At 37.9% G+C, this 72,089-nt stretch overlaps 3 protein-coding genes and 1 pseudogene across 3 annotated transcripts; all 4 read left to right on the top strand.

Annotated features, from left to right (window-relative positions):
• The window catches only part of LOC132014564 (10 kDa heat shock protein, mitochondrial-like), a 15,044-nt pseudogene extending 14,726 nt beyond the window's left edge, over positions 1-318 (top strand).
• Positions 319-23,290: 22,972 nt separating this feature from the next.
• FABP4 (fatty acid binding protein 4) lies at positions 23,291-27,414 on the top strand. Its single transcript, XM_059392902.1, has 4 exons — positions 23,291-23,443; positions 25,888-26,060; positions 26,645-26,746; positions 27,199-27,414. The coding sequence occupies exons 1-4, from the start codon at positions 23,371-23,373 to the stop codon at positions 27,247-27,249; spliced, it is 399 nt and encodes a 132-aa protein (XP_059248885.1). The 5' UTR covers positions 23,291-23,370; the 3' UTR covers positions 27,250-27,414.
• Positions 27,415-37,614: 10,200 nt separating this feature from the next.
• LOC132013168 (fatty acid-binding protein 9-like) lies at positions 37,615-41,343 on the top strand. The gene is made up of 4 exons (XM_059392901.1): positions 37,615-37,687; positions 40,107-40,279; positions 41,029-41,130; positions 41,293-41,343. The coding sequence occupies exons 1-4, from the start codon at positions 37,615-37,617 to the stop codon at positions 41,341-41,343; spliced, it is 399 nt and encodes a 132-aa protein (XP_059248884.1).
• Positions 41,344-51,982: 10,639 nt separating this feature from the next.
• LOC132013167 (myelin P2 protein) lies at positions 51,983-55,720 on the top strand. Its single transcript, XM_059392899.1, has 4 exons — positions 51,983-52,064; positions 53,756-53,928; positions 54,452-54,553; positions 55,574-55,720. Exons 1-4 carry the CDS (start codon positions 51,992-51,994, stop codon positions 55,622-55,624), a joined length of 399 nt encoding a protein of 132 aa, XP_059248882.1. The 5' UTR covers positions 51,983-51,991; the 3' UTR covers positions 55,625-55,720.
• The last annotated feature ends 16,369 nt before the right edge of the window (positions 55,721-72,089 follow it).

Genomic DNA, 72,089 nt, shown 5'->3' with positions numbered 1-72,089 from the left:
GGTGGCGGGAGTGAGGACAGGACAGGCGTTTAGAAAGTTTCTTCTCCTCTTTGACTGAGTTTTAGTTGAAAAGAGTGCAGCTGACACTATAACCAAAGGAGGCATGATGCTTCCAGAAAAATCTCAAGGAAAAGTATTGCAAGGAACAGGAGTAGCCGTTGGACCGGGCTCTAAAGGAAGGGGTGGAGAGATTCAACCAGTGAGTGTGAAAGTTGGAGACAAAGTTCTCCCAGAATGTGGAGCACTGAAGTAGATCTAGAAGACAAGGATTATTTCTGATTTAGAGACGGTGACATTCTTGGAAAGTATATAGACTGAAATTAATCATTTTTTTAAAAATTTAATTTCTTTTCAGTGTAACAGAATTCATTGTTTATGCACCACATCCAGTGCTCCATGCAATACGTGCCCTCCATAGTACCCACAATCAGGCTCCCCCAACCTCCCACCCCCCGCCCCTTCAAAGCCCTCAGATTGTTTTTCAGAGTCCATAGTCTCTCATGGTTCACCTCCTCCTCCATCACATGAAGCTTCCAATTCCACTAAAGTGAAATTTCATCATGTAAATAATTTCCACGTTTCTGTTTTATAATAAACAAATGGTAGCCAAGCTAAATAACAATAATAATAATAAAAATAAAACAAGTTTACAAACAGTATAAGTCAGGATGTGATTAGTGCAATGGTATTTCAGAGAAGGGAGACTGCTATCAACAGGACATGTATTTTTGCAAAAAGCAAATGACAGTAAACAGTGATACAGTAGTGAAGAGAGTGGGGTATTGAAAACCACAAGACTACAGGACCATAGAGCCTCTCCGTGTGATCCCAGACAAACTGCCCTTCTGGGGGCCCTTTATGCCCATCTTAATTCACTCTCCCTTCATCTTTCTGTAATTAGTATTAATTGCATTAATCTTCTAATGGTCTTCTAGTCACAACTGCCAGTCACTCTTTAAACCAGGTCACTCTGCAACCAGAATTAGCTCGTTAGAACTGGAATCTGATTTCACAACTAACTCTCCTATCAGAAAGACTTCACGACTCTCCTTTTGGTGATAAATGCCTTCACCTGATCTGTGGTTCCAGAACCTCCCTCCACTGACCTTTCTCCCAACATAGAAACTTTATGCACTCCTCTCCACTCCTAGATTTTTGGCACTAAAACATGTACCTTTTGTTTTATTTTATTTTTTAAATTTTATTTATTTGGCAGACAGAGATCACAAGTAGGCAGAGAGGCAGGCAGAGAGAGAGGAGGAAGCAGGCTCCCTGCTGAGCAGAGAGCCCATACAGGGCTCAATCCCAGGATCCTGGGATCATGACATGAGCTGAAGGCAGAGGCTTAACCCTTGAGCCACCCAGGCGCCCCTATTTTGTTTTTTTAAACCGCACGTATATGCCTCTTCACACTTTCTAGGATGCTCTTTCTTTCCTTCTTCCTCTGACTGGCAAAATTGTGTTATCCTGCAATACTCAGCTGGAGTGACACGTTCTCAGGGAATTCTTTCTTGACTCTCTGGTTGAACTGGTCCTTCCCTAATAATAATGGACTAAATACTTCTAGATGGCAGGGGGGTTTTTCATTTGAAGGCTTTTCTGGAATCTCCAGGCCAAGTGGGTCAGTAGCCCTATTATTGCCAGGTTTATGCTTCACGATGAATTCTCTATCTTCCTGGAGGTAGACAGTAGAGTTCATGTGTGTTCTTGGGCTATTCTCCTCACATGAATGCTTAAACAACAGGAATTATAAGTAGGCTCACATTTTAACCACAGGCAAAAGTCACCCTCTTTTGTACTTGCAAGTTCTTAAAAGATCTCATGTTGGAAGATTGCCCAGTTGTTCAACCATGGTAAATTAGAGGAAAAATTTTCAGAGGCTACAAGTACAAGCTACATTTTTCCTTTGAAAAATGTTCTAAGAGTATCCTTTCATCCTTTGGAAATGAGTAAAATCTCCCTCCGAGGTGCAACAGAGTTTCTGACCGAACAATGAGCTTTAGCAGGCAACCCCAGGGGGCATTCATTAAACTCAGAAGAAATCAGTGGCGGAGCCAGACCCACTTTTCGTGATAACTAAGGACACGATGTTCAGTTTCTGTAGGACTTTCTTTCCCTTTACCTCTTTAAATCTCATTTTAAGTCACATAAACTACCTTCTCTGCTGTAGTCATTAGACCAGGTTCTGGTCTGGTGGACAAGGTCCAGGATCCCTTTTCTCATTGTTATTTTACCATTTCTAATTATTACTTATTTACTCCAAAGTTCTTATCCCACCCCAGATCTCCTCCTACCCCAAACAGATCCTTTCTTGGATTAGATCCTTTTCAGGCCCAATAAACCCCACACATCCTGGCTGATGCGCAAGTGGAAAAATGATGATCCTTGCTTTCTGAACTGGAAGCACAAGCATTACGTGGTTAAAGGGCGTTCCCTAGATTTCTGAGGCAAATGAGAGAGGAGCTAGAAAAGGCTCTGATGCGAGTGATTAGATCAAAGGTAATTCTTTGTCCCAAATCAGGCGGCTTTCTGCACTTTCTGCATGGTGCGCACTTCATAAAGCAACAGGTTAAGAAGTGCTGTGGTCATCGTTAGCCGTCCCTTCTCAAGGCCATCTCTTATTAGCAGTAAGTTGTGAGAGGGACCTCTCCTCTTTCATCTCAGGCTCTTTGTTTTCAGAACCTTTCTACAGCAATTCAGTTCAATAGAATGGCAACTCAGCTATCCCTTTGTAATTACACCGGGAAGGATTTGTGACTAATTGTCTCATTCATTCTAGCAGCAGAAGGTCAAGTTACCAGGGAGGTGATGTTAGGCAATGGGTCCCAGGTAGGATGTCACAGTCCGTCTGTTGGGTAGACTCCCTACTCAACCCTAGACCTTCAGGTTTCTGGAGGGATGAGGTCTCAAAGACTAATTTTAGGAAGTTCTGCAAGCCAGTTACATGACTCGTCAAGTTCAAGATCTACTTTTCTAGTGGTCTCTTGCAGGGGCTCTCAAAGTCACTATTTTCTGGGGAGATGGCAAAAAGCGTAGATTTGCTTTTCAACTGCAAGGGATTCTGACTGCTGGGAGGTTTCTAGAAATAGTGAGGGGTCTAGAAATAGGCATTTTTAACAAGCTCCCAGGGTGCTTCTGAAACATGTGACCAGTGTACCTCCCTTGAGGAAACACTGCTCCGTTCAGGGTTTAGCAAAAAGGGAGAAGGGCATAGGTTGTGGCACACTTGGGAGGTTTAGAAGTTGCCTATATAGGGACAGGTCCAGAGGTCTTCCAAAAGCTGTGTCCGTCTGCCTCCAGACCACACCAGTGCCTGCGTGAGAGAGTAAGGATGGACAGGAGGACTGTCAGGGACAGGGCAGGGATTCCTGGAGGATCCTGCTTAGGATGAGGCTGGGAGAATCCTGGTTTAAAAACACAGAACCAAACAGAGGCTTATTTCCTCCCCTCTGATCTATTTCAACAGCTCCTCAGGGGCTTTCCTAGTGGGGGGTCTTCCTGGCTTGCCTACCTCCTTTCCCCCAATCTGAATCCAGCTCCAGCTTTCACAGTGCTGCTAGAATGATTTCTGTAAAAGGTAAAAATGGTTTCTTCATGGCATAAAAGTCCTCTCAGTAATTTACCGGTATGTGATCCAGACTCGGCTGCAAAGGCTCTAACGCTCTGTCATAGAGCCCCTTTGTGAGTCTCCAGCTTTGCCTGTCACCCTGATTCACACGGTATGAAGAACGTCCTCCTCTGGTAACACCCTTTCCATGACTGTGTGATGGACCCTTCAACTTTCAACTGAAACATGACTTTTCAGCTGAAACATGATTCATCCTGTCAAGGTTTCTCTGATCTTTCCAGCCAGAATTATCATGCCCTCCAACACTCGTGCCAACCTGTCCCCTGGCACCCATTACTCCATGTTACATTTACTTAAGTCTAGTCCTTTCAGTAGACTGTAACCATGTTTTAATGTTACTATCATTGATATTAATAAAAGTAAAAGTAATCGTAGTGGCTATTATACATTAACTACTTACTAGTGCGAGGTTCTGTGCTTTATGTTTTGTATGAATTATCTCACTCAATCCTTTTAACACCTGAAGAAAAAGGCCTTGCCTCTAGGAAACAGCAGGGTAGAGTTAGAACATGGGTCTGTCTGTCTTGAGAGGAGGCATTTTGCATTCAGTAGACATTTAGCAAATACTTGTCAAATGAATATATCATGGGTGTGTAAATGAATGACTGAATGAATGTGCCCACTTTTCAGAAAGTTTGTGGATTACTAAATTATGGCTGTTGCTAATTACAAAGTGATCTGCAAAGATTTCTTGGACAGTATTTGCATTTGAGGAGAGGTGAAAATAAAAGCACTAGAAATGGCTTTTATTCTCTGAAAATTGTTTCTTCAATAAGCCTCAAAAAGAAGCTAGAAGCTAGACATGAAAATAAAATAAGAAAAGACCAGACCAGACTAGACCAGACCAGACCTTAAAAGTCCAGCTGGGGGAAAGAACATGGGAACGATTCCTGGTTATCTGGGACCTGTTAGGCCCTGGTCAGTCACGGTCCTCGTCCTGTGGTTCAGGCCACTTCCTCCTTTCCTGGATCCTTTCCGTAGCTTTGCTGTCCGCAGGAAGCCCGGGTTCTGTCTGGGTCCTCACTTAGAGACAGCCTCCTCTCAACCTCTGACCGTAGAGCGCAGGTGCCAGCGCATCGGTATCTTGATTCAGGTGATCAGGCTGCCTTCTTGATTCTGGAACCCAGGGCATCCGTTGTAGACAGTGATTGAATTGCTGTCTGACCCCAATGGCTTGTCTTACTTGTTGCTAACTAGCCTCCTGGTCAAGTCCCAAGTAAGGGCCTGACCGCGGGACGGTGCTACCTGCCTGGAGCCCCAACTGACAGCACATGCTCGCCTGGTTCTCCCAATGTGCTTGTTGACTGTGGTCACTATACCGCAGCTGGCACTGCAGCTTGGCTTAGAGCGGTCGTCTGCTTAAGGAGATGCGAGTCTATAGTCACTGGCCATGAGCCATCTAGTTCTCCCAGGGGTTGATATATAGGTAAGCTGAACAGGGATAGGATAAGGAACCCAAGCTCGGCATTCTTAAATTCTTCAGTGTTGACGTTTATATCCACAGTCCTTCTGGAATGAGATGTTATTTATGACTTTCTGTCTTGGTTGCTGGGAACCTAAGGCAGAAGATCCAAGCAACGACACCGTCAAGAAACTCTAAACAGATGCTTAAATGTGTCTGATACGGATAGTGACTATTATAACTTCTAGCCTGGTACACATTGGACTATACTTTAGGGAAAATAGAATAACACGGAGAAAATATAATTTCCATATGGAAAAGAGCATTCATATAAAACAAAGTGAACTCCATTTTGTTTCTGGTTGAGCTATTATCTATGTAACTTTGGAAAAACCATATTGGGGACTTATTTCCTCATCTGTAAGATAAAAAGATCGCACTAGAGGCCACTGATAACAGCAGAATTCTGCAACCTTCCTAATTATTTTTTGATGTTATTGTAAAATCATAGCAATTGAAGGAATGTAGGAGGACAATTAAGAACAGCACTTTTTTTTTTTAAAGATTTTATTTATTTATTTGACAGACAGAGATCATAAGTAGGCAGAGAGGCAGGCAGAGAGAGAGAGAGGGAAGCAGGATCCCTGCTGAGCAGAGAGCCCGAAGTGGGGCTCTATCCCAGGACCCTGGGAATGTGACCTGAGCCAAAGGCAGAGGCTTTAACCCACTGAGCCACCCAGGCACTCCAAGAATAGCACATTTAGAAAAGAACAGTGTAAATTATATCCCATGAGGGGAAATTTTTTTGGCAAAATTAACCTAAAAACATCAAAAAGTAACATCTATATATTACATGTAAAATTATCATATGCCTCCTATGTACCTAAATTTTTTTGTTTGCCTTTCCAAATCATGTCATTAGGCAAGTATCCAACAATTAAAAGGAGTAACATACTTTTAAGAAGATCTGTTTACTAAGGTTTTATGTTCCAGATATTTTTGCAGCAATGAAATGGGTTGCATTCTGGACTACTATTTTGTGCCTTTTTAAAAAAGATTTTATTTATTTATTTGATAGAGTTTACAAGTAGTCAGAGAGGTAGGCAGAGAGGGAGGAGGAAGCAGGCTCCCCGCTGAGCAGAGAGCCCGATGTGGGGCTCGATCCCAGGACCCTGAGATCATGACCTGAGCCGAAGGCAGAGGCTTTAACCCACTGAGCCACCCAGGCGCCCCTATTTTGTGCTTTTTGAATAGACTATTATTTTTGGAGTCAGACAATACATGTATCAGAATTAAAAAAAACAACAACACAGATATGGGAACTGAGAATGTGTCATTGACTTGATTTAAAATAGTCTGTATTCTGTAGTCCGGAGGAACTCAGAAGTATGTCAAAGGATAAAGGGGAAAAAGTCATCTAGAAAAAAGTGAGGACAATGTCCCTGAGTATGATTTTGGAGGAAGCAAGAACGACATTTGCAATATTTGGCAAGATAAGTAGGGGAAAGATCAAGAGCTAGAACAGCCGCCTCCCAGTGTTAGGGCAATCAGGAATTAAAACCCTGGAGAAACTCAGATGAAGGGAAATTCCACTCTGGCATCCCTGGGAATGCTTTAGCTCATGGTTTTGCCTGCTAATACTATAGAAAGGATGCTGATTTTTTTCCTTTGGCTAAACCCAGACAGAGAAAGAAACATGTTTTGTTAAACCCAGGCACATTCTGGCAAAGCAAAAAGAAAAAATAATGCTTTTCACATTAGATGTTTTCCCCTAACCAGAACTCCTTTTTTGAGGATTTAAGAAATAAATAATTCAGGAAATTCTGAGGAACATAAGCATATTTTAGGGACAATCCTGGAGCAACAACACAAATATTAGAAATAGAAATTTCAACAATTGCTTGGAAAAGCACAGCCTTCAACGTATAAATGAAGTTGCAACCTCTGCAAAATCTTTACCACAATGGTTTCTCCAGGGGAGGAAAAGGAGAAAAATAACCCCTTAAAAAGGAAAAAAGAAGAAAAAGAACCCTTTAAAAAAATCAGCCCGTGTCAAAGTCATTCATGATTCTTCACACACAGACATAATGATTAATCCACTCAGAACTAATCAAGGGGTTGACTTTATTTGTAGTAGATGAACCTGTCACTACTTGGAGGTCTTCATTTACCAATATCTGACACTAGCAGCAATTTTTTTAATAGCAGCAATTTTTAATAGAGATGTTCAAAGGAGTTTTTTCAGCATTTGTATTCATTGAAATGTCTTTGACGAATGACTTATATCTTTAAGTAGGCAAAACAATTATTTGTGGTCGGATCCTTGCCCTGTGCAATATTAATGATCAGGAGGCAGCTTCGTGGTGCTTGGAACCATGGGAGGGTCATGGAAAGGACAATTGGCCCCAGTGCTGCACCCTCAGGCGGGGAAATCATAATGTTAGGAAACACAACCCACAGTTTCCTAAATTTTAAAATCAGATTTTATGCTAGGTTTACTCTGTTTCCACATTAAAGGAACTCCTATGCTATTTAAATATGCCATTTGATATTATTTATTTATTACAGATTTGTACTTAATTTGATTTGGCTACCCAGTCCCTGACTGGTACACCCTGTCAGGCAACACGATCTGTAATATGTGTATGTCACTCCCTAATACTTATACACTAAAGAGAATAAGCATTCTAAGAGAATTAGAATCACAGTAACTCTTCTCATCCCAGAAAAATACAATATTTCAAATCTGCTTTCTATACTTACAAATAAAGAAAATCACCTCCATTGGGAACTATAAGGGCAAATCCTCATGTACCCAAAAGGCCCAAAGGGGGAAAAGCATATAAATCCTCGAGGGAGCAGTTACGACCAAAGCATAGCTGCTGTAATTTTCCTGCTTCCTTATTTGGAAAGCATATGAAAATTCGCATTTTCCATATGATTGGAAAATGAATATTCCACCTGTCACTGACTGGAATTGGAAAAGTTTCAACCATCTCCCTTAAGCCTTCTCAAGTGAAGTTGCATCAAGCTCTTCACTCATACATTTTTGTTTTTTTAGCAGAAGACAATGAACGCTAATGTTTGTACATAATGTTACTTTGTCTTCATTCCATCTACTGGTCTTTCCTGAGCCAGGCCCTTGATGGGCTTGGTTAGACAACCAGATGCTCAGTCTGTCATCAAATATGTCTTGAATGACTACTGGCCTCCATAAACCAGGCCCTGGGTAGCATTCTGGCTCTGGGTTCTAGTAGTCAGCTTTGTGTTCTCTTACCAATTTACCTTGGCCCATATTGACTATCTCAAATGATAAGTCCCACTGAAAGCAAGTCTGGTTTTAAGCCAGTTCCCCTGAAAGGAAATAGGTGATGTCATTCACAACTGGTGAGAGTTTAAAGAACATAAGTTTCTCAGAGGGCAGTTCAACAATGTGTATCAACATTTAGAATGCGTATACCCACTGGTCCTTCAACTCTACCTGTAGGCTCTACCTGTATTTATCAACCTGTATCTACCTGTATTTATCAACTCTACCTGTAGGCATTTATTCTACAGGAATACCAACGCAAATAGATGAAGATACATAGGTACAAGAAAATTTACTAAAATTATTTTTTAACAGTGAAAAGTGGAGTTATTGGTTAAACTATGGTACATATATAAGTGGAATATTTGGCAGCAATTTTGAAAAAATGAGATGTATTTATATTTATTGACATGAGGAGACAGCCACACTGCATTACTAAGTGAAGATGAAAGTTACGGGAGAGTGGAAGAGTACATATACACAAAATCTTGACATTTTATCCAATGTCTTTAATAAAAACTCATACTCATATTCCATATTTTTGCTTACACATGTATAGAAAAAAACTGAAAGGATATTCCTGGAATCATTGAAAGTGATAATCCAGAGAGTAGGATTATAGTATATTTTATATATATATAAATGGGTGTATGCTTGATAATATATACTGTAATCCTATATAAAAAATATATATATTATTAAAAATATATATATATTATATATATATTTTTAAAGAACATTCAAAATATTTCCATTTGTGGAGGAAAATCTTCCACAGTGAGAGGAAGAGTATTATCATGGTATCATCTCTTGAGAGAAAAAAATTCTCGTTCTGAAACATGAGTATCAAGAAACTTTTTGAATTTCATGAATTTCGCTACCAAATTTCATTCCAGAATCATTGCTGGAGAAATCTCAACCTTCTGAGCATTCGAAAATCCAAGATAACTGTGAATAAGGCTATTCTGCATTAGAGAAAATTTTCCAATTCTTCCCAGCCCCAACCCCCCACACACCCCCAAGTGTGTGGTTTATCTTCTGGGACTATATTACTACTGCTCCCACCAACACCACCATTACTAGCTGCCACATGTTGAGTAAGGTACATGCTAGGCAACATGTGCAAGGAAATGCCAGGCAACATCAAGGCTGTGAATACTTGACATCAAGGCTGTGTATTTAAACGCTACCATAAAATAGAGCTTTCCAGTTTTACAGATGAGAAAGCTGAGTGCCATAGAAATTAATTAGATTGCCAAAGGTCACAAGCCAGTGAAGAGTGGAAACAGAATTTCAATATGTCTTAACTCCAGAGCTTGTGGGCCTTTTTTAAAACAAATTTATTTATTTATCAGACAGAGATCACAAGTAGGCAGAGAGGCAGGCAGAGAGAGAGGGGGAAGCAGGCTCCCCGTGGAGCAGAGAGCCCGATGTGGGGCTCGATCCCAGGACCCTGAGACCATGACCTGAGCTGAAGGCAGAGGCTTAACCCACTGAGCCACCCAGGCGCTGTGGGCCTTTTTTTAATGTAACACTTGCTTATATGACAACCATGAGAATGTCATAGGTATGTTGGTATTTACCGACTATTTTAAGATAATGACAGAATTCTAAGGAATAGTGACAATTATAAGGAAGATATATGTGTATATATATATATATATATATATATATATACATATATACACATTTATCTTTATAGCATCAAATCATGACCAAAAATCCTATTGCAGGGATAATAATATCTAGGTTTGGAGAACCTTGGCAAGCCACTGAGTGAATGCAGGAATGCACATTTCACCCAGTGAGAGAGGATTTTCGTCAAGAGGGAAGTTAACACCCAGATGGCAAAAATAGTTCACAGATGCCTGACATGTGTGCTTTCTTACTCGATCAGAGTTCACTGGGGAGAAGTCCCACAGCAAAAGTACCTCCCAGAAAGAATACTCAGGGTCTCCTTGTAAGCAATATTGTTCTGGATGAGCTGCTCCTGTTCTGTCTCTTTACCAGCATCAGGTCACAGTTTGGGCCCTAGTGTGGCACCTGCTACCGTCTGGTGTTTTCATTCTACCACACAGCTCTCATTCTGTCTACAGCCTTGGGGTACCCAGGCGCTCATCCTAAACATCCTCTTTCTCTGTCCCTTTTTCCCTCTTCCTTAGTCTCTCTTCCTTTTCTTCTTCTTTTTCCAGTCCTCTTTCTCCCTGACCTCTTCCTTCTTCTCTCTCTTAAATGTCATTTCTTCAGTACCTTCAGTGAAGCAGAAGCTGTGCCTCCTGTCTGCCAGAGCCACTCTTGACCCCCCCCCCCCCCCGGATGCACGCTCCCTCCTCTCCAGAAACTTCTAGTCCTCATGTGCCTGGGTCTGCTTGTCTTCCTCAGTTTTATGCCCAAGCATCCAGCACGCGACTGACACTTATTAGACATTTGGTGAATATGTGGCTGAATACCTTCTTTGTCTATAGTTTTATTTATATAATTAAAACCACATGATGTATGTGCAGTTTTAAAAAAGCACATGAAGTGTAAGTGGGTTGAGACTGGTACAAGTGAGGCTACAGATAGAAGTTTGGAGAACACAGGGTGTGCTCATTGTCAGTTGAGAAAAGTTCTTATAAGCACAAGCAACAGCGTATATACTACTAGGACTTGAGGAGGGCAGGCTAGTTCTTCCGTTCTACTGTCTATTTCCCACACCTGACATTTTTACCTTCACTCTGTCAAAAAATAATCTCAGTTGAAATAGAGTTACACTATGGCCCAGCAATCACACTACTGGGTGTTTATTCTAAAGATATAAATATAGTGATCCGAAGGGGCACCTGCACCCCAGTGTTTATAGCAGCAATGTCCACAATAGCCAAACCCTAGAAAGAGCCTAGATGTCCATCAACAGATGAAAGGATAAAGAAGATATAGTGTGTGTGTATGTAATGAAATGCTATGCAGCCATATAAAAAGATGAAATCTTGCCATTTGCAAAGATGTGGATGGAGCTAGAGGGTATTATGTATGTATGTATGTATGCTAAGCAAAATAAGTCAATCAGAGAAAGACAGTTATCACATGATCTCACTGATATGAGGAATTTGAGAAACAAGACAGAGGATCATAGGGGAAGGGAGGGAAAAATGAAACAAGATGAAACCAGAGAGGGAGACAAATCACAAGAGACTTTTAATTTCAGTATACAAACTGAGGGTTGTTGGAGGTGGGGGTGGGAGGGATGGGGTGGTTGGATGATGGACACTGGGGAGGGCATGTGCTATGGAGAATGCTATGAATTGTGTAAGACTGATGAATCACAGACCTATACCCCTGAAGCAAATAATACATTTTATGTTAATAAAAAAAAATCTCAAGAGGTTAATCAGGATCTATTTTTTAAATGCAAAAACTTCTACTAACATTACAGTATTACCTATCATTTATGCCTTAATATGATCTAAATAAATCTGATTGATTCCCTCCTAATTCAACAATGAACTATATAGAACTTCCACATCATACAGAATGCTAAGCCTGGAGTATCAAAGGACAAATAATAAAACACCCTCAAGGAAATAGCCAGGAATTAAAAAAGGAATAACTTAATGTTAACTGAACATAATGAAGAGAACAAACTTGATGTGTGTGTGTGTGTGTGTGTGTGTGTGTGTGTGTGTGTGTTTCTGTCTGTCCTCCTGGACATTTTCGTAGTGATATCATCTAATATCACAACTGGTTCATTTGTACATTCCCTTCTGGTTTTCCAGGTTTACTTTTTCACTTGCCCACCGTCTGTTCTTCATAATGATGCTTGCTTTATTATATAAAGACAGAGTAGGACACATTCTACATTCAGAAAGTGCTTTGCCAGCTCTTAACTTGGTTCCTACTTGCACCTACTACACTATAAATGAACAGTCCCTTTTATGAGTAAGAGGACAAGTGAAGAAGTTACACAACACTTTTGAAGTCACAACACAAATCTATAATTAGCTACAACCTTTTTAACTGATGCATAGACTACTGACTTAGTTACTCTTTCTAAAACCATCAGTATTTGAAATCAAAGTATCAATGATTAGTCACTGTGAACATATATTCAATGATCTGAGGGGTTTGAAGTGGCGAGGGGGGGGGTGAGAGGTTGGAGGTACCAGGTGGTGGGTATTATAGAGGGCACGGATTGCGTGGAGCACTGGGTGTGGTGAGAAAAAAATGAATACTGTTATGCTGAAAATAAATAAAAAATAAGTTTAAAAAAATGAATGATACACCAACTAAATAAGGTTACCTTTACTTTGCCTGTTCAAACTAGGATAGGAAATATAAAATAATCTTCAATTAAAAGTTCCCAATAATCTGTGGGGGAGAGAACCAAACAAAATATGCCTAAATTACCTGCCAAAATTTCATCTTAAAACTCTAAGAAATCTCCAAACGTTGGTAATAATATTCCATTAATATAGGAACTTTCTTAAATAAAAGGAGAAGCTTGGCATGAACCCTTTTTTTAACCTATCACACACATTCTGTGAAAACACTCCCTCTCACCATGGCTTTGTCTCTACCCCTTATTATCCCAAGATTGGGTATGTTTCCTCTTCAACTTAAAAATTGTCAGAAAAAATACCCTCATTTCCTCCAAAAGAAATAAACACAGGCAAAGGTCAGAGGGATGCATTCCATGGAAGCTGTCCATAGTGGAGCAAAGTGCAAAGCAGTTGGCCTGAACCAGAGAGGGCTTGTCCCCAGTCAGCACTGAGTGTCTGGGGCCACATTCCTAGTGTCCACATTTCCAGAACAAAGGAAGGCTTTAGTCACTGTACACCCCTTCTTCATGGCTCTGAAATAAGAGTATGGTCTGTTATGTGCATTTTAATGTTGTTATTTGAATATTTGTGAATAAAAACATCATTGCTTCTATGAGAATTCCTTTTACAGCCACAGGTACATTTTCTCCCATGTACCTTGTTTATGGGGACCAGTCTCCCCCAGAAGGAAGGAGCTTCCTCAACCCTCCCTTTGTCATTCCTCACTTTCTTCTACTGCTTTTCTGTCATCTCTCTGCTGTTACCCTTGCTCAACTCCTCACCATCCCATAAGTCCTGTCTTGTGAGGGAAATTACATCTGCTTACTTTATCCTTTATAATATACCCTTCCTAGTGCTACCATAACTTTGTAAAGCACAGATTAGAGCCCATGGTTTATTGGTTTAAAACTCATACACAAGCGATAAGAATGATTATGTAGCCTAAACACAAACCTCATTGTTTTTGTTAACTAATGCATTAATCTAGCAAATATTTGGTGAGTGAGTAAAGTACAAGGAACTTTAAGTCAAAATTGAAATGAATTTTAGGATGATGAGGGGAGATCAGGAATGAGGAGAGACTGGGGATGGGATGAAGATACCACTTATCTTGTGCACATGATATGTGTACAAGGGGGGAGGGCAAGGGGGAGAGAAAGGGAGAGGGAAAGAATATCAAGCAGAGTTGGAGCTGAGCATGGAGCCCAATATGGGACTTAGTCCCATGACCCTAAGATCATGACCTGAGATGAAACCAAGAGTTGGAGGCTTAACTGACTGTGCCATCCAAGAGCCCAGAAATCAGATCTTATATATTACTTTGTTCCCTTATTGCACCTAGCACAGTGCCTTGGACATAGTAGGATTACCAAAAAGTGTTATGTGAAAAAAATTTGCCAGTTTGAGTTTTAAACAATGAAAAAAGATTAGAAAATGAGAATGGTATAATTTCTACTAGTTTTCAGGAAAGGATGAGCACAAAAGTTTTGGTTAAGTCTGAATTTTCTTCATTAATACATGGGGAAGATATTCTTCATGGAACGTTGAATCCAAGGTCTTATAATGTTGAATTGTTTTTTAGTGTGATTCTCCTTATTGCATTCCATCTGTTCATATAACAATCCACGAACACTATAGTGAATGATAGTGATTATTTGATAAGAGCACATTCTGTCTTATCTAGGCAGCAAAATTCAGTCTTAGGAACTGAGATGGAGGGGATTTGTGGAAGTACAAGGCAGTTGCTTATATTCCAAGTCATACTGCAATGTAGATACATGAAATAAGACATATGGGTCTTTGGATTAAGTTCTGGACAGCTTATGATTCTTTGAAAAGATCAGAAAAATTGACAAACCTTTAACCAGACTCATCAAAAAAAAAAAAAAAAAAGAGAGGATCAAAACAAAATCAGAAATGAAAGAGAAAAAACAACTGACATCACAGAAATACAAAGAATTTTAAGAGAGTATTATGAAAAATTACATGCCAACAAATTGGACAACCCAGAAAAAATGGATAAGTTCTTAGAAACATACAACCTCCCAAATTTAAATCAGGAAGAAATGGAAAATTTGAACAGACTGATTACCAGCAGTGAAATTGAATTAGTAATTAAAAAACTTTTAACAAACAAAAGTTCAGGACCAGATGGCTTCACAGATGAATTCTACCAAACATTTAAAGAAAGTTATTACCTATTCTTCTCAAACCATTCCAAAAAATAGAAGAGGAAGGAAAACTTCCAAATTCATTCTATGAGGCCAGCATGATCCTGATCCCAAAACTAGATAAAGAAACTACAAAAAAGAGAGCTACAGGTCAACGTCCCTGATGAACATAGATGGAAAAATCCTCAAGAGAATATTAGCAAACTAATTCCAACAATAAATTTAAAAAATCGTTCATCACAATCAAGTGGAATTTAGTCCAGAGATGCAAGCGTAGAGTGCAGTATTTACAAATCAGTTAATGTGATACCTCAATAAGAGAAAGGATAAAAACCATATGATCATTTCAATTGACACAGAAAAAATATTTGACAAAGTATAATATCCATTCATGATTAAAAACTCTCAAAAAAGTATGGTTAGAGGAAGTACACCTCAGTATAATAAAGGACATATATGAAAACCCCACAGTGAATATCATCTTCAAAGGGAAAGATTTGAAAGCTTTCCCCCTAAAGAATAAGGATGTCCGCTCTCACCACTCTTATTCAACATAGTACTGTAAGTCCTAGCTACAGCAATCAGCCAACAAAAAGAAATAAAACCATCCATATTGTTAAGGGAGAAGTAAGTCTTTCCTTATTTGTAGATGACATGATACCATATATGGAAAACCTAAAAGACTCAAAAACTTCTAGAACTGATAAATGAATTCAGTAAGGTTCCAGGGTACAAAATCAATGTACAGAAATCTGTTGCATTTCTATACACTAATAGTGAAGCAACACAAAGAGAAATTAAGAAAGCAATACCATTTAAAATTGCACCACAGATAATAAAATACCTAGGACTAAACTTAACCAAAGAGGGGAAAGACCTGTATTTCATAAACTATAAAACACTGATGAAAGAAATTGAAGATGACAAGAACAAATAGAAAGACATTCCATACTCATGGATTGTAAGAACCAATATTGTTAAAATGTTCATACTAGCCCAAGAAAATCTACCAAAATACCAATAACATTTATCACAGAACTAGAACAAATAACTCTAAAATTTACATGGAACCACAAAAGACCATGAATAGCCAAAACAATCTTGAAAAAGAAAAACTGGGGGCTTCTGGGTGGCTCAGTCAGTTAAGAGTCCAGCTCTTAGTTTCAGCTTAGGCCATGATCTCAAAGTCCTGGGATAGAGCCCAGTATTGGGTTCTGCACTCTGTGCAGAGTCTGCTGGAGATTATCTCCCTGTCCCTCTTCCTCTGCTCCTCTTCTGCGATCTCTCTCTCCCCCTCTCTCTAAGATAAAAAAATTTTTTAAAGAAAATGCTGGAGGAATCACAATTCCAGATTTCAAGTTATACTAAAAAGCTGTAGTAATCAAAACAATATGGTCCTGACACAAAAATAGACACACAGATCAATAGAACAGGATAGAAAGCCCAGAAATTAACCCATGATTATATGGTCAATTAACCTTTGACAAAAAAAGCAAGGTTATAGAATGAGGAAAAGAACAGTTTCTTCAACAGATGGTGTTGCTACATGCAAAAGAATGAAACTGGACCACTTTCTTAAACCATACACAAAAATAAATTCAAAATGGATGAAAGACCTAAATATGAGACCTGAAACCACAAAAGTCTGTGAAGAGAAGACAGGCAGTAATATCTCTGACATTGGCTGTAGCAACATTTTTCTGGGTGTATTTCCTGAGGCGAGGGGCACAAAAGCAAAAATAAACTACTGGGATTACATCAAAATAAAAAGCTTCTCCACAACAAAGGAAAGAACAAAACAGAAAGGCAACCTACTGAATGAGAGAAGATATTTGCAAATTTCATGTCTGATAAAGGTTTAGCATGCAAAATTTAAAAAGAACTTATATAACTCCATACCCCCCAAACCCAAATAATCCAATTTAAAAATGGGCAGAAGACATGAACAGACATTTCTTCAGAGAAGACATCCAGTTGACCAACAAATACATGAAAAGATGCTCAACATCATTCATCATTGGGGAAATGCAAGTCAAAACTACAGTGAGATATCACCCCACACCTGTCAGAATAGTTAAAATCAAAAACCACAAGAAAGAACATGTTGGTAAGAATATGGAGATGGAGGAACTCTGGTGCACTGCTGGTGGCCATGCAAACCAGTGCAGCCACTGTCCACTGTGGAAAACAGTATGGAGGTTGCTCAAAAAATTAAAAATAAATAGAATTACCCTATGGTCCAGTAAATCATGCTACTAGGTATTTACAGAAAAATTATAAAAACACTAATTAAAAAAATATATGCATCTTATGTTTATTGCAGCATTATTTACAATAGCCAGATTATGGAAGTTGCCCAGTGTCCATCAATAGAGGAACAGAGAAGATGTGGTATATATAATGGAATATTACTCAGCCATAAAAAAGAATGAAATCTTGCTGTTTGCAACAACATGGATGGAATTGGGAGGGGTATAATGCCAAGCAAAATAAGTCAGAGAAAGACAAATACCACATGATTTCACTCATATGTGGAATTTAAGAAACAAAACAAATGAACAAATGGAAAAAGAGATAAACCAAGAAATAGACTCTTAACTATAGAGAATAAAGTGAAAGTTACTGGAGGGGGAGACGGGTGGGGGTGTATGAGTGAAATAGGTGATGGGGATTAAAGATGAGCATTGAGTAGTGTGTAGAATTATTAAATCTTTATATTGTACACCTGAAACTAATATAACACTGTCCATTAACTACAATGGAATTAAAATAAAAAAATAGAAATAATTTAAGGAAAGCCTCTTGTTTGAGGGAAATCTCTGCCTTATATGATACATAACTTAGTGGACTTGTTCCTAGAATATTAGCCTTCCACAGGATAGCCCATGTGTTTGGAATATAAACTGAGCAGCTTTTAAAGACACAATCCCCTTAAATAAGTCTGGTAAGCTTATTTTGTTACTCTACACAACTGATAACGTGAAATTTTTTCATGTAACCCAACAACTTTCTTATATATTAATTCATTGATATTTAAGTTATCAAGTTCCTATACTATAGGTTACTATTTTTGTTGATAGAAAATTATTAAAGGAGCCAGTGTTGTTTCTAAAAATTTCAATATACCATTTCTCCAGCAATGTTCAGACATTAAATATGTTAACATAGGAACATGAGGATACTGGCCCATGGAAATACTCCTGAGGTAATTTTACAGGAGTTTTATTGGACTCTCAATTCAATTTTATTGAATACTCAGTTATTGGGTATATTCCAGTAAATAATCACCACGAAAACTCCTGCCTTAATGGAGCTTGGACTCTTCACCAGGAACATATATCTGTACTTTTGTCATGGCTTTATAGGGTATATGTCTGTGTGTGTCACGGGTTAGTGTTGTGGTCATGCTGAGGTGAAATTGTCTCGAACAAGAATGGAATCCGCAAACTCCCGCTGTTCCCTGTGGCTGGAACATCTTTTGTCTCATCTTTCCATGACTATTTTCTTCTCACCCTCTAGGTTTCAGCTCCATTGTCTACCTCCTTTGACAGACCTCCCTGAACTGCCCATCTAGTGTTGCCAACCCTTGGAGCAGTTGTTACATCAGATCCTTGTTCTTTTTTCTCGAAAATCACTACCTGATGTTGGTTTACTTGTGTATTATCTTCTCCAGAACTAGAAGGTAAGCTCTGTGAGAGCCAGCAAGTGCCTGGTAAGGTTGCCCATATTGAATCCCCAGTGGCTGGCAACATGTTTGACACACATGTTGAATAAACAAAGAAACTTTGATGTCACTATGGGAGTGTAAAATAGTGCTACTCAATAGAAACATAATGTGAGTCACATGTGTAATCTAAAACTTTCTAATAGTCAGCTTAAGAAAGTGACAAAGAAACAAATTAATTAATTTAACTAATTTTAATAATTTAATAATTTTAGTAATGTTTTTCACGTAATTCAACATACCAAAAATGTCATAATTTCAACACTTCATAGTTTATATAATCAGTGCAAGAATTTTCAATGAGATATTGTACTTTTTTATATTGTCCTCAAAGTTCAGTGTGCATTTTCTATTAGTACATCCCAACTCAGATTTTAAATTTTCTTTTTAAATACTTGACTGACATTTAGATTTCATCAAATTTAGGTTCTATAACTGGAAGAGTAGATTCACATATTCAGGTTCTCCCACAAATTTTAAAAGTTTCCCAGTAACTGTATGAGGATAATTTCTTAAATTTTAATTAGAAGTAAATAAAATTAATAATTCCATTTCTGAGTCATACTAGCCACATTCCAAGTATTCAGGCACCACATGTGACTAAAGACTATAGTATTTGGGCAGTCCATCTATAAAAAAAAATGTTTAAATTGCAGTGTTAAAATACACTATATTGTTATTACACTATATATATGCTATATTGTTTAAGAGTGATAATCATTTGAAAATCTGTGTGAAGCAATTTGTTACTAAAGGTAAAGCATGAACATATATTTTATTTTATTTAATTAATTTATTTTTTAATTAAACTTTTTATTTTGAGATAACTGTAGATTCCCGTGCTGTTATAAGAAATCTCTCAGTGGTATAACATGATGCACGGCTATACTACAGTAATCACATCCAGGATATTGACACCCATATCATGTGTGTACTTGTGCCCCTGTGTATTCTCTTCTGTATAATTTTATCACAGGTATCCAGTGCTATTACCAAGATAATTATTGGTTCCATCCCCACAGGGATCACTCCCATTTTTCTTTTTCTTTTTTTCTTTTCTTCTTTTAAAAAATTAATTAATTTATTTTCAGAAAAGAAAGTATTCATTATTTTTTCATCACACCCAGTGCTCCATGCAATCCGTGCCCTCTATAAAACCCACCACCTGGTACCCCAACCTCCCACCCCCCCGTCTCTTCAAAACCCTCAGATTGTTTTTCAGAGTCCATAGTCTCTCATGATTCCCCTCCGCTTCTAATTTACCCCAACTCCCTTCTCCTCTCTAACTCCCCATGTCCTCCATATTTGTTATGTTCCACAAATAAGTGAAACCATATGATACTTGACTCTCTCTGCTTGACTTATTTCACTCAGCATAATCTCTTCCAGTCTCGTCCATGTTGCTACAAAAGTTGGGTATTCATTCTTTTTGATGGAGGCATAATACTCCATAGTATATATGGACTACATCTTCCTTATCCATTAGTCCATTGAAGGGCATCTTGGTTCTTTCCATAGTTTGGCGACCGTGGTCATTGCTGCTATAAACATTGGGGTACAGACGGCCCCTCTTTTCATGACATCTTCAACATATATTTTAAAAAGCAAACCATTATTCAGGAGGCTGGAGAAAATATCTGCCAAAAAATATATCTGATAAGGGACTATTATCCAAAATATACAAAGAACTGTTAAAGCTCAACAATAAGAAAACAAACAACCCAATTAAAAATGAGTCAAACACCTTAACAGACACCTGACCATATAAGATGTACGGATGGCAAATAAGCATATGAAAAGATGCTCCCCATCATATGCCACCAGGAAAACGCAAACCAAAACAGCGGTGGGTTGACACTCCACACCTGTTAGAATGGCCAAAATCTGGACCGCTGATAACATCAAACACTAGTGAGGATGTAGCTCTCATTCATTGCTCTTGGGAATGCAAAATGTCACAGCCACTTTGAAAGACAGTTTGGTGGTTCCTTACAAAATAAAATATACTCTCACTATATCATGCTCCTTAGTATTTACCTAAAGAAGTTGAAAAATTATGTGCATATAAGAATCTGCGTGTGGGGACACCTGGGTGGCTCAGTTGGTTGGACAATTGCTTTTGGCTCAGGTCATGATCCCGGAGTCCCAGGATCTAGTCCCGCATCAGGCTCCCAGCTCCACGGGGAGTCTGCTTCTCCCTCTGACCTTCTCTTCGCTCATGCTCTCTCTCACTGTCTCTCTTTCAAATAAATAAATAAAATCTTAAAAAAAAAAAAAAAGAATCTGCGTGTGGATATGCATAGCAGCTTTATTCATAACTGCCAAGTCTTGGAAACAATCAAAATGTCCTTCAGTAGATGAATGACATAAACTATAGTATGTCTAGACAATGGGATATTTTTTAGCACTAATGAGAAATGAGTTATGAAGCCATGAAAAGACATGGAGGAAACTTAAATGCATATTACTAAGTAAAAGAAACCGATCTAAAAAGGCCACATACACAACTATATTCTGGAAAAGGCAGAACGATGGAGACAGTAAAAACTACAGTGCTTGCACAGGTTGGGGGCTTAGGAATGTGGGAAGGAGGTGAACAGGCAGAGCCCAGAGAATGCTTAGGGCTGTGAAAATGCTGTATGATATTATAATGAAGTATACACATCATTATACTTTGTCCAAATACACACAATGTACATCAAAAGTGAATCCTAACATCAAGTATAGATTTGGGGTGATTATGATCTGTCAATGTAGGTTCATCCTTGGTTAAAAAAAATGTGAGTGATGTTTATCATGGGGGAGGCTGTGAATGTGTAGGGGCAGGGGGTACATGAGAAATCTCTGTACCTTCCTCTCAATTTTGTTGTAAACCTAAAACTTCTCTTAAGAAAATCTTTAAAAAGATAAACCCAATTGGAAGGGGAGGTGAACCATGAGAGACTATGAACTCTGAAAAACAATCTGAGGGTTTTGAAGGGGCAGGGGGTGGGAGGTTGGGGTACCAGATGGTGGGTATTAGAGAGGACACGGATTGCATGGAGCACTAGGTGTGGTGCAAAAACAATGAATACTGTCACACTGAAAATAAATAAATAAATAAATAGACAAATAAATAAATAAATGAAAAAAGGGGGAAAAAAAGATAAACCCAAACCTACCCAAAACAAAACAAAAAACCAACCATTATTAATTGAGAACATTGTCAAGTTATCACTGTATTGAGTTCAATCATTTTTATTTGCTTGTTCAGTGGGAAACAGATGAATTTTTAATAGCAAGTCTACCCAGAATGGCACATCACCCAGAGTCCACGTATCTATGCAACCGTCCGGAGTGGATGGACGTTATTACATTATTACGATGCCATTAACAAATGCAACAATTAACACTTACTATTGTAACATGACTTTATCAGGCCTTTATAGCAACTTGTTTGCCTACAGAAAAGCCTGTCTTTTATAGAATCCTCTACCTCAAACATTTCTGGGGAGCCATCAGGATACCTACAGGAGTCTGTGAATCAATCGTGTGTGCCGCAGCTGCTACTCAGAGAGGTATACAGTGTAGGGATTCGTCACCATGCAGTATTTTTATTGCTTTTTTCTTTTCTAAAATCTGTATATGTCCATGGCAGTTGGATGCACATATGAACATCTTCAGTTGTTCTGGTGTGGGGTAGGAGGAGACCGAAAGACAGGAATACTTTAAGAAAGAAATCTCATGAGGGGCGCCTGGGTGGCTCAGTGGGTTAAGGCCTCTGCCTTCGGCTCAGGTCATGATCCCGGGGTTCTGGGATTGAGCCCCGCATTGGGCTCTCTGCTTCTCAGGGAGCCTGCTTCCTCCTCTTTCTCTGCCTGCCTCTCTGTCTGCTTGTGATCTCTGTCTGTCAAATAAATAAAATCTTTAAAAATAAAACAAGAAAGTAATCTCATGAAATATTCACTACATAAAAGAAGGAAATAAAATTTTGATAGTGTGTGTCCACCACCGCTGATCATTTTCAAATAAAGCAACACCATTTAGATCTAGGTAAATTTTGAGCTCCTAATAACATAGTTCAGGATCTGGACGGATGTGCTCAGTATGAAGAACATATTTTGGAAGGGGGCTTATTTTTTTTAAGGCCACAATACTATGGAAATAAATACTATGTTCTCATTAAAGGGATGGAAAGAATGAGGTTAAATCATTATTAACGAAACTGACAGATTCCTGATGGATAATTTCGTTTTCACTCATGCTCAACATTTGAAATGAGAAAACTAAGGTACTTTAAGATGCCATTATTTATTTTGTTTTAGTTGGCAAATAATTCCCAAGACAGTAGTGTCCCAAAGAGCCTTTGCAATTACTGAAGAGTCTGTAAAATAATTCTTATGTTCCTCAATTCCAAAGAACCACATAACTGCAATGTTAATAGAAACTCCAGAAAAGAGGGTCAAGGTTCATTCCAGGATAATTATCTTGCTCTACCCTGGGATAAATATGTATGGAAATAGTAGGTACAAATTCAATGCACTGGGCAGTAAAGTCAAAACAGGAATGTTGAAAATATTTTTTGAACACTGAAAAATAATTTGTACTCTAAGTCTGACCATTTGCCAGAGAGAACCAAAGTTGAGAAATTTCTGTTAAAAATATGACTCAGAGGAAAAATTGCAGAGGCTGGTAATGAAGGAAATGATCTGATACCATCCCCAATTGGTTATTCCTAAGATCACATGATCTGGGCATCTTTAAAAGGAAGTTATCTGGATTCAAGAAGGTCACAGCACCTTCCTGAGAGCTACAGCTTTTTTCCTCATCTTGAAGATAATCCTAGAAAGTTCATAAAATGTGTGATGCCTTTGTGGGTACCTGGAAACTTACCTCCAGTGAAAACTTTGATGATTACATGAAAGAAGTGGGTAAGAAACTCTGTTGTGGGGTGACTGGATTTATACCTTTTTCTCTGGGGGAAGAAGGTTTATTATTGCTGCTTTTCATTCTGGAAGTATTAGCCAGATAGGAAATGCTGCTTTCTATACAGAGGCTATAAAAATAGCAAGTGAGAATCATTTGTCTGGAGAAACTTTCGAGACCAAAGTTACAACTGATGCTTTCCTATAGGTGAGCCAATATTAAAAAGGGTCTGACTAGAATTTTTATGGTCCACAGAAATGATAAGATTTTATTTCACTGCTAAACTGGGGTACCTTTATTTTACTTGGCTCTTTGCCTGTTGCTAATCTCTCTTGTATATAAAATAAATAAAACTATATTTATTTCCTAGGAGTCAGTAATTTCTATTTGAAGCTGAAAGCACTGTATTTCTCTTTTTAATGTACTTTTAAAGTAAACATCTATTAATTATTTTATTTTCTCAACTGTCAATCTGTTAAAATGTATGGTTGTTTATCAGAGCAAAAATCTCAATTTCAGGAAATATGTCACTTTAAGGGGTTAAATATTTTTTTTTGATTAGGAATTACATGGGATGCCATAGGATTATCAAGTCAAAAGGACAATGTTCTATCCATAACATAATTCTTACTTGATAATGGAGGCTTTCGGGTTTCTAGATTCTGTTAGTATTGCCATTGTGTTGTGTGAACGTTCCGTGGATAACCACTGTGCTGAAGCAAGGGGGTGAGGACTGGTTCTCACTGAGACAGCTTCTACCTTGAAAGCCTCTTTCCTCACACCTCTATGAATGATAAGGTGGTATCCAGGGGTAGCAGTTTGGGGGGGGCGGTGTTCTTACAGGGGTTAGGATTTAATCTGTCTTAAGACTTCACCTTTCCCTAAATCACATAGTATATATTTTTTCCCTCTTCTGTAAGTACTACTATTTTCCTTGTTTATAGACAGGAGGGCATTTAGGGACTTCAGCATAAGTGAGATCTAACTTTCTAGACTATAGACTAGTCGTGATTCAATAAAGTAATACATATGTGCTGTTACAGAAATGTCAGGATTTGAGGCTATTTTGCTTTTGATTCTTAGGAACATTTTACACTTTTAACATGTATCTTTAAATTCTCATGCCACTATGTTTTAAAATTATAAAGCACTGGTGATAATGGAAGACATTAAGATATCTCCTGGAATTAGTTGTTCTGACTGATGATCAGGAAGCAAGTATTAGTTTCGCCAGTCAGAGAAGGACTGTGGAGAATGTAATTTTTCCCAAGGTCAGCCAGTCTGGAATTATACTTGATGTTGCATCCATTCATTATACTGACTCACTCCCTGTATGTGAAGTTATATTTTGTAACAGAGCCAAGACTTGATGAAACGATGTATCTTTCCACCTGCAGCCATTTTCCAGACAGGGAGCTAGAAAAGAGCCTCAGGATCGCTTGCTTGTATAGTATTTCTCTCCCTCTTACCCCCTATATCTAACCTTTGGTACAGATAAGTAGTCTTTAATAAAATAAGTAGCTGAGGTTTATATACATGTGTTAAAAAATTCACCATATCCACAACTGTCACAAATTCTGTATAATACACACAGTGACAGTGAGTTCCCATTGTCTACATTAAGTTGTAAATTGTTCATCCTTTTCGTTACTTACATCCCCCAAATTTCCTTTTTTAAAAGAGAGGTTTGCAGCTGAGGTGACTGAGAACCAAAGTATTGAATTTGAAACTTACTAAAATAGTGATTCTTTAAAATTGTGCCTTTTGGAGAAATTAATCAAACTCTTCATTGTGTAGTGATTTGGAAAAGCCAGGAAAATAGGACTTGGCAACACATGCCATGAAATGTGACTTTTGTACACCCAAACAGATTATTTTTTTAAATGGAGTAACTCTATATTCATTTTCAAAATCCTACTGAGAAATCTGTCTTTGACTATGGATTTTTGTTTTCTAAAAAGGAAAGGTTGAGGTTATCCATGAGTTGAATAAAATGATAGTTGCTGCCCTAATGATTGAGATGGCCAGTTGGTTTGAGAGTGCAGGGAATATATATATATATATATATATATATATATATATATATATATATATATTCATTCATTCCAGAAGACTTAATCTTTTTCAAGATTAATGATGTGTCTTCTATGGAGTTGTATTTGAAACCCAGAAGAAGAAATTTAGATAGACCTACACTTAATCATGCCATGGGTTTCTTTGAATATTAGCCTGCCTTACTTACTCGCAGCTGTTATTTTATGAGGCTCTTACTAAACTCACTGGCATCTTTTTTCCTTTTATTCACACACACCCGCCTGTACACACTAACCCACCTATACACACACACACAAACACAAACACACACACACAAACTGCAGCTCTGACTTCATTAAACACGTAAAGGAAAATTGTTAACTTGACATTTTGTTTTTTCTCTTTCCAACTGTAGGTGTGGGCTTTGCTACTAGAAAAGTGGCTGGCATGGCGAAACCCAACATGATCATCAGTGTGAATGGGGATGTGATCACCATTAAATCAGAAAGCACCTTTAAAAACACTGAGATTTCCTTCAAACTGGGCCAGGAATTTGAGGAAGTTACTGCAGATGACAGAAAAGTCAAGGTGAGGAAGAAGGAATTGGAGCAAAATAAAAGCAGGGTTTCTAGAAGACTGCTGCCCATAAGAAGCCATTTTGTATAAAAGGAGGAGAAACTATTCTATCACAGGTCAATGATCCCTGACTTCCTAGATTTAAACCATGTTGCCTTTGATATTTAGTTGGTGAATCTTCTCCTTTCTATAAAGTTGTCTTTATTCTTTTATAAAAGTGATTAATACAATTCATCATGCAATATATAGATTTGAAGTGAATTAAAATAACATAACAATGTTAGAGAATGTTTATGAAAGAGTGGAAGCAAAAATAGAAAAACTACCTATAAGATTATCATCTCAACATAAATTTAGTATCCATATTTTTTAATATAGATATTATTTCAAGTAGGTGTTTTTATATAATATTCTGATCAAAATGTATTCTTTGTATGCTATTGTTTCTGACACTCATTTTTTTTGTTTTAATATATCCTTACAATTTAGAATGACTAATGACCTCAAAATATTCCTTCACTCAAAGGTGATGTGTTTTTTTATTTTGTTTTCCTCTACCACGTATCAGTGGTAATCATTTTTTATTGTGTTCACAGAGCATCATAACCTTAGATGGAGGTGTCCTGGTACAGGTGCAGAAGTGGGATGGGAAATCAACCACCATAAAGAGAAAACGAGTGGATGATAAACTGGTGGTGGTGAGTTTCTTCTAGTTGCTTAATTCTAGACTCTACTGCTAGGTCATCTTATAATCACTATTCTACCTAAAGAAACAGACAGTCATGCCTGCTTACATAGAACAAAAAAGATGATTCCATTGGGATTATGGTTTCACTCTGGCAATTGCCCTTCATGCTTTTATGTTCAGTCGAAGCATGCTGTCGAGGCATGCATTCTGTTACTGCTCTCAGCACACACCCTATGGTATGATGCATTTCTGGTTATATTTCTCACTCACCTTATACGTTATAAAGCTCACTGTGTTTTCTCGGGTCTTTACATCTCCCTAACTTACTATACTATCAAGTATATATAGGATACCAGAATGAATATATTCAAATAAACACTTTCCTTCCCAATATTAAAGGAGACAATAAATAACCCATGTTTTAGTCCTGTGTTTGACCAAGAAATTTTTTTGTGTGTCTAGGAATGTGTCATGAAAGGTGTTACTTCTACCAGAATTTATGAGAGAGCATAATTCAAGGAACATCGAGCTGAAGTTTGCATCGAACTTCCATTGGATATATTGTCCAAACATATATTGTTATTTTCTACTAATTAGCAAGCAACTAATTTACCCCAAACTGATTTTACTCAATGTGGATGTGTTCGTTAAATAAAACTTTTTAGATTTAGAAGGCGATGTAATGATTTATTGTGCTGGATCATTTCTTACTCATAATCCAATGAAGGAAATAGAAAACTGTGTTTTTTGTTTTGTTTCTCATGATTTTTCATGGTAATCCAAGGCAAAAAATAAACATTTGTGAATTTTCCACTGTCTTAGGTAAGAGATGATATTTGATACATTTGTTATTACATTTCACCCCTCCATGTCCTGGAGCACTGAGAAAAGGAGCAGCAATACACTGTTGCAGAACAATAAATTTTAGTCTGAAAAATTATTGGTAAACCACGGTATCACTGGAATCTCTCAAAAATTAAGTGCAAATAATCCCATAACTTTCTTTCCAGAAAAGAACAGCTTTTAATGAGTAATGATGCAAATGTTTTTTATAGTGATTTCCAAATGTTTTTTTTTTTTTTTTTCTACTAGGGAACTTTTTTATTAAAGAAAATATTGAGTATGTTCCAGAACTTTTTCTTCAAATAAAATCTCCATGAAATCCCAAATTAAAAAAACAAACAAACAAACAACCAAACAGACAAAAATGATAAGGAGGCTTCCCAAACAGAGGAGTGTGTGTGTATGTGTGTGTGTGTGTGTGTGTTTATGTGTCTGTGTTAGAGAAAGAGAATTCTTCTGCCCTTTGTGGAAACTTTGAAGCTACTCTAGAAATTACCGGAGTTCCACTCACATAGATCAAAATTTCTAAACTATATACTTGTTTAAAGTTAGCCGGAGTCTGTTAGTGTGCTGCAACTGCTATAATTCTGCTTGTTATGCTTCCTTTAAAAATAAGTCCGTTATTTTCTGAATAGTTATTTTATGCACAACACTAGTATATGAAAAGGCCAGAAGAGGTGAAATAAGTTTACAATCTTAAGAATTTACTTTCTTTGCAGAAACAGAGAGTCATACTTTCACTTTGGGCTAGTTGGAGATTGAAGAACTCCAAAAGAGAAGACTTATAGAGACTGATTAGGACAATTCTTAAATGAACCAATATTTATTAAGCACTTTTTTGGTCCCAGGCACTTTGCATGTTTTACTTCATTTATCATCAAAATAATCCTATAAGGAGATTTTAGTATTCCTGTTCACAGATGAGGAAAAGGAGGTTTAGAGTTTAAGTGTATAAAGCTAAATAGGGAATAGACATAGAATCTAAAATTCAAGAATGCTACGGTGGCTGGGATATACATTTAGGTATATCAGTATCCCAGTGGTGATTTAATTCATAAATGGTGATAAGATTATCCAAGGATAAGGGAGACTTAGAAAAAAGAAAGACTTGAAGGCGACCAAGTGGATGTCCCAGCCACCTCAACTCAACATGTTCGACACTAACTTGTTATTGTTGCCACCTTCCACCTACTCCCTAAAACCTGTTCAGCATCCTATTTTCCAAAGTTCAGTGAATATCAGGATGTTTTGTCTAATTGCCCATTCCACAAATCTTTTTTTTTTAAGATTTTATTTATTTATTTGACAGATCACAAGCAGGCAGAGAGGGAGCCAGAGAGAGAGGGGGAAGCAGGCTCCCCGCTGAGCAGAGAACCAGATGTGGGGCTTGATGCCAGGACCCTGGGATCATGACCCAAGCTGAAAGCAGAGGCCTTAACCCACTGATCCACCCAGGCGTCCTCCCCCATTCCATAAATCTTAAAATCATCATTGACTATGCCTTCTTCTTCACTCGACATCCTCTACTTTATTTTTTTAAAATCATTTATTAACTTAAAATTTCTTTAATGTTTGCTTTTCTCATTCCCATTGCCAATACCACCAAACATTTTTTTAAGTTACTTTAGGGCTCTCCTAATAAATCTCCCCCTTTTACTCTCCATTCTCTCTTCTCTTTTCCAAGCCCTGTAGACTTCATAAATGATATTTACACAATAAAAATTTGACCTGGACACACACTGATGAAAGCCTTTAAGTGGCTCCTGTTGCAGCCAGAGAAGGTCCAATCTCCGCACATGGCATTCATATTTGTCTTACGCCTGCCTTTTCTCATCTCTCTGGTTTTATCATTGCTCCTGTCTTTACACTTCTTGCTTCAATCATACCAAGCAATTTTCCTTCCTTCCTTCTTTCTTTCTTTCTCTTTCTTTCTTCCTTCCTTCCTTCCTTCCTTCCTTTTTTTTTTTTTTTCCCTCTAGTTGCATATGTGTTCGACTTCTTTCTGTCTAGAATTCTCCCTTCCCTCATCCTGAAACTTTCTCATCCCTTAATGGTTCCATCACAAAGTTGCATTTGGTGCCACTTCTAATTATGTGTATTTGTGGATCTAGTTATTTTTGAAAATTTCCTCTTCAAGTTTAATTCTTATTTTTCAGATGGTATGGAAGCATAGAGTAAGAAGATCCAGTCCAATGTGAATTCGCTAGATAAGTTGATTTCTTCCTTCTATATTTTCATAAAACTAAGGCCACAGACACAATAGAAAACTTTGAGTATCAGTTCTCAAATTTATCCTGCCTGGGGCTTCTTTGAAACTCAAAGAATTTTCCATTGTCTGACATTGCTTTTGTATATATATATATATATATATATATATATATATATATATATATATATGATGTGTGTGTGTGTGTGTGTGTGTATATATAAACATAGAGATAATTCTACACTTACAGGAGGAGAGAGAGGATCAAGAGGATATTTCTCAGGAAAACAGATGTGTGGATATAGAGTCAATCTATATCTTGAAGTGGATATGAAAGGTTCAAAAAGCTATTCACTTAGTCTTTGGAAATTGCAAGACTCAGACAACACGATAGGCCAGCGTATCCTTTCTTTTCTCCAATTCCCACCATGACCATCATTAAACTAAAATTTCTGGCTTAGAAATGCTTCTTCCAAAGCCCAAAGCATTACTGACTTAAATTTTTCTTTGAAAATTATGCCTCAGTTTTGAACAGGCGACCTAGTCTGCTTAGAATAGTGATTTTCACCCAAGACATTACTGTGACTTGAACCGTTGTGTGGTAGGTCAAAATAAGTTACCACCCATAATAAGTACAAAAATTTATGAATTATTTTGCTTTTAAAAATAAATTACTTAAATTTAGCATTAACTTGTAAAGTATTATTTTTTTCCCCCACAAACTGTTCTTCTATTTGCTTTCTTGAATGGGAGAGAAAGAGGTTATTACTTGTACATGAAAATTACTCAGGGTTGTGAAAGTTATTTCTCAGGTACATTGCTGCTGAAGGGAAAAATAGATTGTGAAGTCTTGAGTTGGAACGTGTAACCTCCAAGATGGCTGTCAGGTAGTGGGGTTGTTTTGTTTTGTTTTTTAAATCTTTGGGGTCTAGCTCTTAAGCAATGTATTTATATAGCACTCCTAGCCAGACTGTATGGGTACAGGAAATGGCTTGGTGAAGGAGTGAGGCACAGCACTTGGATAGCTTGTTAATGGCCATCTCTCTAGCTAGTGAGATGTTGAATAAGAAACTTGAAAAACAAGAAAAAAAAAAGAACCCAAAGCTAGCAGAAGGAGGTAATAAAGATCAGAGCAGATGAATGAAATAGGAAATAGAAAAACAAGAGAGAAAATAAACCAAACCAAAATTTGGTTTTTCAAAATTTAGCTAGCTGGACTAAGAAAAAAAGGAGACTCAAATTACTAAAATCAGAAATGAAACTAGCGACATTACTATTGATTCTACAGAAATAGAAAAGATTAGAGAACACTATTGTATACCAACAAATTGGATAACCTAGATGAAATGAACAAATTCCTGGTAATACAAAACCTACTAAGACTAATCCATGAAGAAGTAGGAAATCTGAATAGACCTGTAATTAATAAAGGGACTGAATATGTAACAAAATATCTGGTAAAGAAAAGTCCTGAGGGCACCTGGATGGCCCAGTGGGTTAAAGCCTCTGCCTTCTGCTCGGGTCATGATCCCAGAGTCCTGGGATCGAGCCCCGCATCGGCTCTCTGCTTGGCAGGGAGCTTGCTTCCTCCTCTCTCTCTGCCTGCTTCTCTGCCTACTTGTGATCTCTGTCTGTCAAATAAATAAGTAAAATCTTTAAAAAAAAAAAAAAAAGTCCTGGAGGCTAATTGTTCACCTGATGAACTCCACCAAATTAAAGAAGAACTAATGCCAATCCTCCTCAAACTCTTCAAAACAAACAAACAAAACACCAAAAACAAAACAACAACAACAAAAAGAAACAAAAGAAAAAACCTGAAGAAAAAGGAAGACTCTCTAATTCATTTTGTGAAGCCTTATTACCCACATACCAAATTCAGACCAAGATATTTGAAAAAAATTAGAGAGCAATGTCCCACATAAATTTTGAGGGAAAAATACTTAACAAAATTCTAGCAAACAGAATTCAGCAGCATATTAAAGGGATTATACACCATGACTAATTGGAATTTATTCTGGGGATGCAAGCATGGTTCAACATACAACAGTCACTGTAATATACTGCATTATCACAGGAAGGGGGAAGAACTCTATGGTTATCTCAAGTGATTCTGGGAAGGCATTTGACAAAATGCAGTACTCTTTCATGGAAAAACATTCAATGGACTAGGAACAATAGGATACTATCTTAACATAACAAAAACCAAGTATGAAAACTCCTCACTGAATATTAAACTCAATAGTAAAACCTAAAATCTCTTCCTCTATAACCAGGAATGAGACAGAGGTGTCAGCTTCTTCTATTTCTATTTACTAGGTTACTGGAAGTACTAGTCAGAATAATTAGGCAAGAAAAAAAGATATTCAAGCTGAAAAGAAGTAAAATTATTTTTGTTCCCAGATGGTAAGATCTTATATGAAGAAAACCCTAGAGATTCCACCCACCTGAAAAAACCTATTAGAATAAATGAATTCAGCGAAGCAGTAGGATACAACATCAACACACAAAAAACGGTGTGTCTTTATGCACTAATGATGAACAATCTGAGAAGTAAATTAAGAAAACATCTCATTAAAATAGGAGCAAAAAGAATAAAATATGTAAGGATTAACTTATTAAAGGAATTAACTTTTGGTAAATATTAATACAATAAAAACTACAAAACATTTCTAAAAGAAATTTTTAAAAGACATAAATAAATGGAAGGATATCCCATGTTCATAGATTGGAATACTTAATATTGTTAAGATGTTAGTATTACCCAGAGCTATCCACAGATTTAATGGAATCTCTATCAAAATCCCAATGACATGTTTTTTGCAGAAATAGAAAACCCATTTTAAATTCATATGGAATCTAGAGACCACAAGGAGCCAAATCCTGAAGAAGAAGAACAAAGATGGTTTACTCACACTTCCTTATTTCAAAACTTACTACAAACCTACTATAATCAAAACAGTGTAGTACTGGTATAACGATAGACATATAGACTAATGGAATAGAATAGAAAGTTCAGAAATAGACCCTCACAGACATTGTCAGATAATTTTCAGTGAATGTACCCATCAAAGGGTAAAGGATGGTATTTAACAGAGGGTGCTGAAAAAGATATCACATGCAAAAGAATGAAGTTGGATACTTACTTAACACCTTGTGCAAAAATGAACTTAAATGGTCCATGACCTAAATATGAGACCTTAAACTATAAAATTCGTAGAAGAAAACAGGGTAAAACTTCATGACACTGCATTTGGCAATGATTTCTTGAACATGAAACCAATGGCACAGACAACAAAAGAAAAAATAGACAAATCAGACTTCATGAAAATTAAAACTCTGTGTTCATCTATTGTGTTGATATATACTACTAACAGAGTAAAAACTCACAGACTGGGAGAAAATATTTACAAATCATATGTCTGATAAGGAATTAATATATAGAATGTAGAGAGAGCTCCTAAAACTCAATAACAAATAAAACAAGCAACTTGATTAAAAAATGGGCAAAGGATTTGAAAAGACATTTTTCCAAAGAAGATACACAAATGTCCGATAAGTACATGAAAAGATGTTCAACACTACCAATCAGTAGTGTTTATGCAAATCAAATTACGTTGAGATATCATGTCTCATTCATTAAGATGGCAACTATTAAAAAAAAAACAAACCAGGGACACCTGGGTGGCTCAGTTGGTTGGGCAGCCAAATCTGGTCTCAGCTCAGGTCATGATCTTGGGGTCCTGGGATCAAGGCTTGCATTGAGCTCCTTGCTCAGTGGAGAATCTGTTTGGGATTCTCTCTCTCCTCCTCCTCCCTCTGCCCCTCCACCCACTCGCTCTAAAATAAATAAATAAATCTTAAAAACAAAACAACATGTTGGTGAAAATGTTGAGAGATTGGAGCCCTTGTGCACCATTGATGGGAATGTAAAATGATATACCCACTATAGAAAACAGTATGGTTGTTCCTCAAAAAATAAAAAATGTAATTATGTGATCCAGCAATTCTGCAGGGTCTCAAAGAGCTATTTGTGTACCCATATTCATAACAACATTATTTACAATAATTAAATGTAGAAGCAATTCAAGGTCCACTGACAGATGGATAAGCAAGATGTGGCATTTACATACAATGGAATATTATTAAGTATTAAAAAGGAAGGAAATTCTGACACATGGTACAACATGAATGAAACTTAGGGAATTTATGCTGAGTGAAATATGCCAAAAAAGTACTGTATGATTTGACTTATGTGAGGTACTTAGAGCAGTTAAAATTGTAGAGACAGAAAGTAGAATAATGGTTGCCAGAGGCTGGGAGAAGGGGACAATCAGGTTATTGTTTAGTAGGTACAGAGTTTCAGTTTTGCAAGAGGAAAAGAGTTCTGAAAATGATGGTGGTGATGGTTATACAACAATGTGAATAGTATTTAATGTCACTGAACTACACACTTAAAAATGGTCCAGATGATTTCACGCTACATGTACTTTACAACAAAAAATAAATCTAGTGTGGCACCAGCTAAAATAGTATCTGTACAGCAATAAATTACGAGCCATACTTCTGAATACTGCTGTAGCTGCCAGTATATTTTTACTTTTTACCACTACTCCTCACCAGGGAAGAATGTGGCATCTCAAAATTAAGCCTTATCAAAAACGACTTAATATTTTAAAATGCCACAAGAAAAGAGTTCATATAGAAGGTGAGATGTTGGAGAAACATATAAAAATGAGATAATGGAGAAAGAAGCATTGTAACTGTCATGAAAACAAGATGTGTGACTGTTCTATAACAAATTACTGTATTCCAATTCCTTCGCTAGGATTAGCAATTAAGAACATTCTCAACCGGGACGCCTGGGTGGCTCAGTTGGTTGGACAACTGCCTTCGGCTCAGGTCATGACCCCGGAGTCCTGGGATCGAGTCCTGCATCAGGCTCCCAGCTCCACAGGGAGTCTGCTTCTCCCTCTGACCTTCTCCTTGCTCATGCTCTCTCTCACTGTCTCTCTCTCAAATAAATAAATAAAATCTTTAAAAAAAAAAAAAAGAACATTCTCAACCGAAAAATTGTTATTTGAGGGAATGGTGTTTTTTTCATTTCATTCTGTTTTGTTTTGTTTTAACAATCAAAGAAAAAGGCCAAAGACTAGTGGTAACAACGGCAGACCCAGCAGAACACTTTATTAGTTGATAAGGGAGACTTGTATGGTAACAATGAGACACGGAGCAAAGACAAAGGGAGTCTGAGAATCCCTCCATCATCTGATGACTGTAATGAAAGACCTATCATATGAGCAAGTTGGGAGAGAACGGTATATTACAAGCTTGCCTATAGTCACTGTCAGAGAGATTAAGATCAGTAATGTGGGGAACTGTCAATTAAAATGAAATAAAACTGCTTATTTCTTTTGTTACTCATTCATAAAACAGTCAATGACACCTATAATATACCAGGCACTGTCTTAAGGATCTGGAGGTGAGCAGGAAATGTTTTCTTTCCTTGATGCACTTGTAAAATAATTCAGAAGACATCTGGAAGATCACTAGTTGCAATACTATGAGAAATGTTCACTAATACACTTCTCTTGGAGTATAATTGTATTACATACTAGGGATCAATTAGCTCTGAGCCAGTTTCCCAGAGAAGCAAATGTTTGAGTTGGACCTGGAAAGGTGGATGTTGCAGTGTATGAGGCCAATATCATATGATACATGTATCTGGTTGTTTTGAGAGTCCAAATTGATCATGTAGGCAAAGCTATTTATTTAGGCATATCAATTACAAAGGCTTAAGCTGCGAGTAACAAAAACTCAGACACACGTTGTTTAACAATAATGAAATTTATTAATCCATATATTCAAAATTCCAGAAATAAAATGGTCTTAGTTCCGCCCCACTTTTCCACACTGCCATCCTCAGTTTGGTCTTATCTTTGAATTGGTAACACAGTGGATGGAATAGTTTTACATATCATACAAAAAGCAGAATGTGCGGAGGAAAAGAGAAAGCGTCCCTCTGGCTCTTTCTTTTAGGGGCCAGGGACTTTTATGGAGGCCAGAAGTTTTACTTTCCCTTTTGTCTCATGGGACAACTGCATTCTGGACCACAGGGTTGATTTCTGAATCAATCAGTGGAAAGGAAAGTGGAACAAGGATGATCACACTAATGTCACCTTAGCCCACTGGCAGAGTATATAGCCACCATGACTTGCTATCTTTCAAGCAGACAATGTTAACACATCTAGAACCAGGAAAGCAAGAGCTGATCATTTGTTCTTTATTTGAACATCACCTCTGAGTATGTTTTCAACTGTCAAGGCACTTACTTTGGGGAGAGGTCTCAGTTTCCTGAAACTGATTCTGGGATTTTCACTTCCCCTGTTCTGCCCACCCCCCCACACACATAGTACATCTATAAAGATACAGCATTGTAAATTTCGTCTCTATGTGTTTTCATCAAAAGAAATTCTTTATCCCACTTAAGTTATAACACTGTGGTGCCAAAATGTCAATCTTTTTTAAAGTTTGTTTTTTCCATAAACAGATGATTTAAATAAGTACTTCTCAGAATTGAAAAAATATTTGACCCAGGCAGAATATCATATGAATATTCTTTATCAGGTGCCTAATTTTCTAGCCTTCTTCAAAACTACTGGAATTCAAAGCTGAGCCTCTGAATCTGATCCTTTTCAGTAAAGACAAAATTGCAAAGCCCATATATGTGCATTACAGAAGATGATTTCAGAAGTCACTGTAGAGAGATTTTAATTATACTGCCTTTGCCTTTTAGGATGCAGATATCAAGATGTCCTTTTTCTCTCTAAAACTTCCCCTCACAGTTTCAAGTGATATCTTATTTTATTTTATTTTAATTTTATTTATTTATTTGACAGAGATCACAAGTAGGCAGAACAGCAGGCGGGGGCGGGGGGTGGAGGAAGCAGGCTCTCCGCCAAACAGAGAGCCCGATGGGGAGCCGATCCCAGGACCTGAGATCATGACCTGAGCAGAAGGCAGAGGCCCAACTCACTGAGCCACCCAGGCACCACGCTATCTTTTTTTTTTTTTCCCAAGGAGTATTTTAATTTTTTTTCCCCAAGGAGTACTTTAATTTTAATCCAAGGAGTATTTCAAGATTACCTTGTGAGCCTAAAAGATGAATTTTCCAAGCTTAGCAATGGTAATTTTTACCTTTCTTCCCAATGGGCAATTACTGTTGATGAACAACAATGATAATATTAATAATACTCTATACCTCACTCCAAGCAACTGAAGACATTTCAGTTACATTAATATCAATTCATCAAGCCTGCAAGGAAGGGAGGGGAGGATATTATTTTAATGAAGAATGTACTCTGGAACCATGACTTGTCCAAACAAAAACCAGCTGAGGTGGACCAAGCAAAAATGTGCTTCTATTATCAGGTGGGAAAACAACCTTAGTCAGGAGTTTATTGGACATTTGTTGGGATATTCCTTCGGCATTGACTCAGCATTTAAATTTCAAAGGGCTGATGTATTGAAAATTGTCTCCATTCCACAAATAATATTTATCAGGTGACTTGGGGGTATAAATCTCTTTCCTAGAAGCTATAATCATCGACTTAAATTCAACTTTACAGGTTGATTTTCTGTTTCTCAATTTGGAGGTAAACAGAATGAGTCATGCTGGTACCTAGAATCTTTGGTCTTGCTGCTGCCCATTGGTCATTGCAGAAAAGTCACATGATGAAGATGCCTTTTAAATAAAGGTACTGGCAGCATTGCATTCCCTAAGTTCCTTTGGCTTTTGGTTGTGAGTGCCTCTGCTCAGCAAGCTTTCCATCATGATTGAGCCCTTCTTGGGAACCTGGAAGATGATCTCCAGTGAAAACTTTGAGGAATACATGAAACAATTGGGTAAGAAATACCATCACGAGATTTGGAAAGTGACAATACATTTTGTGATGTGGTTAGGTTTGCATTTTACAATGAATTTTCCTACAGTTCTCTCTTTTGTGATCTTAGGAAATAGTCATGTAAGATTAACAAGGTTTGTGTGTCTGCTTTTGATTTTTTTGGTTACTAGCAGTAACTGTCTCTTCGTAGAATACAAGGTTCACAGAAACTTCCTTCTAGTCATTATCTGTATATTTAAGTCCATTTATTCTTTTTGAAAATACTTCCTCATCCTCTCTACCTTCATCATTTCAACTAACAACATTTCCTAGCTTCAAATTTACAGATAGTGGGGCTCCTGGGTGGCTCAGTGGGTTAAAGCCTCTGCCTTCGGCTCAGGTCATGATCCCAGAGTCCTGGGATCAAGTCCTGCCTGCATCGGGCTCTCTGCTCAGCAGGGAGCCTGACTCCCCCTCTCTTTCTGCCTGCCTCTCTGCCTACCTGTGATCTCTGTCAAATAAATAAATAAAATCTTCTAAAAAAAAGACAAATTTACAGATATTAATAATATCTATAATTAAATTTATCATTTAAATTTGTTTCAAGGTTTCTTTTAAGTCACGACTTCAAAAGAACAATAGCAACAAATGAAATTTCTAGTTGGTTAATATTTAAAGTCTTCATATATAGGGGAGATATTTTAAAAATATTTTGAAGAATTTCAAATTTTTTATTGGAGAAATGGAACATTTTTGCTCATTGAATGTCTCACCATTGGCTATTTCTCAGAAGTATAAACCCTGTTCACCCTTTAGCTCTACACTCAAGTTGAATAAACATCAATTACAATGGTTCAGGCCTATAACAACTAAACTGTTCTCACTAATGCTAGAAGAATGGTAATTATTTAATATTTGTTAAGTAATTTTTAATATTTAATGAAAAGAAGTCTCCTTTGTAATAATAAACTGTATATAAAGCCAAGATTTTTTTCTTTAAATTTGGCTGAAATAATCAATGCATAACAAGTCACTGTGTGCATAATGTAACATTATGCATTTGTCCCTTTTTCATACTCAGTATTAACTTTCCCAGGGAGCCATATGAAACATGTTTCCCTGTTTTTCAATGGATTCATAGACTCTCCTGTTTTGAGTTTAAATATGGGGGCATCTAAGAAACTTTGGGCTTATGGCAAGAGCTGTTGTGATTGGGAGCTGAGCTTAGGCAGAGACTAAGAGCTGAAAGCCTACTGTGTGCCATGGCCATGTTAAGTCCTTTCACTTCATCTCCCAGCACACCTAGGAGGCAAGTACCATGGTCATTCATGTTCCGCTACTGAGAAATCTGAAGGTTAGAGAAGGGAAATAATGCTTGAACTCACAGGTGACAAAGCCTGCACAGGCAACTGTCTGGCTCTTCTCTCTTTTGTGACCTGCAGGTATCACTGCTTTTCTGTAGTCAGGTGTGTCTTATCAGTTCCACAATGTAAACGTAAAATCGCGTTCCATATTGATACAGAGAGAGAGGCCTCACCTCTTCTGTCTATCCATTACATGAATCAAGTTTGGCAGTGGGACATCCCCAGCCTGAACAACAGGGCCAGGCTCTAAGCCAAATTGTGCAGTTTGCCTACTTCCTCTTTACTTGGCCAGATCTGAATGTAATCCACAAATAAGAGAGGAGCTTGGACTTCATTACCTTTTTTAAGGAATTTATTTATTTATTTATGAGAGAGCAGGGCAGGGGGCTGAGGGAGAGGGAGAGACTCCCAAGCAGACATCCTGAGCAGGGACCCTGCCCAATCCTATGACCCCGAGGTGATGACCTGAGCTGACTCAGGAGCTGGACGCTTAACCGATGGAGCCACCCTGACACTCTGGAGCTTGGACTTTATACGTCATTATCTTTTAGAGTAGTTTAGGTACTCTGAAAATTACATTTCTTATTTTGCTTTTATTTTTTTAAGTCACTATGATTCTTTAGACTATTAGAAAACCTGTAGCTCTGCTGATTAACAGACACATCACCTAGAATAAGCCTCTCTATGTCTCTAGGACACTGTGTACTCATCTTTAAAATGAGGATAATAACACCCTCTGCACTGTTGTTAGAACACCCCACGAGGTAAGGAATGAGGTCTGATCCCCTGAAAGGTATCAGACAGATATACATTTTAGATGAAGCATGAGTCTGGAAGATTTTAGATGAGGCACAATTCAAAAAGTGAATTTAGCTTTTCAAAATGTCAAGTGTAATTACTAGATATACCTTCTGAATGGGCTTGTTTGGCTCAACCCCACTATCACAGTGAGCACTGAAGAAATTACAACACATTACCTAAAACCTGAATGGAGGAAGAATATATTCTCTTCCAATGGCTTTCCAAAAGGGTAGTTAGCACTTCCTAAATGTCTTCTGAAGGCATGTTGCCTTACAGGGATGAGCACAGCAGCCCGGAACCTGGCGGGGTTAGCAAAGCCAAGAATCAGTATAAGTGCCAATGGGGATGAAGTGAACATCAAAACAGAAAGTTCCTTCAAGAACACTGAGATCTCCTTCAAACTGGGGGAAGAGTTTGATGAAACCACAGCAGACAACAGACAAGTAAAGGTGAGCACTAAGTCTTCCTGGTATTCTACAGTCCAGGAAAAACAAAACAAAACAAAACAAACAAAAAACAAAACAAAACAAAACAAAAAAAGAAGGTCATTGAGCATGGTTCATACATATCTAACTTGATTAATGACCAAGTCAGTTTGGGCTTGTTTTGTTAATTACTATTGAACAGCTCTAAAGCCAACCCCTTTGCAAATTATGCTGATGGTTAACAGGGCCAAAAACCTGGACATGTTTTCATTTTTTTGTGTGTGTGTGTGATCTTTCTTTGTCACTGTATTAAAGAGTATAGAGAAGAGAACAATCATTCACAAACAGTTTAGATATTGTCTGTCTGGGGCCCCTGGGTGGCTCAGTGGGTTAAGCCGCTGCCTTCAGCTAGGGTCATGATCTCAGGGTCCTGGGATCGAGTCCCACATCGGGCTCTCTGCTCAGCAGGGAACCTGCTTCCTCCTCTCTCTCTCTGCCTGCCTCTCTGCCTGCTTGTGATCTCTCTCTGTCAAATAAATAAATAAAATCTTAAAAAAAAAAAAAAGATATTGTCTGTCTGGAGAAGAAGAGCATTAATTGAATAATCTCTTGAGACTTCTCTAGTTCAATGATATTAAATTATGATAAGAACTGAGGGATGAATTTGGGAGGAAAAGCATGTCAAAATAGAAATGAAAAATAGACGTCTAGTCTCCTGTAGTTTGGAGTGTAGTGAATTGCTATCCCTAACTGATTCCTTTATGCATTTACAGAGCATCATAACATTAAACAATGGTGCAATGATTCATGTCCAAAAATGGCTTGGTAAAGAGACAACAATCAAAAGACAAATTGTAGATGGAAAAATGGTAGTGGTGAGTTTTCAATAAATCAAATATTTTAGATACTCCTGTTTGATGCATGCCTTTTGAGTTCCTCAGTGGCTGTGCGTCCTGAATTGAGAGTCTGGGGAAGAAGGGGCAGAGCAAGTTGAAACTGTCATCCACCAACTCTAATAGATCCCTTTTTGCTTTTAGGAATATATCATGAATAAAACTGTCAGCACTCGAATTTATGAAAAGGTATGAAGGAAGTGTCTACATCATGGAAACTTGTTCACTAACAGGATGCTGGGACTTAAAGAAGATATGCCTCAGGGCCGGTGATTTAAAAATTGTCCAACATAAATTTGCTCAATAAAACCAACAAGTTAAGTGCAGTTTTGGAGCTCTGTAATGGTGAGGGTTGGGGACAAATGGATTAACTGGTGAAGTAAGAAGCTACTTGCTCACGATGTGATGATAAGAGCACCAAAGTCCCCCTAAGCCTCTGTCCACCTTACTTCCATAAGCCTTGAGTTCCCTTCGGTGGACCTACTCCATTTAGGTTAAGACTTTCTGTCAAAGAGCGCTCTGTGGAAATTCCTGGGACCTCACAGAGGGCTTGATACACTGGAGATACAATCACTGGAAACTACTTTGGGCTACACAGATGTTGAAAACCAACACTGCTGACTTTTGATTTTAGCAGAAGGCAGCTCTGTTTAACGTCTTGAGATAGGTCCATCACAAACAGAGCCTGCACCTCATACACTGTGGTTGAATTATTATGGAAAAACATTTAAAACAATTATTGTCTTACATATCGGTAAGCCCATTTAAAATAATCAGGCTAGGGCGTCTCTCACCACTGTTTACAGCTCAGTCTTTGCAGAATGACATTATGTTAAATGCCAGTCCTGAATTTCTAAATGCCTTGTAACTATATAATTATTAGAGCTACACAAAGTACCTTATAATTTCATTCAGGACTGCTGCTAGGAAGTACACTCAGGGTGTAGAGCAAAACACCGTGATATAGGTAAAATTAAAATGTAAGGTCTGAAAACCTGAGGCAAGGAAAAAGGAGGAAGAGTAAGAATTATGTAAATCTCATGTTGTACCTTAAATTTGAAAGTAGGTAGTAGTTGATCAAAAATAAGTCCTGCGGAGTGCCTGGGTGGCTCAGTGGGTTAAGTCTCTGCCTTCAGCACAGGTCATGATCTCAGGGTCCTGGGATCGAGCCCCACATTGGGCTCTCTGGTCAGCAGGGAGCCTGCTTCCCTCTCTCTCTCTGCCTGCCTTTCTGCCTACTTGTGATCTCTCTCTCCGTCAGATAAATAAATAAAATCTTTAAAAAAAATAATAAGTCCCGAGACTTATGTTTAATATGTATTAAAGCAGAATGTCCATGTAATTTGTTGTCTAAAGTGGAAAAGGGCTGTATCAATAATTATACTCAGATAATAGGCATAAATGGGAACTGCCCTAGGCAACCTGGGGGGAATGGCCACCTTAGTAGGATGAAATTTGAAAGGTCACATACAAAAGCACTGAGCATGGGTTGGGGCAAGAAATGAATCAAGTAAGGAGGCCAAGGAAGGGAATTAGTGTTGTCCTATTGAGACCAGAAACATACAGCTGTGCACCTGAAGCGATGGGCTTTGTGTTGGCCACCCAGCTGCTGGGTATGGGCAGTGACAGTCATTCCTACATGACTTGTGTTCCTCCTTCCTAAAGGAATCAAGTGTATACAAAATGTAAACCATACTTGCTCTCCAGAAGTCAGAGACTCTCAGCCCCCAGGGTGTCCTTGCACAATGAGGAACATGGGCCAGTGGTTCTTTAATCAGAGGACGGTCTGCAAGGTGGATACGGATGACAGCTACTTAGCAATGCCCCTCCGAGCAGGGATTGAAAACTTGCAACCCTCAGGAAGAAGACACTACCCTAAAAAGCACTAGGCTCTTACTCATTTAAATCTTTGGATTTATAGCATGCCTAGGTGGCTGTTGGTTAAATAATATCTGCCTTTGGCTCAGGTCATGATCCCAGGGTCCTGGGATTGAGCTCTGATTGAGCCCAACTAAGTTCCGTGTTAGGCTCCCCACTCAGTGGGGAGTCTGCTTCTCCCTCTGCCCCTCCCCACCACTTGCACATGCACTCTCTCAAATAAATAAATAAAGTCTCTTAAAAATTAGTCTTTGGGGGCACCTGGGTGGCTCAGTGGGTTGAGGCCTCTGCCTTCGGCTCAGGTCGTGATCCCAGGGTCCTGGGATCGAGGCCCGCATCGTGCTCTCTGCTCGGCAGGGAGCCTGCTTCCTCCTCTCTCTCTGCCTGCCTCTCTGCCTACTTGTGAGCTCTGTCTCTGTCAAATAAATAAATAAAATCTTTAAAAAAAATTAATCTTTGGATTTACAGAGGCATACTTTAGAAAAGAATAATATAGTTCTGAATTTTCAAGATTTATTTCTCTTCTCTTTATGCCATAGCTCAAGATACAAGGAGCCAAAATGAATCAAAAGCCCAATGTTGAGTCTTTAGTAGACTGAATTAAACATACACTAAGTAGCTGTCATCTGTATCCACTCCTGAGGAATCCATTCACTCAACAAATTCTTACTCTGACAACTATTCAAAACCATGTTAGGTGCTGGAACACAGCACCATCTTAGGCCTGGAGTTCACAACTTTTGATGTTTTAAATAGCCCAGCATCTTGAAGCCCTATTGCTTTTACTTTTATTATCAGTCAACTCATGTCAAAAATTCCTGTAAAAAAAAAAAAATTCACTGAAGTTCATACTTAGAATCATTTGTCTTTGCAAAGGACTTTCACATGATCAGTCTCCTGGTATGTCTGACTTGCCTTCAAAAGTCATCATCTATCTGTAAGTAAATTATAACATGCCATATTTGTCAAGTTGTACTGGATTTTTATCGTTATCTATCTGTGATTATAAAATAGCATGTCACATTTGTTAACTTGTGCTGGAAATAATGGAACTTTTCATTACAGTGACTTGAGGATTAAAAAACCATTATTTATTCACTTTCCAAAGGGGTTTGAAAAGGAAGTGAGAGTAGTTTTTATAAACCACACAGGGAAATATATTTTATTTTTCAATATTTTTAACCTAAATGACTTAGTAGTAAGTCAAATTCCATCACATTTCAAATCCACATTGAAGTTTGTCCAAAAGCATTAATTACCCAAAGATCAGTCATATTAAAATCATGATTAATACTACTACCAAAGAATAATTCACCAGATTTCCTTTTTTGGTACCTAGAACTACTTAGTAAATCACCAGCAAAATTATTTGAACATTCTTGGTCTATTTAATTTTCGTACTTTTTGCACAAAAATGCAATACACACAAAAGTCCATGATTTTCTTCACTGGCTATAAAAAGATAAGTGACTATTCCAAAGATAATAACCAAGGGTAGATGAAAAATTAGGATGAACTATCAGGAAATAACTTAATCTCAAAGTTATAGGTTAAGACTTCTACACTGAAGTTTAGGGAAAGCATAGTTTGTCCATTTTAAAGTTTGATATCTAGACCCTGTGTAATTTTTGGAGAGGGATAAGACTGGGGAGGAACCATCTAGACACCACCCCATGCTAGAACGGGACTTGTCTGGTACCCCAGAGATGACTCTCAGTGCCCTGGAACAAATGGGCTTTGAGAAATGTCCAGAGTAGGACTTGAATCTTGCTTCTGCTGTGAACACCCATGTGAGCATGCGCGAGCTGCTTTCTACTTTGGTTTTCTCCTTCGCAAAATGGGAGTTTGTCTACTTCACAGAGTTCTGTAGATGGAAAATTAGGGTAAGATATCAGGAATTAATCTAATCCCAAAGTCTTAAGATTTCTAAATTGAACGTTTAGAGAAAATACTGTGTGTGTGTGTACATATGTGTGTACATATGTGCGTAAATGAGAGATCAAGGTCTTTATACCATCTTAATTATTGAAAACATTTATAAGATATAATCAAGAAATACAGTAGGAAACAAAGTAGGTTACCTATATAACACACAACTAGAAAATCACTTCAACTCTTATGGGTTTATATTTGTTCTTTATGAAATAAAGCTAGACACAAAAATGCTTCTCACTATGCTTTGTGATGAATTATTTTTCAAGGATTTCTTTCTCCCATCAGATGTAAGGGAGCAGATGGCCGAGTCCTCAAAAGTATTTGCTATGGCTCTTTATGCTAATGCCTGGAAAGTACAGCCTCTTTAACGCTGTGAATGTCACTTTCTCACTAAGAGGGAAAAAATGCAAATAGAAGAGAAAAACTGTGGCCAGCTTGGTATATGCTATAAAGACTAACAAAAGAAATGGAAATACAGAAATTGTCTTCTATTTCCTCCCCAGTGAATGGGGAAATTTAATTCTCAGGTGTTCTATTAGGAATAATGATTTGAAATCTTAGACTAGATTCTGAAAAAGAGGCCATGTCTGTTGCAGTCTAGTAAAAACAAAGCTAAATGCATTGTTTGAAGGAATAAAAAACCACTTCCCTTTCTTTATTGACATTCAACAAAAGAAAGCTGTTAACCACCTTTGGGCAGCATAAATGTCACAGCAACTGTCACCATAGCAACCCAAAGGTCAAATATCCACTGGTGACTAAGACATGATTTGCATTAAGAAAACAACTATAATCTCAGTGTTCTCCATCGTAGAGAAAAACACACAAAACCTGTAATAGGAAATATCTGGCCTGAAGTGCCATTGTCACCTTCTGTCAAATAGCTTCCTTGTGGTTGGTGGGGAGGAGGGTCACCAGATGCCTCAGTGGCTGAGTTCTGACGATAAATCCGATCATCAGTCTCATAGCATCTGGTGCCTAAACAAGTCCATAAGGGATCTTTCTACATAATAATGGTTCATTGGCTCTTTTATGGTATCCTCACCAACTCCATCTGCAAGTGATAGAGAATAATAATTAGGGAAAAAAGAAAATAATAATTGGATATTCTAATATGTCTCTAAATGTTTTCTTAATGTCTGTCTTCCTGACTAGAATATAAGACCCATATGGGCAGGAACTGTTGCTGCTTCACTCACCATGTTCCCTCCCGTGTTAGTTGAGTTCAATAAATTTGTATTAATTGCATGCATGCAGGTGAGAATATGTACAATGAATTTTGGAATTACCTTACATATGCTTTCCTAGTGGTATATTATGATCATGTCATCCTTGAACATGGAAAGAATCACCTGCTTTTAAAAAAAAACTGACTGGACAAAACCCTCAGATTGTTTTTCAGAGTCCACAATCTCTCATGGTTCACCTCCCCCTCCAATTTCCCTCAACTCCCTTCTCCTCTGGGCGGGGGGGGGGGGGGGGGGGGGGGGGGGGGGGTGGGGGGGGGGGGGGGGGGGGGGGGGAAGGTTGGGGGAGCCAGGTGGTGGGTATTGAGGAGGATACGTATTGCATGGAGCACTGGGTGTCGTGCAAAAACAGTGAATTCTGTTACGCTGAAAAGAATTAAAAAAAATATATATATATATATAAAACTGACCGGAAGCATGACCAAATGTAGGAATGAGTGTTGTAATTAAATTTCACACTTAGATATGACCCACAGCCAATGTCTTTTCTGTGCTTCCAGTGGGTATGAAAAAAGAAAGAAAGAAAAGGCAGGGGAGGTAGAAGAGGGAAGGAAGTTTAGGAGAAGAATATTATTGATCATAAGCACAAATTTTAGATGCTTTCATAATATTTATTATATGAGTTAATGCAAAAATAACTCCCATAAGTAGAAAATCTTATATTTTCTTCATTTAGTCAGTGAACAAATATTTATTGACCATGTCCATGTATGGTGTTATGGACTTGGGCTACTACATGAGGAAAGTCACATGTTGTCCCTGTGTATATGGAATCAAGACTTCAGTGGGTGATATACATATTAATTAAATGATATCCAAAATTAATAAAAATTGCTATTGCAGTAACTGTTCAATGATGTTATACTAGAAAAAGGTTAAGAAAGATGATTGAGTTGAAATCTAAAGGATGTCAACCCAAAGGTAGGAAAGTACAATTGAACTGAGGTTTAAGGATTAACCATATGGGAGTGGTTAGACATTCCAGGAAAGGAGAAGAGCATGTGCAAAGATCCTGGTAGAAGCAAGTTGGAAATTACTACTTTCTTTTCTATTCTCTGGGAGATTTTGTGTAACATTGATGTTATTTTTTTCTGTAAATATTTGTAAGGATTCCTTGGTGAGCTTTATGGGCCTGGGGTATCTTTGTGAGAGAAATTTTAATGATAGATTCAATAATAATGGATTTGGGAGTATTTACATTTTGTGTTTTCTAAGGAATTTATAACATTGCTTTTAAATCTTAAAATCTATTGGCATGAAGTAGCTCATATTTTCTTATGATCTTTTTAATTACTGTAAGTTATGTAACTATAATTTTTTAATAACTAAGATACACTGATATGCCCTTTTTTATTCCTGCAATCAATAACTTTTGACTTTTTTTATAGTCCATTTTGCTAAATGTTTTGCCAATTTTATCAGTCTTTTTCTTTTTAAAATATTTTTTTTATTTATTGAGAGAGAGGGAGAGTGAGCACGTCCAAGCAGGTGGTGGGGGGCAGTGGCAGAGAGAGGATCCTAAGTGGACTCACCACAAGCATGGAGCCCGATGGGGAGCTCACTCTCATGGCCCTGAGATCATGACTTGAGCTGAAATCAACAGCTGGATGCTTAACTGACTGAGCCACCCAGGTGCCCCTCAATTTTGTCAGTCTTTTAAAAAAATGTTGGTTTTGATGATATTTTCCATAATATGCCTGTTTTTATTAATATCTTCTCAGTCAATCATCTAGTTCTGTGGACTCGTGTTTCTTTTGCTTTTTGAACATATTTTCCTATCTCTTTGCTCTATTTATGTATTTAAGATTTTATTTATTTCAGAGAGAGAGAGAGCATGCATAAACAGGGGGAGAATTTGAGGAAGAGGGAGGTAATCTCCAGCAGACTCCATGCTGATGGCAGAGCTCTATGTGGCTCTCAGTCCCAGGACCCCTAGATCATGACCTGAGCCAAAACCAAGAGTCTGATGATTAACTGACAGAGCTACTCAGGGGCCCTTCTATTTATTTTTGATTTGATTAACAGTGTACATGAAAAGTTGTGGTGATAATTTATATTTATGATGACATTATCTTCTTTTGGAAAGAGTTTGTTTCAGACTGGTAGCTAGGTTCACTGGCTAACCAGATCACACTAAACTATTTTTAAGAATTGAATTGCCATTAGCACAGGCCTATTTAATTCACCTTTTTCCCTATGCTGCACCCTTTCAAAGTCCTAAACCAAAGCATGATGATTAACCAGGATTCTCCTTCATTTTTCCCCTACACTTTATAACACAGTCACAAATATTCCTCACACTTCTGTCTCTCATCTGCCTTTTACAGAATTCATTAATCCCTAGAGGGCCAGTAGCTCTAAATATTGCAACTGTTTCTCTGGCCTTGCCTTTTTCACCCAAATCCTAGACCCTTAATTTTTCTCTGCTTTTTTATCTCTCTGGAGCTTTGAAGAATTTAAAAAAAAATCTGTTTTTTCTAAGATGTCATAGTTGGAAATTTAGTTTAATTAATTCATCTCTCATAAGGAAGTGAAAATTCTGAAGTCCATTTTTGTTTATTCAATTATTTTTTAAAATGCCCATTTTATTTATAATAACACATTATTTGGTGTGCTTTTCATACTACCAATTATGATCATAGTATTACTATTTTACAAGTATACTTTTACTATAGAAAGTAAGCTCCAAAAAGAGTGCCTAGTAAGCTCCAAACAGTGCCTAGAACTTAGTATGCTCTCAATATTTTTGCAATTAAATGAATGAAAGGAATGGAGTCAGATCTTTAGCCCTCAAGTGAATGATCATGAATTCTTTGTTTATTTACTATAGGACGTCTGGTTATCACTTTTCCGAATATATAACTGGATGTAGCTTGAAGACAATGGTGTGAGGAATATTTACATGATATATGATAAAGAACAAGCTTTCTTTATTTTGTTTGGACCTCTGGGTGCTCTTTTCAGTGTATGATTCAAGTAGCTTGCCTTATCATGAGAATTTACATAGGCAGTAAATCTATGAAAGGTTGAATCCATGCTATAAACAGACTACTACTACTATAAATATTTAGTTCAAGTCTAAATAAATCTATCTAGTGATAGTATGGTTCTGGTGTTTATTATCCATTCTTTTTCACTAGGATACTAATTACTTGCTTAGCTAGGATTGACTTAATGTCTCAAGCCGGCTTTAGTGTGGATCTTCACTCATTGCTTTGATCTGGGCCTTTGACTCACATACCAGCCTCAGCATTTTATCTTTGTCTGGATACATCTGGTTCATTCCAGCAGGCAGGTACCTTGCTGATATGCTAAAACAGAAATTCTTTTCTTTGTTTAAAATTGCTTCAAAGTTAAAAGCCCTTCCAATACATAGCTCAATGTTTATATATATATATATATATATATATATATATATATATATTTAAAGATTTTATTTATTTATTTGACAGACAGAGATCACAAGTAGGCAGAGAGGCAGGCAGAGAGTGAGGAGGAAGCAGGCTCCCCGCTGAGCAGAGAGCCCAATGCAGGGCTTGATTCCAGGACCCTGGGATCATGACCTGAGCCGAAGGCAGAGGCTTTAACCCACTGAGCCACCCAGGCGCCCCTCAATGTTTATATTTTGACTCTGCGGCTATGCCCATGAACAATCAGGGACTGCTGATAACTCATACTACTCTCCTTTACCAGTCCCTCTGAATACAAGGGATCACCTCAAGTGGGGTGGTTTGAGAGTCCTTTACAGATTTAGGCAGAACTCCTAAATTTTGAATGTTATACTTCTCAATAAAGTAGGGTCACAAAATTTTTTTTTGAGGACAAAATGATATCATCATTCATTTTTATTAAGTGTTTTGGATAAGAAAATATCACATTCTTGGGGCACCAAGGTGGCTCAGTCAGTTAAGCAACCAACTCTGTTTAGGCTCAAGTCAGGATTTCACAGTTGTGGGTTTGAGCCTGGGTCGGGCTATGTACTCAGGGTGGAGTCTGCTTCAGATTCTCTCTCCCACTCCCTCCCACTTTCTCTCTCTCTCTCAAATAAAGAAAATCTTAAAAAAAGAAAATAATACATTCTCTAATCAAAAGCCCCTTTTTCTTCATAGCTGTTTCTTCTATCCGAGTATAATGTCCTTCCTCCAGTTATATTCTCCTGGGCCTAGGACTGGGTTAGTTGCTTAACTGAGGAAATTTTCTAGTCACTGTTTCATTCCCACTTTGATTTATCCATGCATGAGTAATATAAGGTGATACTTGGACTCACAGTGTATGTTTCCATATTTTGACCCACCTTGGACCCTAACAATATAAATGCAATCATTGTGGCTCACCTCTGACATTGGTAACCTAAGCCCAGGAGGCCAGCAGGTCTACCTGTTAATGAGCAAACTGATCATGGGAAAATATTCCATTGTTGTGAAGAGAGCCAACCTGTGTAAAAATATTTACAACCTCACAGTCAGGACTGATGGCAATATAAAAAACCAGTAGGAAAAGTTATGGCAGTAAGAAGGTATTCTGAGGAGCAACACCTACATTTGAAGTAGTTTTATATCTTCTCTGTCTAGTCAAAGACTTGGGCTCTGATGTACCATAGTAGCCTCATGACTTTTACCTCTCCTGATTTGGGGGCAGAAATGAATATCTCTGTTTAGTCACATGGTGATGTCAGTATCATCTGACCTTTGGCCAAGGCCTCTGCGCATATGTGATGTAAAGGGAGCAATGTAAGATAATAATCCCAAGTCCGGGCTAGAGAACAAGGCCATGTCCAAACCTTGCCTCTCCTCATTCAAGTCCTGGGAGCAAGTTACCTAACCTTCTCATTGGTAAAATGGATGTAATAATAGTACTTAACTCTTGGAGATATTGAGAGAATTAAATGAAATAATCCGTAAAAAGCACTTGGCATGGTGGCTGGCCCACAACGACCTCTCAGTATATATTAGAATTATTTACATAGAAAATCCTTCTCTTTATAAAACTGAAGATTTATTTTAAAGGGCTTAAACTCAAAATTGTTGTATTAACTAAGAACCTGCTCAATTTGGACTTAAGTTTTTGGTTTTTTTTTAGATGAAAATCTTTGTTGTGCCAAAGCCACATCATGTTCTAGCGCTACTTTTTATCCATCCCATGAATACAATTTCTGTGCTCTGCTGTAATAGACTGACCGTATTGTCTGCCTACTCTGCCTGCCTGGGATATGTGAACTATGCCAAGCCTCCCTTACCTATGAATACTTCCTCACACTGCTTCCCTGCATTTCTCTCCCACAACATATTTGAGGCAGTTATCACAATACTCATGGACATTTTCCTTTCTTTCTTCTCTTTCAATAAGAATTCTTAATTGTGCAGACTCAGGATTGAGAGTGACTAAGATGCCTAAACACACACACACACACTCTCTCTCTCTCTCTCTCATTCACACTAATATAATTTAGTTTGGTATAGGATTCAATTCATGGAGTCTTTTCCAAAGCATTAAAGACTAAGCACTTCTTAAAAATGTAAGATTGACCAAACATTTTTTTGAAGATTCAAATAGTGCTTTCATTGATCTTTAAAAAAATTTTTTTTGGAGACTAAGGAAACATTATGTGGGGGTTTCTTTTGTCCCAATGGATGATTCATTGCCCAGTCCTGATACTGCTTTTCCCCATTGGGTCTCTGTGAGAGTCACATGCTTTGGACATCTTTGAAAAGAATCTTCTGAGCCTTCAGCATCTGAGTCTCCTGAATCTCATCTAGAACTGGGTTGAATTCTCCTCCATCACAATGAGCAACAAATTCTTGGGCACCTGGAAACTTGTCTCCAGTGAGCACTTTGATGATTACATGAAAGCTCTGGGTAAGAAATGTTTCTTGTAGCTCTGGTTGAGAAGATCCTTTTTTTCAGAAAGCTGCATGCCTATTTCCTTCTAACTCTTTTTCCAGGACTCTGGGGAGGTTTGCACAGGCTGAATTATAATCCTTTCCTGCAATTAATCTCTTTGGTCATTCCAATAATTTACTGCATTTCATTTGTGGAAATTGTAATAGATTTTAACCTAAGAGCTGCTTAATTGTGTGGAGCTCCCACTGATTTCAAAGGTAGTTTTGTATCAATAGAGCTTTGCTTTCAGAGAAAAGAAATCCTAAAGGCTTAGGCAACCCATCATCTGGTTCCTTTTATAACAGCTGAAATGCTTTTAAGGTAAGGAATTGAAGTTAATAGAAAACCTCAATTTAAAATTTTGATGTTTAGCTAAACCAGACATTTACACTAATTTCTGTTAGGCTAACATCAGAATTTCCTGTATTTGAAGCGATGGATGAAGATGGAAAATCCAGTCCTTAGTTTTATCAACTTTATTTTACACTATTTCTAGGAATGTTCCATGATATGAGCACAGCAGGTATGAATTGTCTTTGGAAATTTCCAGAGCTATATAAATATAATCGAAAGTGGTGCCAATGACCCAGGTTTCTATGCTTGACAAAGGGCCTGTAATTTTACTTACCTGCATAGAAAGCTTATGAGAAGAGTTGTATTCTTAGGTAAAAACGAGAAAAATCATGTTACGTTACCTAGAAAACTATGAGAACTTATGGGGACAGATCCGTACTGTGAGATTGGTTGGATTTAAGGATTTGACTTTACAGCTGAGGAAGAAGGAAAATACAAGAGCATCAATGACAGACTCCCTAATTCTGTCATTTTCAAATTTAGAATGCATAAGATCACCTCAGGATTCGATATAGTGTAGGTTCTCAGGCTCTACTGCGGAGATTATATAGAATATATATTTTCATATATTTATATGAAACTAGTTTTCCCTTCATTTATTGCTCTCATTTGACATTTCTCCTTTTCCATGTATTTAGTCTTAGTAATTTCTCCTTTTCCATGTATATAGTCTTAGTAATAGTAGTAATAAAATTTGAGTGTTTAATTTTGTTTTCTTTTCAAACAAGGAAAAATTTTTAAAATTAGTTTATTTGCGATTACATGTAATGATAGAGATCTTGAAAGGAGATGGATAGATTTTTCCCACCAGTTAATTTAGGGGCCATAATAAAATTGCAGAAATAGGATTCTATTAAGGATGTGGGGAGAGTTCTTTTCTATATCCACAGTATATTACTGAAGAGAAAAAAAATCGAAGAACAGTGTGTATCTGTCATAGTTGCATTGTAAAAACATCCATAGTATTTATATGTAAAAAACTAAAATTTCTGGAGTGATTCATACAAAACACTGGTGATTTTCAAAGACTGTGGGATTAGATGTAAAAGGGGTTAACTTGTACTATTTAAGTTAAACATGTTTATCTTTAAAATCTGCAGATATTACTCTTATAATAATAAACTTAAAATATTTAAGTCGATGGACACGCATTTCCGTTAGATGGTGAAACATGGGAGGAGATCCTCAGTAGTCAGTGATACTACGCACCGTCTCCACACCAGATGAACAAGTGAGGATAGAAAGTGGCCATGTGTAGTCTCTACAGATACATCTCCTTGTCAACATAATTCTAACATTCTCTTGATTTTCAGGTGTGGGGTTAGCCACCAGAAAACTGGGAAATTTGGCCAAACCCCGTGTGATCATCAGCAAGAAAGGGGATATTATAACTATAAGGACTGAGAGTACATTTAAAAACACAGAGATCTCCTTTAAGTTAGGTCAGGAATTTGAAGAAACCACAGCCGACAACAGGAAAACAAAGGTAAATTTTAATCTTTCTCTTATCCATTAGCTCATTCTCCGGCTTGAGAAGATACTTCCTGTTAGTATTCAAAAGAGTAGACTATGCCATTCTATTGAAAATTGGGGCACCTGGGTGGCTCTGTCAGTTAAGCATCTGCTTTTGGCTCATGCCATGATCCAGGGTCCTGGGTTTGAGCCCCTCATCGGGCTCCCTGCTCAGTGGGGAACCTGCTCCTCCCTCTGCCTGACGCTCCCACTGCTTGTGTTCACGCATGTGCATGCTCTCTCTGTGAAGTACATAAAATCTTTATTAAAAAAAAAATGAATGTGCCTTGGGGACACCTTGCTTGATCTCAGGACTGGGAGTTTGAGCCTCACATTGGGTGTGGAGCCTCCTCTAAAAAAATACATTAAATTAAATTGAATAGAAAATGAATGTTCTTCATGAGACGTCTATTATGAAAACAGTTCGATACCAAACGAACTGCTTCTTTAATCAACTACGGTCCAAGCAACTCGGTTATGTGAGCTTGTCATTGCAGAGCATGGTGACCTTGTCAAGAGGCTCGTTGAATCAAGTGCAGAAATGGGATGGCAAAGAGACGACAATAAAAAGAAAGCTGGTGGATGGGAAAATGGTAGTGGTAAGATTATTTTTGCTTCTAAATACAAAAATAATGGTATTTAAATAGGGAAATTGGTTACATTGTTTTCAAAGTATTCTTTTTTCTTTGCAATACCCATGAAAAAGAATGGCTAAGAATAAAGTCAGAGCTAGTGGTTAGACAATATTTCAGTCCTGAAGACTCCTCTATAGCACTTCAAGTATAGATCCAAGATTTTAGAAACAACAAAGCTCATATGTTATTTTAGGAGTAACAACAGTAAGTCAAAGAAAGAATGGCTGAATCTCCCTATTTTGGACTCACAAAGAGAAAAGCAAGTCCAAGTTATAAATGCAAAACAAACCTGCCTAACGGCTCAATTACATAATATTTGTAGGTATCTGAGTGTTTTGCTTCCAAGAATTCAAAGTAACTTGGACCCTACCGTGTCAGTGATTTAAGCTCAGCTCATGGGAGACCTTTTAGTCAGCAGATCAAGAGTAATGTCCAGGGTTACTTGCAATGGCATCTAGTAATTCTCTTGTTTTAGCTTCTGTGCTTACTAATACATACACTGAACATAGACTCATGTCATTTTAAATGTTCTTTTTCCCTTTAGTTCAGAGGTTCTTATCCCTAGCTACAAAGTAGATTTGCATGGGGAGTTAACACGAATATGGGGCTCTCAACACAGATTAATTAAATGCAAATCTCTTGGGAGAGAAGGAACCATCAGTATTTTTAAATGTTCCTCAGATGATGCAAATACGCATATAGTTTTGAAATCCACTTTTAGTGAATTTAAATGCACGCAAATTATGCATTAAAACTTGTCACTTTAAGAAAATTCTTCCACATAGTAACATAGAATGATGTCAAAACTGCTTCTCCTGTTCCGATGGTCATAATTCCAAATTGCCAGAGACTTGACATACTGATGTTCTACTCCTTTCTAAGTTTAATCTTATGAGCTTGTTTTTATCTTCTGTTGCTATGTGCAAATTTGTCGTTCCCTAGTTTGAGTTTTAGATACTCAATGAATCTTTCTCTTTTCTCAAGGAATGTAAAATGAAGGGCGTGGTCTGCACCAGAATTTATGAGAAGGTCTGAGAAAATCATTTCCTCCTTGAAGTGATATATGATCATTTTATGTTGGAAATCAACGGTTTTCATTGGCAAGGCCCCAACTGCTCTGCAATATGTTTCTCTGCTTTTGCTTTTGTCTTAATAGATGAGATAGGTAAAGGCCTAAAGTGAGGATTAATCTAAAATTCAGTATTGTTTAAACATTTTCCATTTGTATGCATTTCCTTACTGTATTAAAGTATGTATATTGGCCACAGCTAAATAGTTGATAATGTCATTTAATTAGCTGTGAAATTCTAACTTGTGTTGTACTTGGTATATCGAAAGGATAGTAAAGCAAGTAACGTAAAAGGAAGTCAATGGGGAGGAAGATGGGAAGTGAGAGAAACTACAAGAAGGGGTTGTTTTAGATCAAAGTTCTAGTTCAGGCAGAGGGCAGCCTCCGCTCCCTATGGACAGTGAAATGCACAGATATTAAGGGTAGAGTTCAATCTATTGTGACAAATGCACGCGCCCATATAACTCACATCCTGATCCAGATAATGATACATTTCCTTACTCCCAGAAAGTTTTCTCAGGCTTCTTACTAGTCAGTTTCTGCCCTCTCCCACCGCCACCAGAAGCAAGTAGTCATTTGGCTTCTATCATTTGGGTTTTCCATTATACTTTTCTTTAATGTGTGGGTTTTTATACAAAGAAAGGTTATTTTTAATTCAAAAAGGTATGCATTTTTTTAAGTGAAAAGACAACCAGGGAATTTTTTAGACCCTGAAAGAGGAAGTCAACTGCTCCCAGGTCACACAGTATGAGCCATCACTTGTACACGCAAACATACCGTATTCGTCTGCAACCACAGAGCTCATATTGTTTTATCTTCTGCTTTTTGCGAGTTTAACAAAGATTATTCCACATTTCAACAGGTGCTATACCATAATTTACTATGATTCTATAATGTAATGGTTTTATTTTTAAGTTAACCCAGTTTGGAGTTATCACATTATTGTGCAAAAATTACCTTTATGCATGTACCTGATTGTGCTGGATACTTTTTCTAGGAGAGGGATTAGTAAGTTAAAGAATATGGAAAACCCGATGTATATTTCTGTATTGCTTTCCTGAGTGTTGTTAGTGATGAGGGACCAGCAGTATACCTGTGAAGGGCAATGTACAAACACAGGTGCTATACCGATGCTAACAGCTACTGTATGTTTTATGTGTGCCAAGCTCATTGACTCTCTACCAGACGATTTACGTGCCATATTGCCATATTTAATGTAATTTCACATAACAACCCTATTAGGTAGATACTATTATTATCTCCAGTTTATAAAAGAAGAAAGAGTGTAGAGTAACTTGTGCAAAGCCCCAAAGTGGTAGAGAATGAAGAAAGGTCATTTGCTAAACCTTTGCTCTATTTTGTCTCCTTGGCCACACCTGGCTGTTAGAAACTTGTCTGTTTCTCATAAAATCTCTAAAAGTGCACCATTAGACATTATTTTTTTGCCAGTTCTCGAATTTCATATAAATGGAGTCATACATTATGTATTCTTTCTGTTTGCCTTTTTAAACTCAGTGCAGTGTTTCTGAAATTCATCCATATTGTTGCACTCAGCAGCGGTTTGCTCTTTGATTGCTATGTAGTGTTCTGTTGCGTGACTATAACCCCGTTTGCTCCTCCATTCTTCTCTTTTTTTTTAAAGATTATTTATTTATTTATTTGACAGAGAGATTACATGTAGGCAGAGAGGCAGGCAGAGAGAGAGAGGAGGAAGCAGGCTCCCTGCTGAGCAGAGAACCCGATGTGGGACTCGATCCCAGGACTCTGGGATCATGACCTGAGCCGAAGGCAGCGGCTTAAACCACTGAGCCACCCAGGCACCCTCCTCCATTCTTCTCTTAAGACAGTTGGGCTGTTTCCAGGTTTTGGCCAAACATATTTTGATGAATAAAGCTGCTGTAAACATTCTCATACAAGGTTGTTGGAGGACATATGAGTTCCTTCCTTTTGGGTCAATAACTGGGCATTGAATTACTGGGTCTAGTTGATTTTTGACAGGCAGGAATAGAGACTACTGTGCCCAAGTAATAATGAAACTCTTTCAGATGTATGTTAGAGCAAATGACAAATGTGCTGGTGTTTTAGGGGCCAGGATTTTCACTGTGGAAGAGGAACATGCAACTATGGAATGAGGAAGGCAAGAATGAATCGTGTGAGAGTGGATTGAGATAGATGTAAATTTGTGGTTTCTAAGGCATGTGTATATATATGTGCACATGTGTATGTAATTGTACATGCATGTCTGCAAATGAATTTATGAGGTATATATATACATGTATTTATGTGTATGTGTATATACACCCAAGTATTTCCCAGATCTATCTGCCCAAAGAGCTTAGAAGCAATGACACTTCAGTAGGAATGAATCCACCTGCTTCCCAGACTTTGGGGTCCAATGTCATTACCCACTAAAAGGACTGAGAGTTCCTTGGAGAAACAACTAATTCTAATGTGGGGTTAGGGTAGTTATAAGATGAGCCTGAAATATCTTATTACATCAGAAAGGATGGAAGTGTTTAAAAAAATAATAGAAGAATACCAAAAATATGGAAGCCAGCTTGGAGGTGTTTCCCTTTATTAAAACTGCAACAGTTTTAAAAAGTAAAATAATTGAGAAAAAAATCATAACTTATAAACCATGGAAGGAAAAATAAGGATCCATGAATCCATAACGATAACAGGGAGAATGAGAAGAGTCTTCCTTATAGCAGAATGCTGTGGGCTGACCAGTACATGTGGAAGGAGTGCTAGAAATGGAAAGTCATCATTTTCCAACTATCACAGTAAATATTGGCTCAGGCAAGAATTGCCAGTAGATGTTAAATCTGGAGGGAAATTTAGATTAGGAGAAGGATATTACTTTGGTCTTAAAGTATCTCTCCACAGATCGCTCATTAGTTATTAGCAGAAAAAACAGTTTATGCCATGGAAAAACTAGACAACTCCTTGACTGGGGAATCACCCCTAGCATCTCCAAAGAGGGACAGAAGAACCTGTGTTTTCAATTGTGATACCCTGAGAAGGAACATCACTTATGTAGTCTTTCAGTCCCGAATCCCCATCTGTGCGTATGGATTCCCCTAATCATGGGGAGACATGAGACAAATTCCAAATGAAGAATGTTCTATTGAAAAAGAGGAGGAGAGTGGTGTTGATAAAATTTTTCAAAAATGTAATTGTCATAAGAGTCAAAGAAAGGCTCTGTGGAAATTTTCTAGATTAAGTTACATTCAAAATATGTGATGACTAAATCCAGTAAAAAACAAATTGAAATATAGATGGCAAATTAGGTTAGAAGTGTACTGGGATTATACAAGAGAATATCATTATTCTTGGGAAACACACCCTGGAGTATTTGGGGGTAATAGGCCATAATATATGCAATCTACTTTAAAAACTGAAAAAAAAATGTATGTGTATTTGTCTGCGTGTATATATACTAGTGAGAGCAATTGATAAAGCAAACGCGGGTAAAACTTAATAGACAAATCTGACTAGAAGCTAATATGTCTTTTCTTTGTAAGAGTTTGGTTTTGCAACTTTTCTGCAAGTTTAAAGTTATTTCCAACCAAAAAAGAATATATTTTTTTTAGCTCCACTTGGCCAAGTCCCTCTCTGCCCCTGGGTATTTGATCAACACGTGTCTGAGAGGCATCATAACTGAGGTGTGGTTTTTTTATTTATTTTTTTTGGCTCCAGCCAAATAAACCCATAAAAAAGGAGAGTTTTAAAACTGTGGTGCTATTTTTAGAGGTTGTAATAATATGACTTGCAATAAAATGTATTCCTCAATAAACATAATTGCTCTATTATACCAAAGTCATAAGCAGTTTCTGTTTTTGGAACAGGAAAAGTGGAACTGCACTGATAATGAGAAAGACAGAATGATCATTTCAGCAGGTGCTACATGTTGCTAGATTTGAAAAAGATTTTTGAACAACCAGAAGTAGGGGAGGGAGCTAGTGTTCTGCAGTATTCAGAAACAGTCTAGAATATAATTTTGATTCTCAATTCTTCTTGATAGAACAAAAAGTTCTTTTTGGGAGAACATGGGGGCTAAGAGCAATCAGATTACCTAGTTTAGATTCCAGTTTGCTGCTTACTCGCTGTGTGTCATTGGGCAAGTTACTTAACTTCTCTGCCCCTCAGCTCCTTCGCTGTAAGAATAAGGATAATAATAGAACATTCTTCAAAGAGTTGTGAGGGATAGATAAATTAAAATATGTAATGTCCTTGGCATAGGAAAAGCCCTAGGGAAATGTCTTTTGTTATTATTTACCTAGTAACATATATGATGCTCAAATAGGTTACTTCGTTACACCTCAAAATGAAGGGAATTCACAAGATCTCAGAGCTGTTGATATTGATTTACAGACCATGTGGCTAAATTTATTAAAAACATTATTTATACAAGCATAAAAACAATCAAGAGACCTACTTATGAGCATATCACTGCCTAGAAATAGCATAGTATGTAGATTTTACCAATAACACTTTTAGTTTCGTGTTAACTGTAATATTTCTAATTTTTTACTAAGTTACTCTGGCTTAGCTTTTGGGAATACTTCTTCTAAACTGAGTGGTACCTCTTTAAATGTGGCTGCATGTTAGAATCATCTGGAAGTTTTTAAATACCCCAATACCAAGATTGTACCACAGACCCACTAAGTCATAGTGTATGGGTGACAGGTGAGACCCAGGCGTCGGTATTTTTCCAGGTAATTCCAAAGTGTGGCCATTTTGGGGACCACTGTGCCAAAGTCTTCCAAAGCTAGAAATTTAATGTAGGCTATTATCACATTGCCATCCACTAAAATGGAGTGAAAGGTCATCAAAGTCAGGAGTACTAAATGTCCCCAACATGACACTAAATAACAGTACGTAGTGAAAATGCTATGGTAAAATCGACTCAGATGTAATCAAGTCTTTTGTTAGGAAAGCAACTGTTTACTTCTTATCTTTATTTCCACAGAAGGCAACACAATTGGCCATTATCCATGACATATGGAAAAGTCGAGTTTTCAAAATAGCAAAATGTGGAGCAACAGGGAAAACAAAGCTATAAAATAATGCTAAAACTGCTGCAAAAGAGAAACTATTTTTTTTTTTTCAGCAGGATTTAGGAAAGAAGTTCAAATCTCTCAGAAAATGTAGTACGGGACTAATTTTTGAAATAGCAACTTTCATATTTTGCTGTCTATTAAAAATACCAGTGATGACATGCAAGTGTTTAGATCTCAGTTACCTGACTGGGATTTGGACACTATCTAAAATCCTCCCCTTAGCAACCAACTGCAATGCAACAGGTTTTTTTTTTTTTTTCCCCTCTTTTTTTTTTTTTTTTTTTTAAAGATTTATTTGTTTATTTGAGAAAAAGAGCGTGAGGGGCAGGGCAGAGGGAGAGGATGAGAGAGTCTTAAGCAGACTCCCTGATGAATGCAGGGCTTGATCTCATGACCCTGAGATTGTGACCCGAATGGAAATCAAGAGTCAATGCTTAACTCAATAAGCCACCCAAGGGCCCCTAGGCAACACTTCTAATAGGTCTGCTGCTGCAAAGTGAACGTCCCAACAACACCAAAGGACTGATGCTTCTATACTTAAAGGGCTTTGAAAACTAGATATGTGAAAGTCTTAAGTTTCACACTCATTATGGCCAAATAATATTATTCTTTTGTTGGAATTTAAGATAGACAAGAATTTTTGCACAATCCTGAATTTGGCATTATAGTAGACTTATTCTTGATTTTCTATAATTGCATTTGTTTTCAAGTTATTAATGCAATGTCAATGCATGGAAGTTACATTAAGTAAGATAAAGAGTGTAGGGGAGCCTCCTTGCCCAGTTTAGCATCTGACTCTTAATTTCAGCTCAGGTCATTATCTCAGGGTCCTGGGATGGAGCCCTATGTCAGTCTCCCAGCTTCCCTCGGAGTCTACTTATCCCTCTTCCTCCCCCTCTGCTCCTCCTCCTGCGCTCTCCCTCTAACATTAAATAAATAAATAAAACCTTAAAAAATAAGATAAATAATGTAGATGAAATTGATGATAGAGTTCAGGTTTAAAACTTCCAAAATAAATCATTGGTAGGCTTGTACTGTATTTTCTTGATGTAATTTGGCATTTGGTGAATACTTAGTGCACTTAAAGCCAGCCAAACCTAAAAATTTGGGTATTTATTAAACCTATCCTATGTTATACCATATTTCATTCATCTCAATCCTGTTTTCCTCAGCTAGATGGCACTGTTTTTTTATGACTTATTTATTTGAGAGTGAGAGAGAGTGCGCATGAGCAAACGGTGATGGTGGGGGCGAGGGGGTCACAGGGAGGGGCAGGAGGAGAGAATCTCAAGCAGACTCCCCACAGAGCACAAGTGTGGGTCTTGATCCCAACACCCATGAGATCATGACCTGAGCTGAAACCAAGAGTCCGGCCACCCAACTGACTTAGTCACCCAGGCACCCCTGGACTGCAATGTTAAAATCAAACACAAACAGAGACCAGACTCAAAATTTCCCTGAGCAAACAAAACCAGTTTAGCCATATAAACAAAATTTAATTTAGTTCATTTTGCAAGACAAGGGAGGCTCAGTTGACCTGGGTTGCTTCGAGCTTATGCCTGTGATGATTATAAGCAGAACTTAAATTGTACCCCCAAACTGATAAGAAATAGCCACTGAGCAAGTCCATTTCATTTAAGAAGATTCTAATATTGTAACCAGTTGCTGTGAAGAGGAAACAGTTACTGCCTCCAGATTATGTGAACTGCGTTCTAACAACATACCTCTGAGCATCATTCCATGTTTTGGTTTAGGTGTCCCTGGTTGCAAACTGTCTTTTTGGTGTGTACACAATAAACTTCTACTAATTAATAGTTCAGTGCTTCATTGGTTTTATGTTTTTTTCTGAACTTGTGGGAGTTTGCTGTTGAAGGTGACACCAAATCTTAAAACTGCTTTGTGTCCATGAAGGCTTCCAGGAAAGTGCTAGGTCCCAGTGACTTTTAATTAATGCTTGACTGATAAGGGAAGGTGCAAGGCATCTATTGCCTATTTCATGTTTTAGAGAGGCAGTAGGAGTGTAACAGCAAGAATCCTGTAAGCAGAGCGAGAACACATGGATCTGAAGCCGGGCTTTGCCACTTGTGATGTCCTAATTTGTATAAGGGGGACAATAATGGCTACCTCACACAGTTGATGCGGGAGGAAATATTTCATGCATCTGAAAGTGCTATGTAAAGTGTAATGCGTTATTTATATGTAAAATATTGTCTATTGTTATATCACACATATAAATCCTTCTATTCAGCATATAGGTTTTTTGTTTTGTTGTGTGTGTGTGTGTGTGTGTCTGTGTGTGTCTGTGTGTGCATGAGAAGTATCCCAAACAATGACTATATGGAAGCTTTCCTATTACTTATCAGGCTCCTAAATGGTTAGATGTTAGAAAAGAATTGAATAAAGTTGAATGTGTTACAACCTTGCATCATTCCATTAATAAAAGGAAGCAGATCCTGTAAGATGCTGTTAATTGGTGTATTATTCAGCATTTAAAGTCATGGGCTTGAATCCTTTTTGACCTTCTGTAGCTGGTTGACCTTCTGTAGTTCAGTTCCATTGCAAATCTCCAGTTTCTCCAGCTTTAATAGGAGGGACTGATCTAGATGATCTTTAAGATTTCACTTATTTGGGGGCACCCGGGTGGCACTGTGGGTGGGGCCTCTGCCTTTGGCTCAGGTTGTGATCTCAGGGTCCTGGGATTGAGCCCTGCATTGGGCTCAGCAGGGAGCCTGCTTCCCCTTCTCTATCTGTCTGCCTTTCTGCCTACTTGTGATCTCTCTCTCTGTGAAATAAATAAATAAAATCTTTTAAAAAAATTCACTTATTTCTATATTTTATATCATCGTATCTAATAGGACTGGCTCTTTAATATTGAAATAATCTTACTATGTTTGTGAACTTTTCTATTTTAATTAGTTACCTGCTTCCCCAACTTCTAGAAGTTCCATGTGGACAGAGATACACATTTATATCTTTTCCCTTCCCCATCTCACACTGCTTCCCACCCAACATCATCTTCAAGAGACATGGATCCCATGCTAACTTCTTTGACCGACCTCCAAGGAGAAGAATTTAAGAATTCCCTCCACTATGTGCTTTGGTGAGTGCTGTGAAGTGTGTAAACCTGGTGATTCACAGACCTGTACCCCTGGGGATAAAAATATATGTTTATAAAAAATAAAAAATTAAAAAATTAAAAAAAAATAAAGAATTCCCTCCACTGTATTTCCACTACAATATAACCATGTACTTAAATCTCTAATTCTGACTGAAAGCTCAAGTGAAGGAGTTTGAATTTCTTAATTTAAAAAATTTCCAGCTCAAGGTGGAAGGTGATTCTTAGAAGAGTTTTATAAACGTTTGCTGAGTAAATACAGGCATGAATGAGCCCCACTTCACAATTCCGCCATACTACCCTGTGCACGCAGCCTCCGCCCGTGCTGAGTTTGAAAACAGAGGGCTAGGTTTCACACAAGTTAGTTTCGGAGTTTCACAGACAACGAGAAGCAATGAGATGACATTAAAATATGCCGTCACGTCGAACTTTCTCTTCTTTCCTCTTGAAATGGTTAGGTCTGGAATGTTAAACTATAAACAGGAAATCTGTCTGCTTTTCTGTTCTCTGATAAGTCACATGCATAACCCAGGGATGACTAAAAACCTGATTTAACAGGATTCCTATTAAATTCCTGGTTCCATAAAAAAGCTGAGGGATTTTCTTATTTAGAAATTATGGAAAATAGGTGAGTCCATGAATTGGTAATATGATTAAGATTTATTTCTGTTGTAACATGGAAAATAGATTAGATCCATGATTTTCAACTGTACACACTGTATTTACCTTGTATAAAATTCATGTTGATTTTAGATTTTTGAATTACTGATGTGGGTGTAAAAACATTTGGGTGGAGAAGACACGGGGAATAAGAAAAGCACAGAAGGAAACACTTTTGGTTCTCTGTGTATTTGTTAACTGTATTTATGACTCACTGAATCTAGAATTCCTGTAGGATTCACAAGATCCACATAGTCTTCCTGCTGCTTTCTATCTGTTTTGCTGATTCAGCTGGTAGATGTGTGAGATCACTTGTAGATCATTCTACCATTAGCAAATGTCTAAATGGAAGCATCATTTCCTCCTTTCAGTCAAAACTCTGTGGTTATCAGTAGATAACCACAGTATCAATGGGTGATACTGTTATCAGAATCAGTGGGTGAGCAATAAAGAGAAGGTGTTTGAAATAACTCCTCAGTAAAAACAACTGATTCCCAGATGAAGAGAAAGGAACATAATTCCATTCTGGTAAAGGGGGCTCTCTCCTCTCTGGAGAAAAGAGGAAGCAGGCAATATTGAATATTCAATTATTTGCGGTGTGTACTCCAGAAAGTAAAAGTATGGTGCATAAGCCACAAGAATACCAAACACTTCCACCCACCCTGCTTTCTTGATCTCAATGAATATGGCGGGGGGGGGGGGGGGGGGGTACTTTCTTTTCTACACGGTAATAGTTAATCACAGCACATTAGATACCACCTTGAACAAGCACTCTGCTCTGCAAATCCCAGTCTAATTCAATGGGCAGTCAGTCACTGACTCAACAAACATGAAAGATGAATGAGAAAAGGCCCAGCCTTCAAGAAGCTAATTAACTCCTCAGGGTGAAGGAAGCTAGATGGGAGGGAAAGACAGAAACACAAGGAGGGAGCTTAACTGAGAACCCAAAACAGAACTGTAATGAGTGTCCTGTTCTTTGAATAAGGTTTAAGGAAGCATAAACACTGAACCTTAAGCATAAACACTGAACCTGCTATGTGATGTAATCCATTCTCCTTCCTTAAGAATTTTACCCGAAGGGCGGTGCCTGGGTGGCTCAGTGGGTTAAAGACCCTGCCTTTGCCCCAGGTCATGATCCCAGGGTCCTGGGATCGAGTTGCACATCAGGCTCTCTGCTCAGCGGGGAGCCTGCTTCCTCCTCTCACTGCCTGCCTCTCTGCTTACCTGTGATCTCTGCTTGTCAAAAAAATAAATAAAATCTTAAAAAAAAAAAAAAAAAAGAATTTTACCCGAAGGGCTAAGGAGACCCATTAGAGGTTCTTTCATTGGCATTTCAATAGCTGGGGCATTCTTAAAACCACTTGAATCTACATTTCCCTTAGGACAGCTGTGTGGCCCAGGAGGGCCTAATAAATAGAGTGAATTCCTTGCCCTGCCCTTGTGCACAGACTAGAATGTCAGGGAGTCTTCGTGCTCAGGACTGTCTCTTGCTTGCTCTCTGACCAGTCACCAGTCCTGATCAAACAGATCTGGCAAGTTCAGGGTTATATAGGTACATAGGAAATCTGCCTGTGTGGAAAGAACAGGCAGTCCCTATTTTGGGGTAAAGCGCAGACACTTATGATACTCAGTATGGGTCTTTACTGTTTTTACCCAACTGCATTGGTAAGGGAAGCCACTTAGTTACAAATTCATAAGGACAGCAAAGTCCCTAGCCCCTGGAGTCAGATGAAACATTGAAAGGGAGAAGCCATCGCTGCTGGAAAACAGTTGTTGGCAAGCGTCCCAGATGCATTTTGGAGGGATAAGAACTCTTTAAGTTCTGTGTAGTGAAGAACAAAGAAAGCTAAAACTATAGAAATATACTTGGTGAAGACTCAGTACTTGACCTCTGAGCAATTACGGGCTAGAAGACCAAGAATTTGTTACTCTTCTTTAAAATCCTTGTAGTTGGGGGCACCTGGGTGGCTCAGTGGATTAAAGCCTCTGCCTTTTCAGCTCAGGTCATGATCTCAGGGTCCTGGGATCTAGCCCCGCATCGGGCTCTCTCCTCAGCAGGGAGCCTGCTTCTCCCTCTCTCTCTGCCTGCATGTGATCTCCCTCTCTGTCAAATAAATAAATAAAATCTTAAAAAAAAATCCTTGTAGTTGAAAGTGATCATTCCAGAGCAATAAAAGTCTAATGTTGAACTTGAAATGGATTTGGGTACCACTAACAACTACTCTTTTGGATATAGTTTGTACCATGACACAGATTTGCCCTTTAGCCACACTTAGCTAAGAACCTGAAGAAATCTTCTTTTTTTTTTTTCAAGATTTTATTTATTTTGCTTGAGAGAGCGAGCACAGGAGAGTAAGCGAGTAGTGGGGAAGGGCAGAGGGAGAGGGAGAAACAGGCTCCACACCAAGCAGGGAACCTGATGTGGGGCTCAATCCCAGGACCCTGGGATCATGACCCAAGCTAAAGGCAGACACTTAACCAACTGAGGCCACCCAGGAAATCTTTTTAAAGGAAATAGGAAATAAATGATGGAACCAAACCATTGAGTATTTCTGCTTTCTTTGACTCTACATATTAATGATCTTAAAAACTCTACAATAAACAAAAGTAGAGAACTAAGTTAGAGTTCTCATTATATAGTTGAGATTCACTCAACAAAATTAGTTCTTCCCTGATTTTCTTTTTTCAGTGTAGAATTTCACAATTCTACTAAAGGATGCTCACTATTCCATTGGTATTATTGGTGTATTACCCTATAATAGGACTTTGCTGTCCTTCTGAATCTGTGATTAAGTGGCTTCCCAGATCTTTGGTAATATTGGTGTATTATTCCATTGGTATAAACAGATATTTCTCTGTATTTCCTCTATAGGTAATTTTAACCAAGATTCTGCTAATGTAAGTGGAGTGACGAGGTAAGCAGCAAAGCTCTGAGAATAGTGCCTAACAAAGGTTATGCCTGTGTACCTTTCTTGCAAATCACAACAGCACATTTCCAGGAGTGATTATTTTAGTAACTAACAAGGAGTCATGATATCGCTGTGTGTCAAGAAAGAGAAGCTCAATAGTTATATATTTGAATTGGGTCAGCAAGAGCAATATATCATAAGCCTTTTCCTTTATGGAATTCTAACGTATTTCAAGAACTTCACATCTGCTCTTTGTTTGGAGTGGCTTATTATAAAGTTATTTTCTTCCTGACTTTTCTACCCCTTTGGAGAGCCAACTTTCACAAATAGCTATAAATCAGGGGAATCAACCTCAGTAACATGGAAAATTATTCTGAACAATGCATAATATCATGGCAGGCTACCAAATGGCTGTGAAAATGCTAGAAGGAAGTCATTTGCTTCTAAATGTGAATGACAAGGATGTTAGTTTACAATGTCCAATCAAGACATGTTATACTAGGGTCCCAAGAGAATACTCTTTAAATACGGCTAGGGTCACAGGAGCTAATGATCTTATCAGCATTGGATCGGTTCCCAGTTGGCAGAATACGGATCACTTCTTTTACAAACTGAATTTCTCTAGTTTCTTACCATGTAAGTAGAAGATCCTGAGCAGGGCTGGCATGTTCTGAGTGGGGCCACAGTTTCTTACCTGTATCTCTTCCACTAGAATTACTCCCCAAGAAATGTGGTTGGTTCAGAACAAGTCATGTTCAGATCCTTAACGGTATTAACAGAAAGATTTCTTAGCAAGTGACTATTATGCTAACTCATTTCACTGATACGTTACCAAGAGGTAGGCTCTGTCTTCATCACTCCCTTTACCTGTATCACCTACTCCCTTCACCCCCTTCTCCGATCCACTGGTCCTCAAAGTGCAGTGGAGGGACCAGCAACATGAGCTTTCCTTGGGAGACAGAAGACATGCAGAGTCTCCTGCCACACTCGGATCTGCACATTAGAATCTGTGTTTGACAAGACTGTCTGGGTGATTCCTGTGCACATGAAAGTATATCGGGCATCCTCTTAAATCCAGACTTTGTCCTGCTGATGGGGAAACAGGACATGGATATCTTTCGATGTTTTCATGTTTATTATCTTCAATATCATCCTAAAAAATCCACAATCAAGAATGAACCCTCTTCCCCCAAGCCAAAGTAAGACAACTGAGAAAAAAACTAACATTTGTTTAACTCTTTACAATTTACAACAGGCTTTCATAATCAAATCCACTTGATACTGGCAGTATCCTTGAGAGGTCAGCGAGTGTTAGAATTCATTCTATAATTTAGACAATTATGGTTGATGGATGTCGAGCGACCTGTTCCAAATCACACATATTAGTGTTCTGACTCCAAGTCTACTGATCCTTTGCTACTGCACCAGGATGAGCGGACAGAAGATCTAAAAACAGAAACGGCAGGGGGGGAGAATAAATTCAGGACACATAATAGAAGTGGAAATCACTGGAATAATAATAGAAGTGGAAATCACACATAATAGAAGTGGAAATCACTGGAAATCGCTGGAAAAAGTTGGTGGAAAATCCATTATGTAATCCATAACCTCCTTATCTAAAATTTCATTCCTTGACCACCAGGGTATACAAACACATCGACTGTCTTTTTAAAAGATATTCAGTCCCTTCCTGATTAGGAGCTAAACATAATCATAGCGAGGAGGACAGTCTGTGCTGGGAGAGCACCCTCCGGGCCAGTGATTCTCACAAACTCTGCAGCAGGAACCAGTGGGAGGCAGCCAGCGAGTCACAGCCCCAACATAGGTCCCCCAGGAAACGTGTGGCACCCCTTTACACCTGGTCCACGTACTACTCACATCAGTCAATCAGATGTGACATGACCATTGTGGTTTTTAAAAAGATTTCTTTCCAAGCAGAAGCCACATTTGCATTACAAGTACCTTTCTGCTTCTGTGTAATTTTTCCCCCCCAAAGCTTATATATTATGATTCCAAAACAGAAAAATTTCACTTTTTTAAAAAAAAATTTCCTCATTAGGAAAAGATAGGCAAGTTTTTCTAAGAAAATTTCTTTGCCAAAGCCACTGCTGGTTCTGGTCCCTGATCTTGTGCTTATGGCACATGTGCCACTGTGGACAGAGCTGCCAGGAAAGTCAAATATCTTCTCCATGGGCCATAGCGCTTGTGCCCAGGGGTTCTTTATGCATGTCTTGGGCAGATCATCCATTAAAAGGCAAAAGAATTAGAACATCTTTGGGAAAAAAAAATTTCATCCCCAAATCTCTATAGGTTTTCCTTTTGAAGAGTTTCAGGGAAAAAGATGATTTGGCAACTTAGGATGTTCCTGAGTAAATTTGGGAATGCAAACCTTCTTGATAACAAATTGCAAAATGTTTTCCTCTATATTTAAAGAAAGGGTCAGCACACAAAAGGGGTGGTCATGATTGCAAACCATATCTCAAGCATCTGTTCTGTAAGTGAGGGGGGATGTATTGAAAGAACGGAAGGGCCGAGGCCAGGGCGATGTGCTCAGCTCGATGGGATTTCCCGATATAGATGTGCGCCTCCCCCTGGGGATTCGAGCTGGACAAGAGCCCTGTGTTCAAGATGGAGAAAACAACCCTGCTTTAAATCCAGCAGAGCTAGGAATGGATAATTCTTCCAATTACAAAGTAAACACATCCCCAGCTAAATATGGGAGTGACAGCATGTCCATAAAATTCAAGTGAGATCTGTTTTTAGGAGTACTCAATTAAAAACTGGCAACAGCCCGGAGTTCGCAAATAAACTTAAAATTAATCGTGTTTTAGTATTTTGCTCTTTTCTTTTTAGTAATTTGTTCTATTCATTTCTGGAATACTTCATTGTAGTGGCTTCTACTTGCATATATTATCTCTTGGCCATCAAACTTCAATACCTAAATATCCATAATAAATACCTATTGGTTTATCTTTTATTTTTTTATTTTTATTTTTATCTTTTTTAAAGATAAAAAGATATTTTTATTTTTTATCTTTTTTAAATTCAATCAGCCAACATATAGTACATTATTCGTTTCAGATGTAGTGTTGAATAATTTATCAGTTGCGTAGAACACCCAGTGCTCATCACATCACGTTTATTTTTAAATTTTATTATTTAAGTAATAAAAAGAATTAACTATGAAGTGGTATAGGTAACAATTCTAACCATGGATACTTATCAGAGACTCACACTGCAAACAAATATATTGGCACTTATTATTAGCCTTACGATTTATACTGAACATGCCAACATATTTTCTGTTCCAGATCTTTGTTCTCTTTGTCTGAAATTTTCTTCTCCCTCCACTTTCCAAATCTGGTGGCTTATCCTCCTGGTCTCTTCTTTAATGTTACCTTCTTAGAAAGACCTTCCTCAACTACTCTATCTAAAGGAGATGCCCCATTATTTATCAAAATACACTAATTATTTATTCTGTAAGTACTTATCATTATCTTATCGATTATTACATGCTATGTTTATTTGTTTATTCCCTGTCTCTCTTACCAGCATGCAAAAGCTTGAAGGCAGGAATCTCGTCAACCTTTATTATCCTTGTATTTCCAGCTTCTAATCTAGAACAAAGTAGGTGCTCAATAAATATATGTTTAATGAGTGATTGGACATTTGTCTCTTCCTTATTTGTTTAGTCCTGATGTCAAGACTTTAAAGATTTTCTGGCTTCACTTTCTTTACTATTCAAACAGAACCCAAATTTTTCATCAAACTTTCTTTTACCTATACATACTCATTATCATACAACATGGCTTTTACAGCCTAAGAAGCATTTCCTAAATTTGAGAAATAAATTGTCCCCTTGATTCTGAAATCTTACTTTAAAATGGAAACAAGACACCTTTATTTAAGGGATATAGGTATTGGTAAAGAAAAAAAAAATCAATTTTTAACCACTGGCTATAAGCAATAACAAAAAATCAACTATTTTCCGAAATATTAACTTGGGGCACCTGCATGGCTCAGCTGGTTAAGTGACTGACTCTTGATCGCAACTCAGGTCTCCATCTCAGGGTTGTGAGTTCAAGGCCAGGCAGTATGGAGCCCACTTAAAAAAATAATAATAATATTAACTCCATTGTTGAGTTTTCTTTAAAAAAGGATTTTAGTCCTTCATTTTTTTGAGAGCAAGAGTGAGACAGAGAGAGAGGGAGTGAGCATGTGTTGGCGGGAAGGGCAGAGGGAGAGAAAGGGAGGATCTCCAACAGAGCTCCATGGGAACCCAAGCAGGGCACCATCTCATGACCTTGAGATCATGACCTCAGCTGAAATCAAGAAGCAGGTGCTTAACCCACTGAACCACGTAGGTGCCCCACTAAGTTGGATTTAAAGATTATTTCACTTATTTTTAAATTCTGACTTAAGATTCATCAAGTCAGCAAATATATCTTGAGCCTTTTTATAGTTAATGTGATCGCTCCATTTTGCAATTATGGAAGTTTAGACACAGACAGCCTAGATTCCTCAGAGGGGATCTGGAATAACTTTCTAATTCATAATGCACACATAGATACAAGGAGTAATTCATAAAATACTGCGGCTATCAGATGTGTACAGAGCTTTTGCCCAGCATTCTGTCTCCTACCCATGCAGAGGCTATTCCTTTTCCTCCAGTATATGTTCTTTT

This window comes from Mustela nigripes, chromosome 3 (assembly GCF_022355385.1).
Source record: "Mustela nigripes isolate SB6536 chromosome 3, MUSNIG.SB6536, whole genome shotgun sequence".
Classification (NCBI taxonomy): domain Eukaryota; kingdom Metazoa; phylum Chordata; class Mammalia; order Carnivora; family Mustelidae; genus Mustela; species Mustela nigripes.
This window is presented reverse-complemented; position numbering and strand designations above follow the sequence as displayed.

Excerpts from the sequence above, each read along its gene's own strand:
- FABP4 (XM_059392902.1), top strand. The coding sequence starts at position 23,371 with ATGTGTGATGCCTTTGTGGGTACCTGGAAACTTACCTCCAGTGAAAAC. Across the intron at positions 26,061-26,644 it reads CAGATGACAGAAAAGTCAAG|AGCATCATAACCTTAGATGG; the intron begins GTGAGGAAGAAG and ends TTGTGTTCACAG. Across the intron at positions 26,747-27,198 it reads TGGATGATAAACTGGTGGTG|GAATGTGTCATGAAAGGTGT; the intron begins GTGAGTTTCTTC and ends TTGTGTGTCTAG.
- LOC132013168 (XM_059392901.1), top strand. The coding sequence starts at position 37,615 with ATGATTGAGCCCTTCTTGGGAACCTGGAAGATGATCTCCAGTGAAAAC. Across the intron at positions 40,280-41,028 it reads CAGACAACAGACAAGTAAAG|AGCATCATAACATTAAACAA; the intron begins GTGAGCACTAAG and ends ATGCATTTACAG. Across the intron at positions 41,131-41,292 it reads TAGATGGAAAAATGGTAGTG|GAATATATCATGAATAAAAC; the intron begins GTGAGTTTTCAA and ends TTTTGCTTTTAG.
- LOC132013167 (XM_059392899.1), top strand. The coding sequence starts at position 51,992 with ATGAGCAACAAATTCTTGGGCACCTGGAAACTTGTCTCCAGTGAGCAC. Across the intron at positions 53,929-54,451 it reads CCGACAACAGGAAAACAAAG|AGCATGGTGACCTTGTCAAG; the intron begins GTAAATTTTAAT and ends TTGTCATTGCAG. Across the intron at positions 54,554-55,573 it reads TGGATGGGAAAATGGTAGTG|GAATGTAAAATGAAGGGCGT; the intron begins GTAAGATTATTT and ends TCTTTTCTCAAG.